The sequence below is a fragment of the Vulpes lagopus genome, chromosome 6 (genome assembly GCF_018345385.1).
Source record: "Vulpes lagopus strain Blue_001 chromosome 6, ASM1834538v1, whole genome shotgun sequence".
Classification (NCBI taxonomy): Eukaryota; Metazoa; Chordata; class Mammalia; order Carnivora; family Canidae; genus Vulpes; species Vulpes lagopus.
In genome coordinates, this window is record NC_054829.1 from 6,273,457 (window position 1) to 6,345,545 (window position 72,089).

Consider the following 72,089-nt stretch of genomic DNA (forward strand, 5'->3'; position numbering starts at 1 on the left):
GGGTAGCTCTGCAAGAGTCTGATCACAATGAGTTTCAACTTGATTGATCTCAGTATTGGATTGTCAATGTCTCTTATAGGGATGCTGTATTCATGAAATAAGAAATGGCTTCAACTCTGATAGCAGGCAGACCTGGGTCAGATATCAGCTTTACTAATTCTGTGACTTCGGACCTTAAGTTTTAGATGTCAAAGGGGGATAAAGAATAGGCCTCAATGTTGAACATGAAGTGGTTCAACAGACTTCTCAATTCTAGTGTTTTCAGACAAATACATAGCTTACTCACTCAACCCATATTTTCTGAGCATCCTGTGTCAGGCCCTGGTGATTGGTTGCCCTGCATTTATCTCCAACCCCATTTGTCCCACTTACCTCCAGCCTCCTTTGGGGCTAGGAGTGGCCAGTTACCCAATTATAGATAAGACAAAGATTATTCTATTGAACGGCTTTTAGCAAGGAGGGTTCTTTCCTGAAGAAAGGAGACGGGTTCATGAAGAGAGCCATTTTTCACCCTACTCAGACCTTCCTTTCCATCTTTGGCTATGCTTATGTAGGGATATGACACTTAGAGCTGTGGCAGCCATCCTGGAACCGTGAGGTAACAAGACTTAGGCATGAAAAGCCATCATACTAAGCTTGGTGGAGATAAGGGATGCAACATAATGGGTTCCTAGAGATTTCACTGAACTAACCTACCAATCTTGAGATAACCTAACTTTAAATTTCCTGATACATAGGGGTGCCTGGGTATTTCAGTTGGTCAAATGCCCGACTCTTGGTTTTGGCTCAGGTTATAATCTCACTATTGTGAGATCCAGCCCCACACAGGCTTTGTGCTTAGTGTGGGGTCTGCTTAAGATTCTCTATCTCCCTCTTTCTCTGCCCCTCCCCGAACCCTGCTTCTGTCTTTCCCTCAAATAAATAAATAAATAAAATTAAAAAAATAAATTTCCTGATAAATAAAGAATAAATTCCATTGGGCTTAGACTACTGTTTGTTACCTGTAGGCGGGGGCCCTACTAACTAATATAATCTATTGCATTACAGGCAGTGTGCTAGGCTTGTAGCAGTAAGCAAAGCATTCTGGTTTCCTATCCCTGTGGTGACTTCAGGCTTGTAGGAGATACAAGTGCTACAGAGAGTGGGGACAAGTGAGGTAAGAAAGGCAGAGATGCTTCCAAGCTGGGCCTTGCAGGCTACAGTTAATTATTCTGCACTTTATCTTCAATAAAATGGAAACATACTGAGGTATTTTAAGTAGAGCAGTATCTTGGCTTGATTTTTTTATAGGAGGTCAGCTCTTTTTCACAGAAGATGCTGTGGTATTTGGAATCCATGCAGATAGTGAATAAGTCTCCTCTCCATAATATGGCACATAGAGAGGATAAGGGCCTCTTGGAGGGCAGGTCTGTAGGATGCCAAAGACACAGAGAACTGCAACTACATGCACTCAACTCCAACACTGCCCGGAGGGACATGGAGTGTCTGAAGTATCTGTGGGAATGAACTCAACACTATGGACTATGAAGAAGCCGGAGTGATCCCTGATAAACTCTCTCTTAACCAGGTGATCAAGATCAACATTAACAGTGACAAGTCATGTGGAGAGTATGGCCCCTTTTTTGACATAATATGGTAAGGATGACATTTTATCTCTGTGCTCTTCCATAACTGGCAGCTTATAATGAGGAAAACATTAGGCAAATCCCAGGTCAAGATGTCTTACAAATACATGACTAGTACTTCTCAAAACTGTCAAGGTCACCAAAAGCGAGGAAAACTTGAGAAACTGTCATGGTCTAGAATAGCTGAAGCAGACATGAAGATTAAATGTAATATGGTGCCCTGGGTAGGATCTTGGGACACAAAAATGAAAAGGAAATGAGGAAAAATGAGAAACAAAGTATGGACTTTAGTTAACAATAATATATCAATATTGGTACATTCATTTATTGTGACAAATTTAGCATACTAACGTAAGATGTCAATGATAGGGAAAACTAAGTGTGAGGTATGCAGGAACTCTGTACTATCTTTGCAATAATTCTGTAAATTTAAAACTGTTCTCTTTTTTATAGTTCTATTTTTAAAAAGCAGCATAAGAATAAAAACACTTTACATACAAAGAGGCAAATTTTAAGATAATCAGAGTTTTTGTCAGAAATTATGCAAGCCTGAAGACAATTGAATGACATATTTAAATTCTGAAAGGAAAAATAAATCAACCCAAAGTTCTATATCCATAGAAAAGACTTTTCAAAAATGAAGGTGAAATCAAGATGTGAGGATAGACGTCTAGATCAATGGAACAGAACAGATAAACCAGAAGTAAACCCTCACACACTTCATCAAATTATTTCCAACAGTGGACTGAACAGGTGAAGGGCAGCTTTTTCAATCAACGGTGCTAGTTTTGGAATTTGGGGAGGAATAAAACTTTGAAGCTTATCTAACACCAGAAACCAAAATTAAATTGCCAGAGATTGTAGAAATCAATGTAAACTATGAAACTATAAAGCTGGGATCCCTGGGTGGCGCAGTGGTTTGGCGCCTGCCTTTGGCCCAGGGCGCGATCCTGGAGACCCGGGATCGAATCCCACATCGGGCTCCCGATGCATGGAGCCTGCTTCTCCCTCTGCCTCTCTCTCTCTCTCTGTGTGACTATCATAAATTAAAAAAAAAAAAATAAAAAAAAAAGAAACTATAAAGCTTTCAGAAGAAATGTAGAAAAAGTATTTGCAAATGAGGTAAACAAAGATGTCGTTGACAAACCATAAGAGAAAAAAAATGATGGTTTAAAAACATCTGTTCTTTGAAATAAATCATTAAGAAAATGAAAAGGTAAGGTAGGCACTAGGAAAAAATGTATACAATACGTATATCTGACAAAGGACTGGTATCCAGACAATATGAAGAACACTCACAACTAAATTATGCTAAAATGACCAACTCACTTTCAAAATGAGTACAGGTTTTGTGCAGATATTTCACAAATTAAGATATACAGAAATCCAACATTATCATGAAAAGAAGGTCATCATTAGCCATTAGGAAAATACAAATTAAAACTACAAGGAGATATTTATCACAACACATCCACAAAGGTGATTAAAATTTAAAAGACAGCCAATACAAGTTTCTTGTAAAGCTGAAACATACAAGTTTCAGCAAATCTTATTTTATGAACTTACCTAAGAAATATGAAAACATTTGTCCATGTTTAGTACATCCATAAAAGCTTTCTTCTGAGTTATTGAAACCCAGAAATAATCCATGCCTGCATCAGGTGGACGTGTAAACAAGAATGGTATCCATACGGTGGAATATTATTCAGTAACAAAGAGAAGCAAAGTACTGATACTTAAGGCCACAAGGGAGAATCAAAACACATTATGTAAATCAAACTAGCCAGACACAAACTGTATATCCTGTGAGTCTCCACTATTTGGAATTCTGGAGAAAGGAAAGCAATCTAGAGCAGCAGAGAGTTAAGTAGTGGTGGCCCAAGGCCATATGTGGGTCAACTGAAAGATGCACAAGAGAATTTTGGGGGCAATGAAAATGTTCGTATGATTGTGCTAGTGGTTTCTCCAACCTCACTAAACTGTGCTTAAAACAGTTGTATATTTAATGTAGAGTATGCCTCAATAAATTAATTCAAAATTATATTGGGTCCAGATTATGGAGATCCTATGATACCAGAATATGACCTCTATGAGCACAGAGCAGTTTTATATATTGCTGTGTATTCAGAACCTAGAACAAGGTCTGCCACATATTAGGTAGTTAACACATATTTGTTGACCACATGGATTAGTAAGTGAATTAGTGAAGAAATGTCAGCAGGAGGGCTTTGAACTCTTGTTGTAAAATCAGAGCATTTTCCGATTTTGTGGAGTAGCATCATCAGATTGTTCCCCAGGTGGGGAGGGGGTGGCTGTGTGGCAGGGGGATTTTAGAGACAATGCCTGTGAAATCAACAAGACCCAGTGAAGACTATCTTAACAGTCCAGCTGGGAGCACAGGGGCTGTATTCCCAGAGTGGCACCATGCTATCTTCTCTTTAAAAAGACTTGTGGAAGCACAGGCTTTAATCCCAACAGATCTGCCCCGTCTTGCCAGGATGCTTCCTAAAGCTGAATGACAGCTAAGAGGATGTCAGTGTGGAAAGAAAGGAATAGGACACATGCTCCTTCAGATTCTAAATGAACTGTTACCATGATCTCCCCTGCCTGGATGAATCTTGAGTAATGGGGTCAGGAGCATGATAACTGCAGACACCTTGACCCATGAGAGGAGGCCACCCTCTCTCATTCCCTGGCCCCCTTTCCCTCTATTTCTTGTTCCCTCTTTCTGTCTTATTAAACTGAAAGATGTTATTAGAACTTTCCTACCAAATGCAAATTCAAAACTTTGGGCATCTCAGCTTCACCTTTAAGAGAAACAGTGTTATTGCCTTCATAACTGGAAGCAGCAAATCAGAAATTAGAAAGAAGGCTCGCTGACAGTGATTGATGCCCAAGGCTTTCTCCTGATTCGCTGATTAAACTCATCAATCTATATGCAGAAGATGTGTCCAAGGCAAATGGAGGCAACCAGCCTTAACGGATCTGGTTGTCAGAAAAGGAGACTCTCAGTTTGGTGGTGTGCAGAAAATACAGGAAAAAAAGAGAAGTGTACCAGGAGAATGTTTACCTCCAAGTGGGAGAAGCTCCAGGGACAGAGGGTACCCTTGGGAGGAGCCCCAAATGTGTGTGATGAAGGAGTGAAGAACTGAGGGATGAGTGCTTCCCTGGAGAGTCCCAAAGCTTTGCTGAGTTTCTCCTTGGGAACATGGAAGGTCTCTAGAGTATGTAGGATCTGAAATGAACCCTTTCCTCTTTTTTCCCTTTATTTGCTGATTTAACTCTTTCTCTGCTTATTAGGTACAGACCTAGACTTGCCTTCCTGCAGTCCTTCCCTGGGTCCCACGGTTCCACTGTCCCATTTATCATGAGGCTGGGTCAGGAGAGCCTTCAGACCAGTTACTTGGGGGCCTGTGCTTACCCCTCCTGTGACACTGTCCCCTGTGTGCGTGGGCTTTCCATTTTCTGAATGTTTGCCTGACCATTATATATCAGGCACTTGGAGGACAGGCAGTTCATGCTGTTTATTACTTCCTTGCAAATACCTATTATGGTGATTGACACAATATGGGAACTCACTACCTTTCTGGTGCGTGAATTGTTTCTTCACCGGTTTTCAGTAGTTGGCATCTATTCAATAGGATTCTGTTAGTAGATTCTTCCTGAATACTTTGCAGCCTCTGTTGTTCGTTCCCTCTCTCCCCAAATTAACTTTCTAAGGTCACTGCAATACATTATTACGAATCAGGTGGCCTACACCAATAGAAATTTATTTTCTCATGGGGCGCCTGGGTGGCTTGGTGAGTTAAATGTCTGACTCCTGATTTCAGCTCAGGTCATGATCTCAGGGTCTGCACTTAGCATGGAGCCTGCTTGAGACTCTCTCCTTCTGTCCCTCCCTACCTCAAATAAATAAATAAATAAAATATTTTTTAAAAAAAGAAATTTGTTCTCTCACAATTCTGGGAGCCAGGCATCTGAAATCCAGATATTGGCAGAATCACACTCTTTCCAAAGACCCTAGGAGAGAGACTTTTTTGCTGTTTCCTATTTCCAAAGGCTTCAGCTGGCCTTGGCTTGTGGCAGCCTCTCTGTAATCTCTGGCTCTGACTTTACATGGCCTTCTCATCTCTGTATCTGTGTCCTCTTCTTTTCTATCTTGTATGAGGACAACTTGTCATTGGATTTAGGGCCCATCCTAATCCAAAATGTTCTCACATCGAGATTCTTACTTAATTACAATTACAATGGCCCTTATTTCGAATAAGTTCTGAGGTTCTGAGTCTACTATTCAACCTGTTACACTCCCTTTCCCCAATCTAAGATTGTCATTGGTTTGGCCAGCATAGACTCCACCCTCAGTTCCAGAGGTGAGGTCATGGGTTTAAGAAAACCAACACGTCCTTGTCCTGTGGCCACAAAGATTGATCTACACCTAGAGGGTCACATGACCCTGCTCAGGCCAAACAATGTCAATGAGACTTGATTCCATTTGCTCTTTGTGGGAAGCAAATTCTTTTGTTTTCACTGGAAATATGGAAGAAAACACATAGCCCTGGGACTTGCTATCAGCCATAATGGGACTATAAAGATATAACCTATAGAAGAGCAGAATGGGGAAGGAGAGCCTGTAAATGGAAGGTATGCGAAGGAGGAGAAGAGAAAGGAAGGGAGAGAGAAGGAAAGAGAATCAAGGAGTTGGTTATTGGTCACATGATTCATTGAGGCCCAGGATAAAACCTCATTTGATTTGTAATTAAATAGGCTACCTGGATTACTGGCCAATAAATCCTTTTTGTGTTCAGCTAGTTCAGGTAAAGTGTTCCGTAATTTACAACAGAAGATTCCTCATTTATTTATATGACTTTTTGGGGAAAAAGTTAGCTCAAGATGTGGACTATTGCAGAAGGTTACACTGAAATCTGATAAACACATTAACTCTATCTTCTTTCCTATTATTGGGCATAGACCTTATTTTAAAAATTAATGCTAACAGTTTTAAGTCAGCTGTAAACCCTGGGGATGATGCTATCAATAACTTACATTCGTTTCTCTTCTATTTATTTCTGTGTTTCCTTCATGATTGATTTCATAGACGTTGACAGCATTTTCAAGGCTTTACATTATTTGAAAAGTTTTTCTTGAGGTTAGTGAAACTAATATTTAAGGAGTTTCTACCATATGCCACATGCATAACTGGATATTTTCAATAAACAAATTCAAAGTCACCTTGTATAGTAGGTACAACTGCTCATATTGGCAGGTGTTCGAATTGATGCTGACAATAGTTCATTGATGTGCTTAGGATTACCCAGTGGCTATTTGATGGATCTAGGATACCAACTCAGGGTTAGTATCACCTTAAATCCTATCAGTATGAAGGGGGAAAAGTTGGGCAGAGAAGCCAAGTAGCAAAAACCATTTTAATGGTTCTTAGGGAGCTTAGATTTCATCTGGGGAATATAACCCCAACACATATAGTACACTTTGTTCAATTGAAAGTTGGAAAATGTGGGGTGTTGACTTGTTGAAGGATCCATAGTTGTGTTTTGATGGTCTTGAAATCTCCTAAATTTTTACATAATTTTGTGGATGAGTGCAAATATACATTTTTTTTTCTAGGAAGAGAAGCTTTTTATGTAGTCTTTTAGTTTCCATAAATATTATAGACCAAGGTAGTCTTCAAGGAATGATTGAGTCCATGTAAGATGCTAATTGAGAAACAAAGTATGTAGAACCTTCTTATGTGTGCTATTGTCTCACAAAAGTGAAATTCAAGTGATCTGGAAAGGTTAGGGATGGATACCATGAAGAATGACTGAATGGGAGGAAGTCACCTTGAGGGTAGGAATGAGAAAGGACAGCCAAGAGTTACATCACACGAGTATTCCTGGAGCTCAGGATTAAATCTCCCAGTTCCAGCCAAAGAAAAGATAGATGCTTGGGCAAGGGAAGAGTGATCTGTAGGATCTTTATAATTCAGAGAAGGCCAGCTTGCTATCACTGTACCAGTCCAAAAGAACATTGGCTTGAGCTACAAGAAAAATTTGGTAAATGGGAATTAAAGAGTCAGTACTATTAAACCTAGAGTGGTCTTTTGGAGTAAAAATATGTATTAGTAGGAAATCTTGTTCTTCTCTATTCATTTTAATGCATAATGAATAAATGTAGAAATCATGATGATGCATTATCATGTATTTCTCCAAAGTGTCTTCTTCATATATTCAGCCTTTTTCATCACCCCTGCTGATCCAATCCCTCTGCCCTCAGCTGCTTTTGCATATGCTATTCCAGCAGCCTTCCAGCCATTCTCCCCACCTGCATTCTTTTCCCAGCCTAAATGGTGGAACGTGGATGACTTGAGATCGTAAATGAACACACAAGAGATTGCAGCTTCTAAAGACATAGACTCCCATGATGCTTGAGTTCCAGAATCTTCCTTCCATGGCCTTCTCTGTTGAAGCAAGCCATTTCCTTAATATTTTGTAGTGGAAGTACAATGCTTGTCTTCTCACAGAGTCCTGACTCCTTAGCATCACTTACTGGCCTTGCATGGCCTGCCCTTGCTTCCCTCTGCTTTCTCCTCCCTATCACACCCTGGGTGACCCTTTGTGCTCTAAGCAATTCCCAGAAGTTGGAGGAAGATGGAGTGAGATGCCACCTCTAAGGGACAGTGTCTGATTCACAGCAGGCATCAGACATAGAATAATCTTTGTGCTTTCTTCTCTCAGCCCGCAGGGGATCTGAAGATGGAATCTTATCTACTCTGCCCATTTATTATTTTATTTTATGATGATTACTGTTATAGTTATTAATAATGAGTAATACTATTATTATTTTAGGTATCAGCAATTTATTACATATTCTTTCTGTGAGTTTTAGAAACTTCTACTGTCTGTCACACAGCGGAAGAAATAATGACCTATTTTGTAACAAACTACACTCAGACCAAGATTAAAAGGCTACTTCTTGCTGGTAATTTTGAAACACTGTCTTTATACCTGTGCTTTATGAGGGTGGCTAATGTCTTTGAAGATTATGAGTAGAGTAATGGCAAAAGACAAAGCTCATGAGAGGACATTAAAAAGAAAATATAAAACACACACAGATTTTTGTGAGTAGTGACTCTGCATTAGGTATGAAATAAACATTCATAGTTAATTGTCACAGCAATACTACAAGGTTAATACCATTATTATACCTATTTTATTGATGATAACATAAAGGTGTAAAGATAGATGGTTTGAAAGTTCAAAGAGAAATAAGGACAAAAGACAGAAGCCTGCTTAATCTGTCAATTTTCACGAAGCTTTGACTCGGCATCATAGACTTAGAAAGCATCCCCCTGCCCTGGCCTGTGAGGTTACGTAATTGTACTAAAGCAATTTCCAACTGGCTTAACACATTCTCCCACAAGCCAGTAAAATAACACTTGGCCTCCTCCATGAAGTCTTAACCTTTTAGCCCTTTGGCCAGGCCTCTGATTTACACTGGCCTGTGGCCACAGGGGCTCACCCTTTCTCTGACCTGATGACCTGCCTAAGAGCCATCCTACTGACTGAAGGAAATTCTGGAGCACAGGCTTTACTACTGAGCCAATTTCAGTCGTCAGGGCTGATTTATCCAGTTAAAGGGATGATGATAAAGTAAAAGGCCTCCTTCCTTATCTTCTGGCTCCCCTCTCTCCGCTCCCATGATTCCCACACCCTCCACCTGAATGTTGCTCAATTCCTCTTGAAGCTCTGCCCACACGTGTCTCCTTTTCTCCTTTTAGTCCGCCAGCCTTCAGATTGTTCGTCTTTCCTTCAGAACCATCCCTTTCCACCTCTTGCCTTGGGTTATTGCCTCTTAACTTGTCCTGTTCAATATGGCAGCCACTATTTATGTTTAAATTAATTTAAAGAAAATAGAATTCAATACTCAGTTCCTCAGTCACCCTGGCCACATTTCAAGTGCCCAATGGCCACATGTGGCTACAGCTACAGTATTGCAGGGTGAAAATATAGAACATCTCATCATTTCATCATAACAGAAAGTTCTATTGGATAATGCTGTCCTAAACCACACTGATTTATGGGTTTCCGTCTTCTCTAAGCAGTGGGAAACTTCCAAACAGTGTTCACAGTGATCGTTGGCATTGACAAGTGAAAGTTCAATTTCCTTAGCGTGGCAGTGGAAGCTTTTCTACTGGCTTCCAAATTACCTTGCTAGTCTCATTTGAGTTAAAATTATAGACTTTGGAGGGGACTGATTTGGGGACATGGTGGAAGAAGTGGGGATTCCGTTTGAGCAGTATCTCATTCTTTTGGTGCCCACTGCTGGCTGGAACACCTCTCACATTTCCTTAGCTATGTGCCTGATTCCAAAGTTGTTTTGAAACCTGGTCAAACTGCATCACCTCCGTGCAGAGGCAAGGAAACAAATTTTGTACACGTTCACGTGAGTATTCCCTTCCTGAAGGTGTCAGGTTATAAATTATATCCATTTATAGATGCCATGTAGCTATATTTTTTCACCTCCTACTAAAATCATGTATTCATTCATATCTGCATTCATTCATTCATTCATCCATCCATTTGGTAAATACTTAGAGCATCTATAATGTGCCAGACCCAGTGACATCAACAAGCAGCATCTGTGTGGTTTTTTGGATTTTTGCATTCACCAAACTTATCCTCCAGGGAAGAAAATGATAGATGTTGGGTACTTTTTAAAAACTAGTGCAGCTAGTCAAGTGGGGTGAGTGCTAAGAATAAGTACAATGAGTTGAGCATGTAATAGGAGAAGCTAACCAGGGGGTTGAGGAAGTTTTACCCTGGGGGCTGCTTGTGAGTCAGGCAAACATCTGGAAAGGGTGGGTTGGGAGGCACAGAGCATTTCAGATGAGGAAGCAACACCTGTGTCAGGAAGAAGCATGCAATTTTCAAAGTGTTTGCAAGGAGACTGGAGTGTCTACAGGGCAGAGATATGTAGGGCAGAGAGTAAGCAGGGAGGCTGAAGGGGTAAGCTACAGTAAGGATACTGGATACAAACCAGGATGATTATAACATTTCTCATTTAAACAGGGACACTTGAGGTAGTAAAAATGGGTATTGTCAATGACTATGATGGGACAATAGGTATAAATTGAGACTATACTGGGCAGATTTGGGTGTCTGGTCACCCCACTTTATCTTGAGAGCAACAGGAAAACACTGGGTCATTTAATGCCAAGAAATGGCTTGGCTTGGGTGTCTGGGTGGCTCAGTTGGTTGAGCATCTGCCTTCGCTCAGGTCATGATCTCAGAGTCCTGGGATGGAGTCCCACACTGCACTCTCTGCCCAGCAGGGAGTCTGCTTCTCCCTCTCCCTCTCCCTTTGTGCTCTCCAGCCACCTCAAATAAATAAAATATTTTTAAAAAATGGCTTGGCTTGATTAATTTAATTCTAATGTGATCTCTGGTTCTCAAGCATAGTCAGATTGGACGGTAGCAGGAATAAATTGTAGCATGAAGATGGCCATTCAAACTGGAGTAGGGAGAATGAAAGTAAAAGAAGCCTTGTTCAGTAGATAGTGAAGAGGTGGGGTGGAGGAGAAGAAATACATCCAGAAGACCTTGGCTGGAGCCATTGGGAGCTCATGGGCCATGCTGATGGACAGCCAATAGGAATTCAGGAGTGGATATTTGAGATATCACTGACTGCTGCACCTTCACTTCTATGTCCATGGCTCTCTGTATCTCCTTCACTTGGGTGATTCCCAACCTGTGTCTCCAACATAAGATTTGCTCTCTGACTAGTTTGCATAGCTCTGACTGCCTTCCACATATATAGTTAAGATTAGCAAGATATTACATTTTTTAAAAAAAGATTTTCTTTATTTGAAAGGAGAGGGACAGAAGGAGAGAGACAAGCAGACTCCCTGCTGAGCAGGGATTTCCCCCCCAAAAAATAAAACCACAGAGCTCCATCCCAGGATCCTGAGATTGTAACCTGAACTGAAGTCAGACACTTAACCAGAGGAGCCATGCAGGTGCCCCAAGGTCAGCAAGATATTTTAAAAATGCAACTCATATCTGAGACATTTAATAGACTGAATATCTGTTCAAATTTTTTTGAAACAGAAAAAAATCAATAATAAATTGATAGAAGCATAGCTATTTTTTTTCTCCCGGACAGAGGATTCGATAACATTAGAGTGAGCAGAATTAGCATTCTAGAGATAGCATCTTGAATTATAGAGTACTCAGCAGCCCATGCCGTGGTACCTTGTAATTTAGAGTTCTTTATATTTCAGTATTGTGTTTGGTCCTGGTTTCTAGCTTTCTTTTATTCTGAGTTAGTCATCACGTTTACTGTCTTTCCTGGCATTGTTTATAAGGGCTCCAGCTCCTCGCATGCAGCAGATTCATGCAGTGCGCTATATTTGGGTTTTAAATCAATCACAGACTGAGAAACTGCACATTATTCCAAGCAATTCATTTAATATTTTATCAAGAAAATGTAATTAGGATTTTCTGAAAACAAGTTTCCAGACAATCAGGGGAAACAGCCACAACTCATTTACAACACTGGTTGTGGGTAGAGGTCCTTGGGTAGCTGGGCCAAGACCTTCAACTTTTTATCACGATGCGTTCTCTGACTCTTCCGTGGAGCCGCAGGCAGGTGAACGTGACCTCCGACAGGTGCAAAGGAGAAATGAGAGATAACACACCCACGGAAAGGTGCGCTTTACTCGTCCCCCTTTGGTTGAATTCAAGGTATAAAGCAAGCTTATTTTGAGACTTGCTCGTGTATTTTGCTGAGGGGCAGACAGTGAGATCCATGCAAGGCGGACGGCTGCTTTCCAAGCGGGCGCAGCCCAGAGCTTGAAGCGAGAGTGGGGCTGAGTCAAGGGATGGGGAGAGAGCCCTGGAGGGAGCTGTTGGTTCTCACTGGCCGCCCGTGGGAGCGCCCCGTGAGCTTCATATTCCGCAGGTACAGTGCATACTGCTCCGTGCAGGTCAGAAGGAGCGCACTTGGGTGTGTGCACCTGAGCGTGGGATCAGAGACCCTTGCGCATCCTCGAGAGCCACTGCCGGGCTGCTCTGCGCTCACCTCACCCTCCAGCCAGGGCAAGGGGATCAGATCCTCGGAGTGCCCCCCAGCCCAGCCCCTGCAAACCTCTGTTCCTTAAAGCAGGGGTGCGCAGCCTGAGGCTGCTGCAGCACCAAAGCCAACCCACTGCCTGGTGGGGTGCAGATCGGACGTGTACAGGGGCTTCTATAGTTTTTGGCGGGTAAAAAGAAACAAAAAATGCATTTTTTTTTTCAAAAAATGTTTTTAAGAAAAATTTTCAAAAAGGTTATTTATTTTTTTTCTCTGACTCTGACAAAAAGGTTATTTTGTCGCATAGGAAAATGATGTGAAATACAAAGTTTAGGGTCTATAAGCAAACCTTTATTGGAAGAGAGCCACGCTCATTCCTTTAGGGTCGTCTACACTACAAGGAAAGAGCTCAATGGTTGTGATGGAGGGAAGTCCCTTCTCCATAAAACCATATATATAAATTATACATATTTAAATATATAATATAAAATTATATGTAATATATTATAATGATATATAATTGTAATCAATATAATTAAATATTAATATATATATTATACATTAAAAGAGTATTTATTATAGGAAATATATTATTTAAAATTACTACAGATTCATGAATTATAAATTTGAATAATAAATGAAACATTAATACTTTCTAAATGAGTTATATTTGTTATATATAACATATATATTTTAAAGATTTTATTTATTTGAGAAAGAGAGAGAGAGCATAAATGGTGGGGGGAGAGGAACAGAAGGAGAGACAGAGTCTTAAGCAGGCTTCATGCCCAGCTGGGAGCCCACACAGGACTCCTTCTCTCAGGAGGGAGCAGAAATCAAGAGTCGGTTGTCCAAGTGACTGAGCCACCATGGCTTCCCTGTATATTTTTATATAAAACATAATATGTAATATATAAATACACAATATATATTTTTATGCCTAACATATGTGTTATTCACATATTTAAAATTTTTATATCAACTTTATTACACTCTGTTATATTTAATTTATTATATTTTATTTTTAGTTTATTTTGCTACATTTTGTATATTGCGTATATTAATCCTACATATAACTATATATCTGTATAAAATATATATTTTATTATATTAAATATATAACATATAAGAATATTTAAATATGTAATACTTCGCATGTTTATTTTTTGTTGTTCCAAATTTTTTTTTAAGGTTTTTTTTTTTTAATTAATTAATTTATTTATTTATGATAGGCACACAGTGAGAGAGAGAGGCAGAGACACAGGCAGAGGGAGAAGCAGGCTCCATGCAACGGGAGCCCGACGTGGGATTCGATCCCGGGTCTCCAGGATCGCGCCCTGGGCCAAAGGCAGGCGCCAAACCGCTGCGCCACCCAGGGATCCCTGTTCCAAATTTTTATTTAAATTCTAGTTAGTTAGCATATAGTGTAACATTGTTTCAGGAATAGAATTTAGTGATTCATCACTTACATATAACACCCAGTGCTGTGTTATTCTGTATGTTGGTAAATTGAATACCAATAAAAAATAAATTTATTATTAAAACAAAACGAAACAAAACAAAAAAACACACCCAGTGCTCATCATAACAAGAACCCACCTTAATACCCATCACTTTATTAAAAAAAATACCCATCACCCATTTATACATCATTTATGTTTATATTCTTGATATTTTATATATTTTATAATATATTGTATCTATATTATATAAACAAAAACATATAATACATTACACATATAATGTAGGTCTATAAATAAATTGTATATATATATATATATATATACACATATATATATATATATACATGATATTTTTATGGGGGAAGGGACCCATGAAGGTAAAAGTGCCTGGGGCTCACAAGAGTCATAATGCAGTTTCATGTGTGTGCAACATAATTTTAAGTGGTTACAGTATGGTCATCACATACTTTATTCAACGAATTCTCAATTGTTGGGCATTTGGGTTATTTCATATTTGTGGCTGAAATAAAGATAAAAGCTGAACAGTCTTTGCTCTAAGTTTCTGGATATCATCATGCTGATTTTTCTAGAGCTCTTCATGTTAGCATACCTCGTCTTCTACAGGTATATATTTCCTGGGCCCCTGAAAGCATGAGGCACATGATGCCTGCTGTGTGTAAAGAGAGATTGGTCCTACTTGTAAAGTCTTTACACACGCATGACAAGCGAAGAGTCAGACTTTCAATGGTGGGACTTTGGATGAATATGCTGCTGTTTCTTTCTTTTTTCTTTTTTTAATTTTCACAAATCATCAACACCAGCAATGTAAGATAATTAAGAAGAACTTAGATGTGAGCTTTGCTGCTTTGTTAAGATGCAGTTGGGATTGTGATGCTTCCCTGCGCCCTGCCCTTCCCCAGAACTCTGTTTTCCTGTAGCTGTGTGTCTCCATGCATGCTTCACAGATGCTTGGCATCAGGTGTTATGTTTAAGACTTTAAGTCATTTTGAGTTAATGTTTGTTAATGACGTAAGATAGTCCAATTTCCATTTTTCTGTGCATAGATGTATATACTTCAAAATTGCTAAGAGAATAGGTCTTAAGTGTTCACATCGTAGAAAAGAAATAATAATTATATGACTTGATAGAGGTGTTAGCTAAAGCTGTGGTGGTAATCAGTTGCAATCTATAGATGTATCAAGTCAACACACTGTGAACCTTAAGTTTACACTATGTTACAAGCCAATCATGTCTCAGTGTGAAAAAGGACACTCGGTGGACTGGTGGTAGTCCTACTCCATCACAGTCTCTGGATCTGAGGCCCAAGAATCTACATTTAGAAGTCCTTGGCTCTTGGGACACCTGAGTGGCTCACTGGTTGAGCGTTTGCCTTTGCCTCAGGGAGTGATCCTGGGGTTCCAGGATGGAGTCCCATATTGGGGTCCCCACAGGGATCCTGCTTCTCCCTCTGCCTATGTCTCTGCCTCTCTCTGTGTCTCTCATGAATAAATAAATAAAATCTTAAAAAAAAAGAAGTTCTTGGCTCTTCTTGTACATAGAAAATTGGAGAACTGCTGGCCTTTGGGACAAAACTTGCAGATCACTGGACTTTGAAGTACTTAAGACACTGGCCCCACCCACTTCTAGAGCCTATATCCTGTGTTCTCCTAACACTGGTCTTCATCCACCTCTCCTCCCCAATCCCTCTTCTCCTGCTCATTTCCAGCAAGGAACCAAGGAGGAAACAATTGAGACTTTCTGCACACCCTTCATCCAGTTTCCCCCAGTGGTAAGTAACATCTTAACTAAGTTTAGTTCAATGATCAGAACCAAGAAATTGACAGTGGTACAATAGTAAGTAAGCCACATAGTTTATTCCTTTTTTAACAAATTTTTGCATGCAAACTCATTTATTTATTCTTGGTGTTTCATTCTATGAAATTTTATCCCACCTACAGATCTGTGTACCCATTTTCAAAATCAGGATAGAGAACTACTCCATCAACCCAAAGAAACTCCTTTGTTCTGTTACCATTATTAATTCACTTTAAAATATTCTTTTAGCTCAATAAATATTTCTTTAGCAAATTAATAAAATAATGAATTAATACAGAGAGAAAGTTTATTTCCTGGATCATTGGAAGAGTTGATCTAGTGACCCTGTAGCCTGAATGAACAGTACCTAATGATAGAACACATCTTTGAGGATGATACCAACCCAATAGTGGAGATCAGTGGTTGAACCAGGACAATCACCACCTCATACAACATACATAGTTCCCCAATGCCTGTTCTGAGTCAAATCAATTTAATTAACTAACAAAGGTAGTTGTTATGGCAACAATGTTACTAATCTACTTGAGCTAATATTCAGTATAATTGACCTGTTGCTAGGCAACAGCCAATAGGTTGGCCATCAGATGATGACATATTTCATCTGGTGCAGATGTTGCTAACCAGTTACACATTAGGCTTCTGGTCAAGGAGAAGTTTCCCAGAGAACACCCTCAGTATATTGATAGGATATTTGTGAAGTATCAAAGTGATACTCATAAACACATACTGTTTTATAGACTGAAGTTCCAGCAAAATAGATATTATGAAAATTAAGACCAGTATGTGTATATCTAATATGGCTTATTTAAAATGATCTAGTTATTTTTGAATTTTATAGGCCTGCTTGATATCTCTGGAAAAAATAGTCCCTTTAACTTTCTGTGTGAAGCTGAAATGTACACTTATAGAGATATATCTCACGTATGGGAAATAAATCAGTTTAGGCAGAATTGTTGAGCATAATGCAAACAGAACTATTTCACCCAGCAGTTCCACACCCTTGGAGAGACCCCCACCTGTACCTGGGGGCTCTCATTCAAGATGGGCCATACTTCACAGTTTAGTACCTTATGTGCTTTCTTTTGAAGTAACCAGTTGATTATTTCCTAGATTGCTAAGTAAGACACATTAACTTTCATCCTCTGCCTCCTTCAAGAAGTAAGTATAAGTGGTGTATTCAAATGAGCTCCAAAGGAAATACAAGAGTAAGAATTTTTTTGTAAACAACACATTGCCCTTTTACCTTTCTACCGTATCCCACAAAGCTGTTGAAGTGGGCCCTCTTGCCTGCCAGATCGACCCCTGATCTAGACACCAGGGCTTTAACTCCAAGGTGAAGCTTTGTTTCTTAGCATGAAGGCCTGTGGGATTGAGAGGGACACACAGGCCTTGGATCTTGAAGATCGAGCCATGCCTATTTCTGAGGCTCTTAAGTTGTATGGCCATGAGTGAGTCACTTCTTCATCTGGGCTCTGGTGGGATCCAGGAAGCCTTTCTCAATCCTTGGGAACTAACTGCATGTTTCCAACGATACCTCTTGTGTCCCAGGTCACAGGGACTTAGTGGAAGAGTTTGGGAGGCATTCCCCTTAGCCCATTCCTGTCCCCATCCTTCATAGGAAGGAGGACCAGGGAGGCCTGCCTGACCTCTCGTGAGCATCAGTGAGCTTTCTTGAGGAAGGTCTGCATGGTAGTCATGCCCATCTTAATGCCAAGCAGTCATGAAATGAAAGATTTCGTGAGAGTTGTTCTCATAGATCTTTGCCTGGAGGATTTAAACTTCCTCTGATTCAGTAAGTGAGAAGTTGAGACAGTATTATAATTAAGTAACCAGAGGAGACTGGGGAGAAAGTGGAGGAAGAGTAATGAGAGTAAGAAGAGGAAGGGAGGGAAAGAGGGAGAAGGAGGAGAAAAAGAAGAGAGAGAGAGAGAGAGAGAGAAAAACCTTGTTATGTGTAAGGAGTATAATTCAGGAAATGTTGAGACATGTATCAAAGTGTCATCCTCTGTTAATGTATACTCAGGCTATTTGTCCAGTGTTTGATTTGATTATTTGGAAAAAAATACACACACACAGACACACACACACACACACACACACACACACGGTTTCTTTGCAGCAATTCAGTGCCATCAACTAAAAATTATTGCATAAGGGGAAGCTAATTTGGGAGGAGCAATTTTCTCAGAATTGATTGCAGAAACAGCCATACAATTATCTCCACAGAGCGCTTAGAACAGTGCTGGAAAGGGCCCTGCCGTCTGATTTACCCCCCCACCCCCCCGCCCCAACGAATCCTGCATTGTGGCTTCCTTTCCTGTATCCAGTGACTCCCAGAATGAGGCCGACTGAAGCTTTGCCTCCTGAAAATGTCCCCCCATTGGGGAATGCCCGAGGCCTGGAGTCTCGATTTCTTTCTTTTTGCCCTTCATATCTTCCTTGCTCTTCACAGACGAACTTCTGAAGCAGGCCCCTGGACAACGGAGACCCAATATCACACAGCCTGCCTTTGTGTAGAAGGAAGGAGCCTTTGGCCAAGCTCTCTGACTTCTCTGAACTCCGAGTGTTTGATGTTTCTGGTGGGAAATATTCGCGAGCATGCTTTGTGAAATGCTCTGCAAATAGACAGTAGTAGCAGTCATAGTAGAGCTAACTAGAAAAATATTCCAGCACGTTTTTCTTTGACTTGAACTTGAGAAATCAGGAGAGCATGTGCACCATGTTCCAAGCACTCGAATTTAGGCAAGATAAAATAATGGCTAGGAGCGTGCACTCTGGGTCCCAACTGCCAAGGTTCGGACGCCAGCCTAGCAAGTTACAGGCTGGGAGACCGTGGGCAAGATATTTAATTTCCCTCAACCTCCCTTTACTCTTACACAAACTGAGGACCTTAGCGGTGCTTCCTTAAGAGTCAGCACAAGGATTCAGCGCTGCAATCTGAGTGAGGTGCCTGGACGTAGTTTCCATTCCAGAAATATTGTCTACTATTATTGCTAATACCATTAGGTTCTCCTGACAATAATTCCATGAGTTTGGCATCCTCCCCGTTTTCCCAGATGGGGAGAATAAGGCTGCAGGAAGTGAGACAGCTTGCCCAGTGTCGACCCCCGATAAGGGCGGGTGAGGGCTCGAACCAGGCTGCTTCCAAAGCCCACCCTCCATCCATGCAGCTTAATGAGGGTTTCAGCTTCACGCTTCTCTCCCCTTGATTAGGTGTTAAATATTTACCATCTTGCCTTTCTTCCTCTCTATCCTCTTTAAAAACGGTTTAATTAAAATCATTCGTTGAGCTCATGATAAAAATATGTAAATGTGATGATTTTTGTGAAATGAATCTTTTGTTTCCCTTTCATTCCCACAGGACTGTGGATGAGAGAGGATAGATAGCTGGGGCCTCCGATGAATTTGCACAAGCATTTGATAATACGTCGTGTAACCGATTTCAAGGTCTGGTGGCCACAGGACCCAGCAATTCATGTATGTGAAGCACAACCGAATTCATAGACAGGGATGGGGTGTAGGGAGAATGTTTCCTTAGTATTCCTGGGAAAACCAAGTGAAATGAGTCTGAATAGGCAAAGCTGAGAGGAAACCCATTTTTTACTTCTCTACTTCTGTCCGGTTGGCCCTCTTTCACCCTCTGGGCTGGCTCCCAGCTCACCTAGCAGCAGACCCAGGATGGTGTTTGCTGCCTTTTTCTCTGAGCCTCCAGCTACTATCTTCCCCATGGTCCTACCGGTGGGTGTCCTCAATATAACCCAATGTCCTGTTGTTTTTTGAGCACCTCTCTACCACCTGGGGGTTCAAGTACTTGCATCCAACATATATCTGCTCATTGAGAGTCAGTGAGCCAGGCAGTGTGCTGGGTGAGTGCCCTCTTACTTATACTTTCAAGAAATCTACAAATGGTCATGTTGACTACAGAGATGGTGGCCTAATTTGTCTGGTTTGGAGGCTTTTTTTTTTCTTTTTCTAATGGTCCGCTGGTCCCTGGTATTAGGTCAGGTTGTCATTACAAACAACCCCCACATCTCAATGGGTCAGCACAGGGAATTTAATTTCTTATTCAAAGATTAGGAATGGGGATTGGGCAATGTTAGGGGGTGGGGAGTGATGCTTAGTTACTTAGTGGCTTTGGGGCCAAGACATTTCCCACCTTGTGACTCATCCTTCCTCCAGTTCTCTTTGTTAACAAGGACCTTGTTAGGGGATTTGACAGGGTAGGAGGTGGTGACAAGTTCCATCCACATTCCATAGCTCAGTTCCATGTGGCTACTCCATGAAAGATGTTGGGGAATGGAGTCCAGCCCTGTGTCCAAGAAGAAGGGAGCATATGAGCTATTAGTAAGTGCCACGTGTGTATTTTTGTATTCCTTTACAGTGTGAAATCTTTAAGGACAAGGGCTTTGACATCCAGTGTGCTGAGCCCTTGCTCAGGGCCTGGTGCTGTTATGTAAATGGTAAATATGACCTGGGGAAAAAAATAAATGAGCAAATACAAGAATGAACAACTTATAACCATAATGTAATGGTCAATGGCTAAGTTCATCGAAACTATTAATACCACTGCTGAACTTCCACCATGCTTTTTTCTGTGTGCTGTGTTGGGATAGGCAGAAGGGGAGTGACACATAACCTGGGTGTTTCAGACTTCTTCTTGAAGCCTATGATATTTCTATGGGAGTTTCTCTCATCTCAGACAAAGGTTTGGGAGTGGGAGGCTCAGCTCCTGTGGGTGATGTTCTCACTGTGGTCTCATTTCATCCAACTCACCCCAGTTCCCCTCAACTCTGCCCAGGTTTGGTTTCCTGACCTGGTCACAGAGTGGATGACCCAAAGCCACATCCCACACTACCATCTATCAACAGCTTCTAGTAAATCTCTAGACTCAGACCTTTGACCATTGTCCTGGATATAGAAACAAGCTTTTTTTTTTTTTTTTTTTAAATAATTAAACCCCTTCTCACCTGAAAAAAATACACACATTCAAGACCATTGTTTCCTTTAGAGACAAAATGTCTACTTATAACATCAAGGATGAGTCTTCTGTTCTTCGTGCTCTCTTTCCTCTTTGTGAATGTATCATTGGTTCAATGGTGGGCAATGCAGGGCAGTGGGATTCATAAGCATTAACACCACACTACTTTGATTACTGAAAAGACTGCTGCTTTTACTATAATTTTATTAAAACGAAGGTTGAAAAACAGCCTTATACCTTCTGTGTTCCACTCACTCCCCTTTCTCACCCCCAGATCCCACAACACAGGGTCCTAAGGAAATCCCAAAAGAATCCTATGATAGTTAATTTTATGTGTCAAGTTGACTGGCCCATGGTGCCCAGATATTTGATCAGACTCTATTTTGGGTGTTTCTATGAAAACATTTTTAGGTGAGATTAACATTTACATGGATAGACTTTGAGTAAAACAGAATATCTTCCATCATGTGAGTAGGGCAGGCCTTATTAGAAAATACACTGAAATCCCCCTCAAAGATGAATTGGGGAGGAATCTCCAGTCTTCAGAGTCAAGACTATAGCACCAGTTCTTTCCTGGGTGTCCAACCTGCTGGACTGCCCTGCAAAATTTGGATTTGCTAGCCCCCATAATCCCATTAGTCAATTCCTTAAAATCTCAGTCTCTCTCTCTATGCATATGTGTGTGTGTATGTATATGCACATTCATATACATATCTGCCTATATAACTATATATATAACTATATATATATATAACTATATATATATATATATACACACACACACACACAAACATCTGGCAAAATGTTAACTCCAGATACCCCCTTTTTCCCAACGAGGAGATCCAAATAAAAGATTTCAGTAAACTTGGGGCAGCCCCAGTGGCCCATCAGTTTAGCGCCGCCTCCAGCCCTGGGTGTGATCCTGGAGACCAGGGATCGAGTCCCGCATTGGGCTCCCTGCATGGAGCCTGCTTCTCCCTCTGCCTGTGTCTCTGCCTCTCTCTCTCTCTCTGTATCTGTCATGAATAAATAAAACAAAATTAAAAAAAAAGATTTCAGTAAACTTGAAAATATAATTTTTTTGGAATAAAGATGAAATAGTCAAATGTGTACTTATATTTATTTCATTAATTGATATACACATGCATATCTGAAATACCTGAAAAACACAGCATTTTCATTAATATTGTGAATTAAATAAATCTTAAAAATAAATTAAATGTAGACTACTTGAAGCTTACCAATTACTTTATCAATTTGCATGCAGGTTTTTTTTGGTTTTAATTTGTTTGTTTTGAATTTTATAAAATCAAGAATTTTTTAAAAGGTATCACATAAGTAGTATTTACTTTAGTAGTTCAGCTCAAGAATTATCCCCTTTAGAATTCTTAAAGAAAATGAGTATTTTGAAAATTTTAAGAATTCCTCTCTACTCCCCCTGATTTTAAGACACAACAACTTTTTAGATAATGAAAGCAATCATTTAAGAAACTTGAGAATTCCTGATTTCTACTTATGCTCTGAAAATGATTTTCAAAAAGAGTAACTTTCATATCCTAGAATAATTGTACTTAAAAACACCTCTTCTGCCTCAAAAAATTCATAGAGACTCTAAAAGATACCTGACCACACTGTTAAGCAAAAAGTAAAGAAAGAACCCCATTGGGATAGTCATGTGAGGTTAAAACATGGGCAAAGTACCTAAAAATTGGCTGAAACTAAGTTTGTTTGTTTTTGCTCTGCACTGAATAATTGAGAAATTTTTCCAGATACCTAAAAATCCCTATAAAGAGCAATTCCTTCTTTTCTGAAAGTCACTTTTGGAAAAAAATACATCATTTTCTACTCAGACTATAGGAGTGGCTAGAGAATTTTCTGGCCAGAAGTTTGGTGGGTTGCCTTACCTTACCTCGGGGCCACTTCAGAACATTGTCCTTCCTCCTCCCACTGATCTTCCCAATCCACTGACTCCAGTGTAATAGACACACAGGAGCAAGAATTTAGAACAAATGCTTTAGAGATGACATACTCTCTACAGAGCAGTGCTGCCCGATAGATATATAACATGAGATATATATGCAATTATAAGTTATCTGGTAACACTTTAGAAAGGTAAAAGGAACAGGTGAAATTAACTTTAATCATGTATTTAACACAAAAAATTATCATTTTAACATGCAATGAAAATAAAAAGCACTCATAAAATATTCCACATTCACTTTTTCCTCATAAGCCTCAGAAATCTGGTGTGGATTTTATGTGCACAGCACATCTCAGTTTGAACCCAACATATTTCAACGGTCAGCAAGTGTTTGTGGTTAGCAGCTGCCATATTGAAGAGTACAGTTCTAGGTACCAGGCTATCTCTTCCCATATCTAAATATCTACCTAAATATATACTCTACAGAAATCTAGGTATAAATATAGTTTTTTTTTTCTCCTCAGCACAGAGGAACCAAAATTTTAAAATTTGCCTAGTGATCGATTACATACCTTTAAGGGGTGATTTGGGGCTGTTGAGCATTTACTTACTTAATTCCAGGCTGTTCTGTTCCACATACCATAGTGTCATTTCAGAAGTAGATACTTCCTCAGTTGGGATCCTATTCGCAAGCTCATCTCAGACTCTCCACCTCTGTGATTCAGATCATTCCTTTTCTATGGCTGCCCCTGGCTCAGGGGACAAGGTTTGCAGAGAGCTCAGGTTTTAGAGTCTGTCATGCTACCGTCTCTTCAAGTCTTTAAGCTTTCAATCAAAGAGAAAAAAATTACTCGATAGAATTGAAATTTCACATTAGATATTCGGGAGGAAATACTACTTCTCTCGTTATTGACTATTTTTTATTTATTTATTTATTTTAAGATTTTTATTTATTTATTCATGAGACACACACACACACACACACACACACAGAAGCAGAAACACAGGCAGAGGGAGAAGCAGGCTCCCTGCAGGGAGCCTGATGTGAGACTCCATCTCGGGACTCCAGGATCATGCCCTGGGCCGAAGGCAGGCACTAAACTGTTGAGGATCCCCCCCCCTTTTTTTTTCTTTAAGATGTTATTTATTTATTTATTGCAGGGATCCCCCTTTTTTTTTCTTTAAGGTGTTATTTATTTATTGCAGGACTCAATCTCAGGACCCCGGGATCATGTCCTGAGCCAAAGGCAGACACTCCACCACTGAGCCATCCAGGTGCCCCTCTATTGATCTTAAACAATAATTAGTAACAATAATAAAACTGACATTTTTTGAAAGCCCTCTCCACACTTTAACGGTTTCAATATACTTTTAAAAATATGATGCTTTATTTAATCTACACAACAACGCCACCAGGGTGAAAATACCTGTTTTACAGGTGATGAAATGGGACTCGAATGAAGTCCTTTGTTCAAGAACACAGAACTAGTAAGAGATAAACATGGAATTATACACAAGATTTTCTCTTCAGGTTCAGGTTGGAACATCTGGTTTAAGGACCTTGATTTTGCACTGTTTAGAGAAATTCTTTCAAGCAGCATTACTGAACTTTTATGTGGTGGGACATGTGGCCCTGAAGTGAAAATAATCATGTCTGAGTTCTGGCCCTCCTCTCACCACTTACTCTGTGGCTTTGAGAAAATCACATATTTGACTTCTTCCCATTCTGAAAAATGGAATAATAAAGCCTACTTCACATGGGGATTCAGGAAGTTCGGGCGTCAAAGTATGCCAAAGCATTAATTAACACCATGGAAAACAGAAGTAACTTAATTGTTAATGAATAGTGGGGGTAACTTAAATAAAGTAGAAATATGTTGCATGTTATGGCCGAATGATTAGATACTATATAGCCATTAAAAGTCAAGTTTTTGAAAAATATTAAATGTCTAGACTCTGGATGCAATGCTTAGTAAAATTCTTTCAAAAGTATAAAAAACAATACCTACCATATAATCTTAATTTGGTAATTCACAGAAGCACACTTAGGAAAAAAAAAACAATTCTGCCAGGAATTACATTTATTGTGATTATTTTGGGGCATGTAAATTACAAGTGTGTGTGTGTGTGTTTTAATTGAGTGCACTTCTATATGTTCCAAATTTTCTATAATGATCAGATATTAATTTCTCTTTCTTAATAAGAAAAAATGTATTTTTAAGTGGCACCTCTAGTTCCCAGGAAAAGTTCACTTTTAATGAAGACCATTTGATTCATCAAATAAAGTTTTCTACCTCCTACACTTAATGAACTATTTTAAGTCTCCTCTTCCCTTAGACACCTACTGTTTCTATTAATTCTAATACACTATCAGCTCTCATTATAACACCCCTGAGGGACTGTAGGAACAAGTGCATTTTCCGACAGGCATAAAGTGAGGTCATGGGGAAAATAAGGAAAATTGGTGACTTTCTAGTTCCCTGGTGACCTAAGTGTTTTTTCCTAAGTAGGTAAGTTCCTGTGTATATATCATAACAGTCTCAGATGAAGTTCATCTTTTACGTAATAATGATTTCCTGCTTTAAGTTAGAAATGCCAGTGCTTTCCAAAGTAGGTATTCTGGGGGGGGGGGGTAATATTTAAATGCCTAACAGAACCTAAAGGCACTCTAAAGGGGTGTGAATTGCAAATGTGTTTGTATAGAAAGAAACTGGAGGTTGCAAAAGAGAATCCTGGAAAAGGTGGGTTTGGATCTTTGCTGCTCCTGCCCCTGCCAAACGCTGAGCTAGTTGCTGAACATTCTAGAGGCCCCTGTCTGCAAAAAGGTGCTTGGATTCTCCTCTCCAAATATGTAGATGAAATGTGACATCTGCTAACACTCTGTATATTAGTGAGGGTGCTACATAGATTAGAACCTTTGCTTCCCAGATGCTTGTCCCTGACTTCTAAGACTGTTGGGTTGCTCTGCCCCAGGTTCTCCAGAAAAAGCTAATATGACATTGCTCAGATTTGAACAAATCATGGTTTCTGGGTGCCTGTAGAGAGACAGGAGTAGAGCAGAAAAAGATTGTCAAGTCACGGAAAATGACAGAGGGAAGCAAGAGTATGGAGTTGGAGATTCACTGTGACTTGACTGTTTTTCCTGCATGCGACCTTTGTGTGTATGTGTCTGCATGCTTCTATTTGAGTGGATGACTGAGCTGAAAAAAGAGAAAAAAATATATATATTCCTAGACATGATGGCTGCTGTGCTTCTGTCAAACAATCTACTCAGAAGGAGGCATGAGATAGGGGATGCACACTGGATTTCATGTCAGCACGACCAGGTCTGAGGTCTATCTTTTCCATGCATGAGCTGGGGCACCTCTGTCAAGATCCTTCCACTTTCCAGACCTCAGATGCTTTCTTGGAGAGGAGGGAAAAGGCAGTCTTTCTCACAAAATTATGACAGAAAAACAGAGAGTGGGTACAACTGCACAAACGCAATGAGTAATGATTATTACACTCTAGTTATTAGACTCCATCGACCTGATACAGCCAAAGATAACGTTACCTAGATGTTCTTTGAATGCAGGCTAGAGCTTAAACAGTGCCCTTCCATCTGCTTTCTAATTTATGGTCAGAGGTAGGATTGCTCATGGTGATAGAATATAAAACTGTGGAATGGCTCAGCCTTGAAATCTTATCTGAGAGTCCCAGGGGCTTGTCTCTTGGGTCCTCCCTACTTCTTGCCAGATACACGGTAGACGGAACAGCAAGTTCAGATCCGACTTTCCCTTCAACTTTTTTTCTTAGGCACTTGGTCTTCCACTGCAAATGCCTAGAGGAAGATTTATCAGAGAACTGAGAAATTCTTTTCGTGTCTTAAGAAAGTTTTTTGTTGTTGTTGTTAGAGGGGGTACTTTATAGGCCAACATGAAATCCAAAAAAGGGATAAGAAAAAAAAAGTCCTTTTATGAAAGCTATCCATCAAATGTCAAGGATAATAATCAATTTTCTGTCACAATGAACTGATAAAAGCTTTCAGTAATAATGTCATGGAGGGTGGGGGGATTTGTGTTGGAACTCGAAACGCATAGCCCTGATATCAAACGAATTCATAAAAGCTCAGTGCCGCTGTAGCCCTTGGAGGCATGACAAAATACAATTTCTCATCCACAGGATATGGAATAATTCCTCTTTTTTATTTTTATACTGAGAGAAGCAAAAAGAGATCTGAATTTTTTAAAAAAAATATTACACAATCCTGCTTTTGCAGGTGAACATTAGTGATCATTTTGGCCGCTGATATCAGAAACCGTTCTGGTGATTTCTCTCACATCATGCAAATGGCTGCATAATGCCTGCTCCTCTTGGAATGTAAAATCAAATCAGCATTCTAATGCTACAAGCCGGTGATGAGCTTGGGAATAAATATGCAGGAGCGCATAAAAAAAATCAAGGCAATCAAGAGGAGCCAGCGTCCTCGCTCGGACTATAAATCTTTGTCTATTTCAATCGTAGGGCTGGCCGAATCAGTGTAAAATTCCAGCGGGGATGTCATCAATTTCTGTTAACCTCTCTATTCCTCTTTGCGTTGGCTCTGGGGTGATGGATTGGTTTTGTCACTTCTGTTCCGTTCACAGTATGTTAACATGGAAGGGTGCAAGCAGGTTATGAGGAAAGGTTATTGCTTCCCAGGCTTGACCCTCACTTACTCTCTTCTGTGGGATCATGAGTACCTTTCCGTTTGGGGAACATGGTGTCTCCTTTTGGTTCCTGGAGGCTCAGCTCAAAGACCACACGTTGGCTGATCCAGTGTTGAATCGCCCGTCACCCTTTTGAAGTGAAGACAGGCCTATCAATTCAGCTTCTGGAGGAGGAGCTGGTGGTGTGTTAAGACAGAGGAAGAAAAGATTAGGAGCCCCGGCTCCATGAGGAACTCAGACTCCAAGTTACTACATGGCCCAATGCATAGCTGCGTCTCTTCTGGTGTCACTTTTCAAACTGTGCCTGGTTTTTTCCAGCCATAGCTCTATAGTTCTTTCCAACAATTCTAATGGGGTATTAAGGTCTCTGTTTCCCCCAGAGGTGCATTTTAATAAACTAAAGGCTTGGCCTGCACAGAATGTGTGAACATAGGCCAATAAGCCATGCATTTAACTTCTTATTCTCATGGCACACACAGGCGATCACTTCAAGATGGCAAGATTGGTTGCTTTCAATGTTGTTGTGGCTGTTATTGACACCTCACTTATAACGGCACTAGCCACTATGGTAGTCGCTAGCCACCTGAGGCTATTTAAATTTTAAATTCATTAAAATTAAATGAAGTTTGAAAGTCAGTTCTTTTAGTTCTTAAAAGTTTTTAATTTCAACTTAATTTATACATACTGTATTATTAGTTTCAGGGTACAGTTTTGTGATTCATCAGTTCCATACAAGACCCAGTGCTCATCACATCAAGTGCCCTCCTTAATGCCCATCACCCAGTTACCCCATCCCTCCTTCCACGTCCCCTCCAGCCACCCTCAGTTTGTTTCCTAGAGTTAAGAGTCTCTTATGCTGGCCACATTTTAAGTGCTTACTAGTCACCTGTGACTCATGGTTACTATATTGAACAACACAGACATTGAACATTTCCATCATCATAGAAAATTCTATAGGACAGAATTGGCTTAGATTGCATTTATTTAAATGGATCTGTGCCTTTCAAACTATTCACCAAGGGAAGTTAGGTACTTATTTCAATAAGGTTGCCATTGTTGAAACACAGAAGCTTAGTTATATGGCTATTAATCAAAGCTGAGGTATGTTCATAAGGTAATGGCTTGCTTGGAAATTGACTCTAAAGGAATTCCAAAGATGTTTCAAGCTTGTTTAGAGTGAAGGCAAAATTATTGAAATAAGTTTAATGGAAAGAGCCTATGGGCATGTGCTTCAGACGTATCTGAATTCCAGACACAAATCTGACACTTCCTAATGTCGAAAACTTGGAAATTTTATGTAACCTCCCCAAAGCTCAGTTTTCGTATGTGTAGTATCATATATACTTCATAAGTTTTTTCTGATGTTTAAATGAGATAATATTGCAAAAAAGTTTAGGAATGCTGCAACAAACAGAGAAGGAGATTAAAATATATTTTTCGGGATCCCTGGGTGGCGCAGCGGTTTGGCGCCTGCCTTTGGCCCAGGGCGCGATCCTGGAGACCCGGGATCGAATCCCACATCGGGCTCCCGGTGCATGGAGCCTGCTTCTCCCTCTGCCTGTGTCTCTGCCTCTCTCTCTCTCACTGTGTGCCTATCATAAATAAATTATATTAAAAAAAATAAAAAATAATAATAAAAAAATTAAAAAAAATAAAAAATAAAATTAAAAAAAATATTTTTCATATGATCTTAAAAATTCTACACAACTGATCTTCAAATAGGATTACAAAGCAGTGTATAATAGGGAAAGGTGTAATGTTAACTTCTCTTCACTGGAACATGCAGTGAAGCACTAACTATCCCCTGTAGGGTAGTGCCAGTTATTTACTTAATTTAGGGTGGGCTGGGACAGACAGGTCACCACCTGGTTCACAGTTGCATCCCATCTCCTGACAGCCCAGCCCTTCCTGAACTTCCAGGACCTGCAGCTGCAAGGCTAAGTTCTCCATGAAATGGCAGAGCAGCCATAGCTTAGTAGGACACACACTGGCCTGCTCTGTTCTTAATCGGAGTCAGGGCCCAAGATGCTGTCAGTGGAGTGGCACTCTGGAGGCCTGGAAACTCTTGTGGCCACATCGCTCAGGTTGTTTGTGTCCCCAACTCCTGGTATCCTTCGCTTCCAATCAGAATGGGGGTTCCTGTATGCAAAAGGTATGCTTTCAAGCAACTCCCTCTTCTATTATTGAGGGCCCTTTGGTGTCCCAAGCGGTATGATGAGACTTTGGTATGTCCTGGAGAAATTAGCAACTCTAGTCGAACGATGATACTTTCTAGGGAAGTAGAATGGTGTGTTGATGAAGCATAAAACCACCCAAATGAGACCATTGACAGTGAAATCCTTGCTCTGCTCCTGACCAGTCACTTGACCTTGAGCAAGTTAATCAGCCTCTAAGGATTCTGGTTTCCTTATCTATAACATGGGGATCTTGGTACCTACTTCACAAATTTGTTTTAAGATTTAAATCCAATAAATTCTGTAATATGTGTAATACAGTACTTAATGGGGCTTGATCAATAGCACCTATTAATATTTTTTGGTAACTGATGCTTTTATAATACACTAATACAGTGTTCTTTCACATGCAAAATTTCACTTGGCCCTGCCTGCTGGAGTTAGAAGTGGTACTGAGATTCCAACACCCATTTTATTGATGAGAAAACTGTGTTTCAGGGAGGTCAAGTGAACTATCCTAACTGACCACAAAGCCAGGAGGCTACACTCTCTGGTTATTTCAAACTGACAGAATTTAGATAAAGAATTGTTCTAAATACATTAATCCTCAAGGGGAATATTTGACATACATGCTAAAATAAGAACATTGTTTCTGGGACCAAATTAATAAGAAAATAATCTGGTCAGAACTCCACTTTGAGCTATGGGTGTACATGTGATTGTGTAACGATATTTAGGGATTTAGAGTAAGTTGGTCTTGAGGTTGTGGTAGTGAGAATATAGGAAAAATTAGGCAGTGGGACTAAGAGAAGTGAGAGGCATTGATCCAAGTGCCTGCTGAATTGCGAATTCCATGAGCACAGGGGTGCAGCTGTTCCCGCTATCTCAAAAATAGTGTAGAATGCTTGGTATTCCACAAGATTTTGTGATCAATGGGTAGAAGAATAAATGAGAGACTGAGTAGGGAAGTCAATGAATGAATCCAGAAGGGAAACCACATCCTAACTAGTTCGGTCATTCTCTATAGAATCACTTGTAGAGTCTTTGAAAAGATCCAATGCTTAGACACCATCCAGATCAATAAATCTCAATATCTGAGCATGGGGCTTGAGCAAGACTATTTTTAATAGTGCTCCAGGTGAGTCTAATGTTCAGCAATGTGTGAGAACCACTGATCTAGTCTTATCCACTAATTATCCTGAAGTGAAAATTGAGGATCCACTAATAGAAAGGACTCATCCAAGAATTTTACACAAATGAGTAGTGTTTCTGAAGCTAGGGGCTGTTGGTTTGATTGTGTGTATGTGAGCTTTTTTTTTCTTTTAAGGTCTTTCTTTCTTTCTTTCTTTCTTTCTTTCTTTCTTTCTTTTTCTCTTTTTAAAGGCTTTCAGTGATTTCTTTCATCTTCAGGCTGGGTGACCTTCTACTCCTGGCTTCCTAAGAGTCCTCCTGGCTTCCCAAAGTCCCTGAGTTACAATGTATTATTCTTGTGAATCTCCCCACTTACAACCTCAGTTATATGGTGTGCTCTTCAAGGGCAGAAAGGATGTCTCTTTTAGCTACTTGTCTCTAGGGCTTGACACATGGGCTCAATTAATAGATAATGAATAAATGTGGGCCAGTTGCTTTACATACATAAAAGTGATTTGTATATACATATACTTATCTGTGTGAGTGTATATCATTTGTGTAGGGCTTATTTAAAAATTTATCATTTTGAATGTACATATGATTAAATGTAAATGAGATAATTTAATTTAATTTGACAGAATTTATTGAGCACCTATTATATTTGTAAATATAGGAGATTAATGATGAGCAGGACACAGTCTCTGACCTCACCAGAGCTCATAGGCTAGTGGGTCAGGCTCACTCACTAATTATAACATAGTTCATTCTTCAGAGTGTGTTAATAGTGGTGGCAGACCAAAAAACAACGTGCTGTGGTAGCAAAAATGAGCTAAAAGCATGTGGTAAATGAAACATGAATCTAGTGGCTCTTAAACTTGTTTTGGAGGGCCTCCTTGAAAAATTGATAAAAACTGCTATGAATGCTTCCGAAAACATGTACAAGGCACACCACTTGCAGACCCACTGAGGATTACCCATGGACACTAGACCACCACTGATGCACCTTATCAGGTATTTGGCCCTGGTCACTACCTCAACATGGTTCAATGCCATGAAACTCTTTACGTTATGTGCCATCTATTCCATATGAGTTAACAACCTGACACTACATACATTTCTAGGCTTCTTACCTCTATCTTATAAGGGATGGGAAGACCAAGAGGGAGGTTCATATACTGCAGAGACCAGGATTTACATATCCCAGTGAGTTTGCTGTTGATATGGCTGTGGCTTGACACATGATCTGAAGAAGAAAACCGGGAACATTGCTGGCCAGATCAGAGTTCAGCAGCTGCACTGACCATTGAAAGCCACACATTCCATTCCTTGTGATATACAGTATCACTTCTTGTGTTGGGTTCTACATGTAAAGAGACTCCCCAGTAATCTGAAACATAAACTCCTTGTCTCCTTGCTTGAAGCAATTCATGGGATATTTCTGTTTAATAATTTTATCCCTGATATTATTTAATATGGTAATTTTTAAATTTGGGAGTCTCACTTTACACTCTTAAAAATCATTAAGAACACAAATGGCTTTGCTCATGTGGATTATAGCTATCAGTATTGTAATATTAGAAATTAAAACAAACATTTAGGATAACTATTAATTCATTTAAAAATAATAATAAATCCATTTAATAATAGAAATGAGATGTTTGTAATAAAACATAATGGGGTTTCAACCAAAATGTCACCCAGAAGAATGACATTATTTTATATTCCTGTAAATCTTCTAGATGTCTAGCTTAATAGAGGACAGCTAGATTCTCATGTCTCATCTTGTGACAGGTAATTTTGATTGAAGTATACGAAGAAAGTCTAGCTTCACATATTTGTGAGGAGTATTTGAATAGTTTTTCTGATAACTTAGGATATTCTTCTTTGATATTACTCCAAAATTCAACAAGTGATGTTTTCTTAAAGAGTTAGCTGTAATGTGAAATCTGAAATCATATCAATGAGCTTTTCATGCCCTGTTATATTAAAATCTATTGATCTGTGTCAAACTTTAAATGTAATCAATGATAGATTTCATAAATGACTTAGAAACATCATATATCTGTCATTGGGAAAATACTGGTTCACTGAGCCTTGCAAATCTTCCAAATATTGAACATTCATTTATGCATTGGCAAAAAATCACCTTCATTGATATCACCACTAAGGTCATTAGAAAAGTCTTTGATATTGGAAAGGGATCAGGCTCATGATAATACCTGTAAGGTTTCCAAAGTTCTAATTTTATTTATTTATTTAAGAGAGACAACAGGTGGGGGGAATTGCAGAAGGAGGGGGAGAGAGAGAATCTCAAGTCGACTCCCCACTGAGTTTGGAGCATGAAGCCTGACGCAAGACTCTGTCTTACAACTCTGAGAACATGGCCTAAGCTGTCATCAAGAGTCAGAAACTTAACTAGCTGAGCCACCCAGGTGCCCCCGAAATCCAAAGTTCTAATTTTAAATTGAAAGCTCTAATTTTATTATTGGCAACAAATATAATAGGTTGTTTTTGTTCAGGTAAAGACTTCAAACTCATTTTGTTCAATTCCAAAAAAAAAAAAAAAATGTGTCCATCAAGCCCTAAGATCTGAATAATCATGGTTTGTAACTTGCTGCTTCAAGTAAAAGTAGTGTTTCACGAAGAAAAGATTGGTTTAGTTCACAACTTAGTTACACAAGTGCCTTTCCTTGAGATAGCCTTCATGTTTCAGTGCGTAATAGAAGTGCTTTCTGCATACCCCCCATTTCATCAGTCAGAATATTATTAAAGGCTTTGTGCTGATAGGATCATGGCCCCTCAGAATGTCCACATCCTAATCCTCAGAGGCTGTGCATGTTTTCACAAGCTTTACATGACAAAAGGAGTTTTGCAGATGTGATTAAGTTAAGGATCTTGAGATGGGGGATTATCCTGGATATTTTTGGTTGGCCTAAACATATCAGTCCCATAAGTGGAGAACTTTTCCTGGCTGTAGGCAGAGAGGGAGATGTGGCTATGAAAGAGAAACATAGAGAGATGTAGTGCAGCTGACTTTGACCGTGGAGGAAGGCGGCCATGGGCCAAGGAATGCAGGCAGCCTCTAAAGCTGGGGAAAACCAGGAAATGTATTCTTCTCTGCACCTGCCAGGCAGGGAGACATCCCTGCTGACACCTTGATTAAAATCATGTGGTGGGATCCACATTAGATTTCTGATCTACAGAATTAGAATATAAATAAATTTGTGTAGCTTTCAAGCCACTGTGGCAATTTGTATAGCAGCACTAGAAAACTAATAAGCTCTTGTGCTTCTAGGTCAGGACACACTAGTAATTGTTATAGTTTCTTGAAGGATATTCTTAAATAAACCTGGAAACAGAATAGAGACTACTAAAGCTGTTTGATGCCACTGCCTTTATTGATGCTGAGGTGCCAGGAGTGTTACCCACTGTTGCTTTGCATCATCAATGCAAATGCCGATATAGTAAAAAACAAAACAAAGCAAAAAACCCCAACAACTACAACCCCCCCGAAACAAAAACAAAACAAAAACAAAGAACATCTTGGTATTACTTCAAAAACAGTCCTGACATCCCAGACCCACTGAAAGAGTTTCAAGCATTCCCCAGGATCTGCAGACCACATGTTAGAATCACTAATTTCAGTTTACAATCATTTTTCAATCAATTTTCCTGGAAATTTTTATCTGCCCACCCCCGTGTTCAATTTATAAACATTCCAAGAATTAAGTTAGACAGCTATGGGTTTCAATGAGCAAAAAAGAGATATAAGTTTGGAGATCTTAAGTCTCACTTTTTGAGATTTTTTTTTCCATAAAGGGCAACTATAAGGACAACTAAATTTTCAATGCAACTGTGGATTTTAATATGTCAATAACCTTCTGTACATAAGCATTTTCAGTGATTTAATTTTGATTTCTCTATACCTATTATACCCAAATATTTATCAATTTAAGTGAAATGGCAACATAAATACACACATCCTTCCATTTTGATACATATTTTCATCCATTTTGATCAAGTCACTCCCTTGCTTTCTTTTTCAGAAAACACATGGATAAAAGTTTCCCATGTGGGCAAACTTCTTTAGGGAATAAATTCCAACCATCCAAATTGGAACACTTGGAGCTAAAAATGTGCACTGTGGGCTTTCAGAACCCGAAGGTGTGCATTTAAAATGTTTTAAAGTGCTTTCATTAAGAGACGTGTTCTTTTTGATTGATTGATTTTCCAAAAAAAAAAAAAAAAGCTGTCAGTGAATGAATTCAGCGATAGTTGAAATTAAAAGCTGTAGACATGGTTGGCCTGAGGGAACCAAACTCTCCCTGTGATGAGACCCAGGAGGGCATGTGGCATCCAACCAACCTAACTTCATTGCACAGCACTGGGCAGAACATATAGACCCTACCTGTAGTCTGATTTCTGAAGGAAAGACCATATGATTTAGTGGAAGAAGAGATTAGAGGGGGAAAAAGCACTTAGTCTGAGATTCACATTTAGGAGAATTATGACTTTGGTCCATATACCAATTCTCTCTGAATCGTGGCTGCCCTCCATGCATGCAACACGGAAAAATTTTATTAGCCACTCAGTGTCTTCTAAAGAGGATAGATCATGAACACTGATGAGCACCTTGTTGTCTGTAGACTCTTAGGAAGATGTGGATATAGCACTATCAAGACAGAGGCAGAGAAAAGGCTGGAAATTTCTTCACAAAAGCAGGTGGGCCAATTGGGATTCTCAAGGAGAAGATACCAGCAGAAGGAAACGGGAACTATCAAAGCTGAGTAATGAGGGAAGGGTAGGGAAATGAATCCTTTTGATGATGTAGCAGAGAAGAGGGGATTTTGTCAAGTGGACATGTTTGATGGGATTTTTAAAGTGTATTGTTGGGTATGAAAGCTTTAGCAAAATCTGCAGTTCTCATTATACCTTTGGTGCAAATGGATTCGTTCTGGGGAACAGGAATGGCTATTTTAGTCCTGCTTCAAAATCGGCATGCACAACCCAGGAACAGCTGAAATCTGAGTGACACGTGGAAGGCAGCCGCAGACAACCGATAGGAAAACACTTGTTGAGGAAGGAGTAGGGTATATGCTTTCTGAATTGGAGACAATGAATTGCATTTGAACACAGGGAGATAATTTAAGTCTCAGAACTAGGGGCAAAGGTTGGAGGCCAGACGTAGCTTGATTCTGTGCCTAGCTACAGGCAGAGTCAGGAGCAGGCCTGGCCCAGCAATTCAGAGTTCCATCATATTTGAATCCCTGACCCTACCAGCAGGGAAAAGTGGGAGAGAAAAAGTCTTTCCTCTCTCCTGGTGTAGAAATAAAACCACAAGAAAAATGATTTCATTTCTTGAGTGCTTGTTATCCACCAGGCCAGGTCCAGACACATTAGAAATCTCTTCTCTGATGGCAGTTCTGCTTTGAAGACAAGGAAAATACCAAATGGAAATTAAGTGCTTTGCTTAAGACCCATAATTATTTCTAGTCAACGTTTCTCCTATGATTCCCTGACATTTGGTGATGTCGCTAAAACCCTGCCACGTGGGCGAACCATTGATGGTGGAAGATGCTCTTCAGTTTATCTCTGTAGAGGTAAATCCCTATGACTACCTCAACAGCATCATTCCCGTGGAGCCCATTCTCTGGCCAAACAGAGAGGGCAGCAGGAGCAGTATTATGTAGGAACCCATAATGTAGACTCTGGGGTTTGGGTTCAAGTCCTGATTTTCATAGAATAGTGGACTATTCTTAGAATAGTGGATTCTAAGTGGATGAGATTTTCTTGATGTTCACCAAATCGCCTTTCTCTTTTTCTCCAGATAACTCTACTACATTCTCCAGCTTCCCTTGGGGCTAGGGATGGCCATATAATTGAATTTTGGTCAATGGAATGGGAGCCGAAGTGGAGAGTGCCATGTCCAGGACTAGCCCTTTCAAACCTCCTGTGCAATGCTCTTGCTCCAGTGCAATCTTGGAAGCCTAGCATTATCTTAATAAAATTTAGAGTATACGTTTGGATATCATATACTACCACTACTCTTGATAATAGCTATTATTTACTACCCACTTATTGTAAGTTGGACATTGTGCTGAGTGCTGAACATGGTTTATCTCATTTAAATTTCACCCAAACACTACAGAGTGGATAATAACACGAACCTTGTCTTACAAATGAAGAAAGCCAGCCTTGCCCAGTTACAGTGAATTTCCTGGATCACACAGCTGCTATAGGTGATAGAATTTGGACTAGGAGCTAAGGCTTTCTCATTAAGTCCATCCTCTATTATCCTGTGATGCTGTCCTGTCTTCCACATGAGACCTCTTTACTACATCCTTTGTTCTGAAGACAGCCTAGGAACTGTTTGATTTTACTCAGGAATAGGTATTAATTGAATTGACAGCAAGCATTTATTTATTCTTCCAAACTTATAGTGCTTGTTTCATGCCAGGCTCAGTTCTGATCCCCTGAGGAACAGGTGGGGAATCAGGTATGTGCCCCCTCACAGCATATGTAGGGCAGCATCTATCTTCCTAGCTAGTGAGAAAGTAAGTGTTGAAGTGTCCTCCATAGGGTGTGGGCTATGGCCATAATTCGATGAAGATGTCACTGTGTCTATGGTTTGTATGGGTCTCTTCTAAATGAGGGTTCTGGGCTACCAGCAACAGAAGCCACAACTGGGTAGCTTAAGTCAAAGGAGATACGTATTTCATGGGAGAGCAAAGGATAGAACCTGTAGGGGCCAGGGGATCCTGAGAAGGAACCCCATCTTTTGGGTGATTATATCATTTTCCTCAGGCTGCCTCCTTGTTTCCTTAGCCTAGGACCTCTTGTGGCTGCCCAGTAGCAGGGAGGACTACATGCCTGAAGCTGCAGCTCTCATAATGACTAGTGAAATAGGGTTTGGGCTGGTAGATGGGAAGGGAAGGAGCATGAGTAAACTAGACAGCAAAATTTGGGATTGGTTCTGGCAACAACAGGATTTTCCAGTTTAATTCTTCTGTAGGATATAATGAAGGTTCACAGGTCTGTATTGATGTCCTGGTGGGGCGTCCCAGTAGCTAGATATGTGTAAACTTGTGGATGTTTAGGCTGGCCTTCCATTTCAGTGCAGTGTTAATGGCTTGTTTTTAAAGTGCTCAGCTGAATATTTGACATTCATTGGAATTGTCCAAGCCATGATGGGCTGCCCCTCACCCTCTGTGGATGGCAAGCATTGAAACAGGGTTGAGTGTCCCCAGCCCTGGAGGGACTGAGCTCACCCCTCTGTCTTGACTCCCGTGTCCTTCCATTGGCATCCTTGGTGTTATCCCTTGCACCTGACTAGAGAATCCACCTTCCCTGGCCTGACCCTTGCCACTTGCTAAGGGTGAATGCTTGCCTCTCCCTGTGTTTTTCACCATTTCTAACTGCCTCTTCTTTACACGACTGCCAGACACAGCCTCTGGGACCCGGTCTGCAACTCCAATCACCCCAGGGAGGGTCATGGGGAAAGGGAATGAGGTAACACAATGTGGATAAGAACCACTGACCACTGATCACCGATCACTGGGCCTCTCTTATTTGCGGCTGTGTCCCTGTTTCTAGAATAATGCCTACAATACCCTAAACACCGGATGCTGCATAAGTAAATGGAAGGAAGTGCATGGGATGGAGTGTGCTCAAGAGGAGTGGAAACAAAAGAAAAGTTCAGGGACAGACTCTCAGTACAGTCCTTAGGTTGACAACTTGGTAACAGCGTGAAAACAAATTAAGCCAAAGAAATACCTCCCCTGAGATGCTTCATTACTTTCCCCATCTAGGTGTGGATGCCATTAAGGCAAATTATTGCCTCTCAAATATTTTTAGCTCGATGCCCATTTCCGTCTGCATTTGCCTTAGAGGTACATGTTTTCAACTAAGTAATAGGACATACAAATTAAATGCAATTTCAAATTTAAACCTGTACAAGTGTCACTTACCAAGTCCCCCCTGATAGTCCCAGGGGGCTGCCCATAGCATTGTTGGAAAGTATATTACTGTACTTGGTTCCCATTATTTAGTCCAAGAGATTCTTATTAAAATAAAAGCCAGCAATAAGGTTAATATTTTATATACTGCACAGCCACAGCGGATGTTCGGGCCCCAACAAATAGACTTATTTCTCATACCTTTCTTCTCATTTATGCTATTTGCTCATTTTATTGTGAACATATTGACATATACATAGAAATGCCCACCCAGGACATTCCAAGATTAAAAGGTAGCATATACTATAAGCATTTTAAAAATTGAAAGCAGTTTTAGAGGAAGGTGCCCCATTCAGGAGTCCAGAATTCTGGCTGGATGCTGAGCCCAAGAACTGGGTACCATGGCCTTAAACTTGATCTAGGCATCAGCCTTGATAGTGAGGTGAACACGGTGGGTTGTCATCCATGGAGAGCCTGGCACAGCCCTCAACCTCTGGTTCTGGTCATCCGAGACCTTAGGTTTACCTTCTATTTCATGCGGCACAATCATGGCTGGCCTCACTTGGTTGCTATAGATCATGAACCCCTTCCTGCAGGGGACTGTGCTGACGCATATCTGACTCATATCTACTTGCCCAATGATCATGCAGTGGGTGCCATGTGGGTATCAAGCACATGGGGCATTCTTGCAATCTATGTGCATTTAAAAACTCTTGCTGACCTGGATCCTGGCTTTGCAATCTACTGGTTCTCCTCCCTCCCTTTCACCCTCATCACCCAAGAGCTCCGCCCACAGCCCCTAGATGCTCTCCCGGCATTGTCTGTGCTTACCATTGGGCACCTATCTTATTCCTCTGCTAACCACTAAGTGCACCTGATTTTTAATCATTTGTCAAACAAACATTGCAAGAGAACTTTGGCCCTCTAAGTACATCTCTGAATGACTCACCAACACAACACGTTGCTTTAGATGAATCATTGAAATCTTCAGTTTATTTTCTCATCTGGAAAATGAAAGGACTAGATTAAGGAACAGAACATGTGGCTTTCATGTCCTTGATTTTCTATTTCTGATTCCACAAGGGTCAGGGTCTCCAAGCTACTAAAGCAAATAAGATTAAAATGGCAGTCTCCAGGGACTTCTTATCTGCCCCTTACGGTTATATAGTATAATCTTTGGATGGGGACCTTAAAGATCATAAAATGATTTCCTTGATGAGGACCTGTTTTCCTGCTAGTGTGCACATGCCCCAATCTTGGAAAGCAAAGCACTCACTGATTGAACCACTGAGGAAGTTCAAAAAATGTTGACAGAGATATCAGGAAGCCACTGGGTTCTAGGTTTACCAGGCAATGTAGCAAGAACATACTAGTTTATAAAGATGGTGGGCAAGGTGGCTGTGGATTGTTGAAAATCCTTGCTGAAAACTTGCTCTGTGCTATAGATGCTTATATTATCAAGCTCAGCCCAGGACATTTAGAAAACAGTGTAGAAAGCAAAATGCAGGCCACCACCAGCTATTGGCATACACGTATGTGTGGAGGAGGGTGTGAGAGGGTGATCCTTAAACTTTTTCTCTCTATGCATACAACTTTTTACACACTTTCAAAGATAGTGGACACATAGGCATTCTACTTTTCTCATTTTATGTGAGTAACACAAGCAATTTTCAGTTTTTGCAATTATGATTCCACTCTATCAGAATTTAATTATTCTTTGCTCTGTGATTATTTGTATAGGTTTTCCTTATTCCTTTTGTTTTATTAAAAATAATATTCCCAAGAAAATTTCTGTGAACTTAAATTTTATTTATTTTTAGATTATTTCCTTTGAAGCGATCTCTCAAAATATTAAAATATTGGAGCCATTTTTTTCTGTTTAACTATCTATTAGTTTTAAGCAATATTGATTAATTCATCTCCATAGATTATTCCATTAACTCTCTTAAGCTTTCTCAGCTCTTCTCCATCTTTCATAATTTTTTGTTAGGTACACCACCATTTGTGCTTTGTTGAGGGTTTGTTGATATGCATGCTGCCATCAGGACTTTTCCAGATGTCTGGTGGAAGTTTTTTTATTTAAATGGATTCAGTCCTCACTTCCAGTAATTTTATTTAAGTTTCCTCTTTCCTGAATTATTCTTTTGACTCATTTTTGCCTCACTGGGTTTCATCATTAACTTTTTCAAAGGCACACTCCAATTCTATCTTCCTTGAAGTTTTTCATGTTTGAGAATGTTTTACATTTTTAATGCTATGCATATGGCTATGGCTAATAGCAACTAATATAAATTGTTGCTGTGTTCTGATTAATAAATAATGTTAATAAGAGATAATAGAGAGAATGGTAATCAGGTATGGCATCATGACTAAGTTCTCAGACTTGAGAAGCAAGGACACTTGACCTTGGATCCTGGCAGTGCCGCTGAAATGGCTCAGTAAATTTGGGCAAATGATCTAATATCTCTGAGCCTTGAAGTCCTCATCTGGAAAATGGGACCGAGCAGAGACCCTGCTTGGTAAGGAGGTTCTAGTGATTAGATGAGACAAAGCCCATGTAGTATTTAGTGTGTGGCACATAATAAACAGTTAGTAATAAAGGTAATAACTCTTAACATTTCCAAATAGATCTTCTTTTATTTATTTATTTTTTAAAAAGATTTTATTTATTTATTCATGAGACACACACAGAGAGAGAGAGAGAGAGAGAGACAGAGACACAGGCAGAGGGAGAATCATGCTCCATGCAGGGAGCCTGATGTGGACCTCGATCTCAGGTCTCCAGGATCACGCCCTGGGCTGAAGGCAGCGCTAAACTGCTGAGCCACCCAGGCTGCCCTAGATCTTCTTTTAAAAAGTTATTTAGTATCAGTAGTTTGTTGATATTGTTGTTGTCATCCATTTCAAACAGTATTCTTTGATCACGTTCTATGTGCCAGTTGGTAGACTGGGTGCTGGGAATCCAACAAAAAATACTGTAGATCTCTGCCTCCTGCCCCAAGGGCTCATTATACAGAGAAGATACAATATTACATTGGTACTTTTGAGAATACAGGGTATGGGAGTCATAGTAATAGTTGCCTTTTTGTTGTTTAAGCTTTGAATTATTTGCTCTTTTCTTCCGGTGATGGAAAAAATGAAAAATAATAGTAACATGTCCCCCTAGGGATACTCTGCATGTCTCGTTCAGCACTATGGCACTAAGATGAGATGGGGCCTAGGAAGCAGATGAGGACTTAGAGTCAATGGTCTCCCACAGAACCAAAATAACCAATTTCAAACATAAATACTTCCTGAAGAACATTTTACCCATGATCTTGGCACAAACCCATGAAGCTTTGGGGGACACGTGGAAGCAAGTAGAAACCAGCTTGAGAAGCTTGTACACTCAACACTAGATTCTGCAGTAAGTGTGCAAAGGGGTCATTCTGATACTGTGGCAGATAGGATGCTATTAATTAGGACTCTGTGGAAGCATCATAAGGAGGGAGAGGGAAAGAGTGGCACTTCCGGGTTTCAAAATCCTGAGTTTGAGCCCCATTGTGAGAGAAGTCATAAAAAAGATATTCAAAGAAATCACAGTGCCTAGAGGTTAGGTTGTAAGTCACCTACTCAACACTTAAAATCAATCTTCAATCCCAAAATGAATTGAGGGTCTGCTGCACAGGTGAGGTGGTGTTATCATATGTGTTCCTTCCCTCCATCTGAAAGAGCTAAGGATTAGTAGGTGAGCACCCAGAAAACTGACCATTTAGCTGAGTCCTCAGCTTCAAGAGAACAAGACTCTCACCTCCAAGAGGAGGTCCAACATAGGGGCTTGGGGCAGGGCAGTGCTAGTGTTTAAGATTCACATAACTTCAAAGAAATTCTTGTTGACCTGCTGCACGCAGCTGCCCGGGGGCCTTGGCACTATCAATGGGGTCTTCCAGCCCTAAACACAAAGCACAATTCTCATCCCAAGTCAGTTCATTAGTTTGACAGTTCATTAGTTAATTAGAATTCTAAAGAGGGACTCTCTTTTCCACTTGGGCTTTGAGAAATGGCACAGGTTGACCTCTTCATCTTGTTGACAGTCTTGAAAGCCTGAGTGAATGAAGCCAGTAAAAATGAAAATCATAATCTCACCTCCATACATTACAAATAAACTTGGTACTCCACGTGGAGTTAGCAGTGTGCCTGAAATGGTCAAGTATGACCAGTATTTGCTAGATACACATTGGAAGATCTAGCTGGAATGTAACTGGCTGGCTTACACAGTCAGTATATGAGTATGCTTCCATGATATGCTATGTCAATGACTCATTTATCCAATGGGGCATATCAGAATCAAAACATCGTTCATTCTTGGAACTGCTTCCAATTGGGGAGCTGGCTCTCCCCAATTCACTCACTTGTTTACTTCTGTCAATTTCACACACTAAAAACTACTCCACATCCATCTACTTCTCACTGTCTTGCCAGTGGCATGGTCAAAGAGGCCACCCTTATGGTCATGAGGTCAACAGTGGTGTTACCAGTCTTGTACACTCAGTTTTCTCCTCTGGGCACTTCACCCTATAATCTGTGACTCACACATATGACCTCTTAAAATCTTTCAGTAGCTTTCCCTTAGTGAGATGTAAGGACTTCTATGACCAGGCCATCTTCCACCTGTCCAGCCTTACCTCACTCCTCTCCCCTCTCCTTTGCTCTCCTTCTGTTCCAGCCAACTGGCTTTCTTTCAATTCCTAGAGTTGGGTGTGTCCATGTTACCTCAGGGATTGGCACATGGTGCTCTCTCTGCCCCAGGTGCTTGACCCATCTCCTCTTCTCCCACTTACCAAGCAAACTCTTACTCCAGCTGAGATCAGCTGGACCATTATTTCTTCAAAGCTCTCTTGACAGACTAGATGAGGTCTCAGGAGACTTTCCTAGCAAACCCTATTTTTCCTTCCAGCTCACATCACAGTGTGTATTTGTGAATTTGTGTGATTATTTAATGAATATCTTTTTTTTCTCCACTGGGCAGTGAGCTTCCCGATGTCTGGGATGGTGTCTGCTTTGTTCATGGTCCTGCCCCCACCCCACAGCACAGACAGTAGTTGTTCAGTGAAGGTGGGTCGAGGAAAAGGAAGAATAATTGAATTAGTCTTATACTTAAATTAAACCTTTTGCTTTTAAATCCCATGGCCTAACATCATTTTTCGAAATAATCATAAAACAAACTAATGTTCCATGACTATGCCATGAGTGTAAACCCTGGGGTTGAACTAGAGAGCCCAGGCATGATTAGCTCACTCCAAGGACCAACAGGTCAGGAAGACAGACGAAGCAAATGCATCCTCTGTGGGAGGACAGTCACTCTTTTCCAGTAACCATGGACTCCACTAAAGCTAGTATTATGCTGTTCTGTAATGATCTCTTTCTGTGTTTGTTTTCCCCATGAGGCTGATGATTCTTCAGTAGCCAGAACTCTCTGGTGTTAATCTTTGTGGTCCTAAAAATTTGTGGTGGGAGGACTTGGTATACAATGAGTAGTCAATAAATATTTTACACACATGAATACAAATAAATGAATGAAAACCAAGTAATATTGAGCATCAGTTGGGGTATTCTTCTTCATTTTTCATATATTTTTAATTTAGGAAGAGGCAACAAATTGCAGTTGTATAGGACACTTTCAGTTGTGAGCTTGTAAACTCTCGCCTGCAATCAACAAAGTCCCATAGATGGAATCTATCCTTCATCCCCCAATAAGAATGAGTTCAGAGACACTCTCTTTGCTGCCAGATTGTCCCCTTTAGGTGCTGTCCTTGAAACTGAGGTACTCAATGAAGCCAAATGCTTCACTGATCTACACAAAAGGCAGTTTGAAGACGTCTGGTTGGCATCCAGAGAGGGGGAGTATCCTAGGAGAGACTTGTCACATTCTTCTCTCCATTTTTAATTTCTTTTCCTTTTTTTCCCCCTTTCTTGACTGGGGTTGCTGAGAGATATGTGTTGGTGAAGGGGAAGTTATTTCTTAGAGGATTTTTCCTTTCTATCTTTTCTTTCTTTCTTTTTTTGTTTTTTGTTTTCCTAAGGACCAGGGTCAGGAAGCATCCACCCCAAGGGTAGTTGGAGGGAAGAAAAATAACAAGGCACACGAGTGTCTGGGGACCACAGCATTGCTCACATCCTCTATAATCATCAGTGCATGGCTTGGCTGTCTTGGTAATTTACATAATACCATCCTGACACCTTCACTTCAGTTATCCATCACTACCACAGTGAGTTTTCCTTCCTGGCGCATGCCTGCTTGCTCTCTCTCCCCCTTGGTCTCTCTCCCATCTCCCTTGTTTTTCTTCTTCTCTTTCTCCTCTTGCCCCTTGCATCATTATGTCTCTCTTTCCTAGTCTCTCTGTTTGTGCTTATGTTTATTGGGCCAGGAGAAAAGAAGAAGGAGGAAAAAAAGATGGATTTCACATCACTTCTTGTTCAACTCACAGACATTTGGTAAATGATGAAGCACCAAGTCAATGAAGATGGGAAAAATGCAGAAGAGAGCTCCTTTGTGTGTGTGTGTGTGTGTGTGTGTGTGTGTATGTAATAAATAGTATCACTGGGGTGGGGGGAAGGGAGTTATTTTAATGAATTTATACATGAACACTCTGGGGGAAATGAGGTCTTCAGTTTATACATTGTTTTGAACATAAATCAGTTTATACTTTGCATTGAACATAAATTTGAAAATAGAGAAAAATTGGACACTGAGCATTCAATTCATCTTTCAGTATAATTCAAAGAGTCCATAAATAAATAAATCCGAGAGTCACATGCACCTAGCAATATGATCAAGCACTGGGATGATGATTTTTTAAGAACATTTCAGTTGGTTCTATTGATATGGTTAGGCCACGAGAAAATGGAAAAATAATCAAAGGGATCAATAGTTTTTTCTCCCCGCATTACATTTTAGGGAGAAATAAATGGTTAGAAAAATTATATAAAAATACACAGAGAACCTGTTGCATGGAATACATATTTTGGTCTTATTAATATACAGTGAAAGTTATTATGAAATGTTTGACAAAGATTGAAGAAAGACAAGGTCACTGGGATGTAATATTATAAAGTGGCAGTTTATGCGTATCTGAATTTTAAATAAGAAAATTACTGCACTGAATTGGCTCTAATGGTTTTTCATAAACTTTATTCATTTTTCTTTCCTTTTTTTGATGCCTATTTCACCCCACCACTCTCCCTTATGTTTTTTCCCTTTTGTTTTATTCTAGAATAGACAGTACAGATAAGCAGTACAAGCTTTCAACAATTGTTTCTTGAAAGGCAGACCTGATGTTTTAGCCCTTTCTGTAAAGCTTTTTAAAAAGAAATATTGATGCTTAGACCCCCACAGAGACAAATGGAATTGAAGTTTTCAAATGCAGAGCAGCCACTGAGTTCCTATATATTCTAATACCATGCTTTCTATGTTCTCTTCTCTCTCCTCCATTTCAATTTTCCCTGTGCCCTTCTGGAATTTTCTAGAAACTTCTCGGTTGATGGAGTGGTGCTAGTAAAGAAGTTTCTGATAGTTTTTTTTTTTAATGAAAATGATCAATCTTTAACCTCAATCATCCTCATTCATAGGGACTTGTGGCTACCTGCACCAGGTATTGTGTTAAGAATTTCACTTACATTATCTTGCATATCTTCACAATTCTATCTGGTAGGAACTATTACTTCCTCCATTACACAAATGGATAAATTAAGGGGGGAGGGCAGACAGTGAGATGTTCAAGTTCACTCAGCCAGGAAGATGCAGATAGTATTATAAATGGGAGAAAATAGAAAGACAAGGCACCTTGTAGGCATCAACAAATGATGGCTGTTTGAGATAATCATCCCTATTTTAGTGTCTCATAGCAAGACCCCAAGGATTAACAAACAAAACTGGTAGATGGAAAGCACCAAGGAGTAAGTTTACCCGCGGTCAGTGGATGGACCAGCTCAGAAGCTTCTTGAGGTCATGACGAATTTACTTTCTTTGTGTAACATCAACCAGGGACCATGTTTAATAACTTTACCGGAATTCAGCAGACATTTGCTAAAGTGAGTCCCATCCTAATTGCAGAGTCCTACTGGTGGTCAGGTCAGCATCGTCAAGTGATGCTCAGCCCACCAGCTCTTGCATATCTCTGTGTATAAATATCCTTGTCCCTTCCTGTTACCTTTTTTTTTTTTTTTTTAATAATGATGGAAAAGGGCCCACCCACTTTTGTTTCTCACTAGCCAACTTGGCCACTTCTGGTGAGAGGCAAACCAGAGATTGTGGCATAAATTGTAGCCACCTTGGTGTATTGAACTCAGATGCTTATTCCTCTGGACAGGACCCCTCTACAAGCAGAGACTGTGTTTCAGTCCACTTAGCATCACCCTACTGAGCAGACCGCCTTCACAAAGGATGTATTCAGACTACAGAATCATACTGGCCAAGGGAAGCAATGGAGCCTGTTTTTTATAACCATGTAGCCCAGGATCTAGCAGACTTTGACACACAGGGAAATGTAATTACTGTGCAACCCATGGATAAATAAGCAGAGGCATGCAATGTGTTAATATTTACAAGTGTGACCTCACTGACAGAATTTTCACTGGACAGGTCTCTCAAGAGCTCCCACTGTGTGGGTCCCCAAAGAAGGATAATATCTATACTCTCAATCCCTGCCCTGCTTCACCTTTCTGCGTACACAACCAGATGACAGACATCCCAAACGGAACAGAGTTTGTAATGTAAGAAGGGGAAATTATGAGCCAGAAAGGCTAGGAGAACCACAGCTTAGCTGAAGGGAAGTTTTCACTGGAAGTCTTGTGTATCAACACAGTAGGATATTCCCATACCTCATCACTTCCTCTAGAAGCTTCCATTACCCTGACATCAGTTCATGTCCTCTTGTTATAAACTCTTGGAGCATTTCCATTTTGCATGTCATTATGTACTTGAGAAAACTTTGTATACATGTGTCCGTTTACTTTCATTTATTTGCTCGGTAAGTACTTCTTGATTACCAACTAGATTTCAAGGTTTGGTGCTAGATATCCTGCTAGCTATGATGGGAGAGTCTCGTTATTTATTATTTGTTGCTCTGAGTAGAATGCAGAGTCCATAGGATCAAGGATCATAACTATGCCTTCATTGTCACTTGGCATTCTCACCGGCACCTGCTACCTGGCAGGTCCTCAATAAACATTTTGCTGAAGGAGCATATGAGTGAGTGATCCAGGCTGGATGCTGGGGCTTGCAGAAGTGATTCAGAAATGGCCTTTGTCTTGCCCTGTAGGGGCTCACACTCTATGAAGTAGCACTTCTACCTAAACCACAGCACACAGGACTACAGCAACTTACCAAGTGTCACTGTAGAGATATGCCATCAATATGCAACTGCTGGTGTTGGCAAACGCTTCCCCTTAGTGCTAATGAGCCCCTGGGAGTCAGGGATCATGTCAAACTCATCTCTGAATTCCCTACAGCACCTTCCACGGGGCACTGCCCCAGTAGGCACCTTATAAGTGCTGGTGAATTTGACATTTGAATGGAGTCTTCCAGTCCACTCCAAGTCAGAACCCCCCAGGGCTGAATGTAACAATGTTGACCAAAGATAGCAACGAGATAATAGAGTAAGAGTGGAGTTGCCATGTATTGGTTCTTACTCTATACCAGGCACAAGCTAAACATTGTTCAGACATGTCATTTTATCCTGACAGTGTGCTAAGGGGCTACATTCTTGTGTCTTCATTTTATAGGATCTGACACTTGCCTGGGTTAAGGCATGTTTGCTGGGGTTACACAGCTGGGCAGGGGCAGACTCAGGATCCTGAACCCCGTCAGATTATTTTCAGAGTGTATGATCTGAACCAAGCAAAATAGTTGATCCTCCACACAAATGCCGACAGATGCTTACACCAGGGGGTGATCTTCTGTCGTCCAGTTGCCTTTTCAAGCAATCCAAGCCTCAATACTTGTAAGGGTTTCAATGCTTGTCCCATATCTTCATCTCTATATGTTATGTGGGTAGTGCTTTTAAAAATTCCTTTACTTGCACAATTATTTGGCATTTGCTATAAAACTCTCAGCTCCCTGCTGGAATGTTCATGATCTAATTGTGAATATGTCTTTTTTTTTTTCATTCCTAATAAAGCTACAAAGCTGGGAAGAATCTGCCTGGAATTTACACGCAGCAAAGAATTCTCATCAAACAGGTAATATGTGCTTCTGTCAGTGAGAGTTGTACAGGATTCTATTAGCACTTAATTAAACAACATCAATAGAAATGCCCCCCACCCCATTCTGCAATATACACACCAAAAAAAAAAAAAAAGAAAGAAAGAAAGAAAAAGAAACAAACAAACAAACAACAACAACAACAACAACAAAAAAAACAGAAAGAAGGAAAGAATACCAAAATCATGTGAGCATTTGTGGCAGGTGCCTTCTGTTTCCATATGGTTAGGTTTGGAATTGTTTTTCAAACCTACAATCTGCAAATCCAGAAAAATTGGCGGCCCCTAGACTCTCCCAGTGGCTTTTGTTGTTGTTGTTCTTATATCTGAAGTTATGAAGTTACTTGATTAAGATTGGAGTTTATGCTATAAATTGAATTAAGGCACAAGTATATACAGTTCATTTTGTCTTTTAGCACTGCCTCATTCCTACTTTCTCCTGTGATAAAGAAAACCATTAGCTCCTGTCAGAACCGCAAGGAAGGAGATCATTTTTATTGAAATAAGAAGGAAATGATAGTGTCAGGCACTGAGTCCGAGAGATAAAATATTACATCTAATAAACATGCTACATATGGGATTCGACAAGGGGTCCTTGAGTTACGGAACAACAGAAGCTTCAGAAAAACAATAACATTAATATTGAAAAATAATGGCTAGCACTTCCATCTTGGAGAAACGTGCATTTTAATGAACAGGAGGGAAATTCAGGAACCTCTGAGAAAGCATCTTAATTATATCTAGCATGTGGAAAGATTGTCGTGGCTGAACCAATGGGATTGGCAAGCATGGATGTCCGACATAATTGTGAATCCAGGAAGACACAGGAGACTTTGCTGAGAGGCAGGTGGTATTTAAAATACCACAGAGTAGCACACTGAGGCATAGATAGGAGAGTGCAGGTTAGGGTGGGTAAGAAGATTCAAAGGAACAGATCCGTGGTGGCTGTCTGGTGTGCACATGGTAAGATGTCTGGGTCTACACTCAGTGGCACATGATGGTTCATAATGAGTGACATCTGCTTTGGGGATGGTCTGAAGGTGGAGGGTGGAAGGCCAGGAGCATGGCCACCATCATGGGCCCAAGTCAGTTCCCAACTCCCCCAGGGGCATGGGGCACTGTGGACATGTGTTAGGCGGGGGGCGGGTACTGACTTGGGCCCATGATGGTGGCCATGCTCCTGGCCCTCCACCCTCCACCTTCAGGCCATGCCTAATCAATGGGCCAGTGCTGCTGTTGAATATCCTGCAGTGCCCAGCATCAACAAAGAATTATCTGGCCCCAAATATTAATAGTGCCATGGTTGACAAAAATCTACTTTTTTCATTTTCCAATCAGGAGAGTCCCATCTACTTAGAACTGATCTACACCACCCCCGCTCCGGCCCTATCCAGTGTGCTTGTGAGCACACTTTCCCTAGACAGTCTCTTATCCTTCATACTCAGCTTCTGGGACAAGACAGCATGGCCCAATTGAGACCATCTTGTTTCCTCCCAGGATCTAGCTCTTCAACTGGTTCGCCAAGAATTTTTAAAAAGGCGACAAATACCCACCATTTGCTTCAACGTGGATGGAACTGGAGGGTATTATGCTGAGTGAAATAAGTCAATCGGAGAAGGACAAACAGTGTATGTTCTCATTCATTTGGGGAATATGAATAATAGTGAAAGGGAATATAAAGGAAGGGAAAAGAAATGTTGGGAAATATCAGGAAGGGAGACAGAACATAAAGACTCCTAACTCGGGGAAACGAACTAGGGGTGGTGGAAGGGGAGGAGGGCGGGTGTTGGAGGGGAATGGGTGACGGGCACTGAGGTGGACACTTGACGGGATGAGCACTGGGTGTTTTTCTGTATGTTGGTAAATTAAACACCAATAAAAGTTAATTAAAAAAAAAAAAAAAAAAAAAAAAAAAAAAGGAGATCCATGATTATTATTCACAATGTCAAACACTGCAGCAGTCCATGAACAATGGCAACAGCCACCACTCATTGAGTGTCTGTGTGTGTTAGGCCCAGAGGTCAACACTTCTTCCCGGATTATCTTTGGTTAAGCAGACAGACCTGCTATGCAGGTATCATCATCCCCAAATCAGAGTGGAGACATTTACAGAAAGGTGTAGAGCTAGTAAACCACACGGCGGGATTCAATATAATTCTCTCTGGTCCCAAAGCTTGATCTGTTCTGAGCTGACTCGGAGGTTCTCAGCCTTGGTAGTAACAGTACATGGAGCTGTGTAGTATTTTGCTGGGGGTGGTGATGGTGCTGTTTCATGCACAGTAGGATGTTCCCTGGCCCCTACCCACCAGGTATCAGTGGCACTCCTGCCTCATCATGACAACTAAAATTATCTCCAACCAGAAATGTCTTGGCATTGCCAAATATCTCCTGGGGGCTGGGGGTTACAATCGCCTCCAGTGTGTTTTAGGATTTCAGCCCTGAACACTAGAGATACTCTAGGGATAGTAAATGGCTGACTGGTCACTATAAAATTACTCAGCATTAAAGACAAAAAAAACCTTTCATCACGGCCTTAGTCATTCCCTGCTGTTCAAAATATATCTGTTTTATCTCTAACATGCAAGGACTTGAGGCTTTTTGCCATTGATTACTTGTTACCAAGAAAACATTGGGAAAATCCCACATGTGTCAGAGTCAGGCCTTTGTCCTGACTTGGCCTGAGTTATAATTATTTGCCAGTCTTCAGGGCATGATTGCATTTGAGTACAGAAACCACAGCTAAACTTCACCGTTTACTGAGCAGCCACTACATGACTAGCTCTGTGCTTCCCTTGCTTTGTCGGTGACCCGGACGTGTGGATATCCTCAGCCACGTTTTGTTGGAGTGAAGTCTGGCCAGAAGTTAAGGAACTGGCTCCTGCTTGTACCTCCTGCAGGAGAAGAGGACATACACTCCAAAGCCCAGGGTTGCTTTGTCCACACTCTTCTACCTCCAACCTCCTGATGCCCATGTGTATGTACCTGTAGATTTTGTCTGATTCTCTCTGATTAAAGAATACAATTTTGACCATTTTTGAAACTAAGTGATGGATTAATGTGGAATTTTACCCTTTCCTCTCCACTTTTAGGTATATTTGAAGAGTTCTGTAAGAAAACATTTTGAGAATTCTCCTTTCCACCTACTTATAGAAAATAAAACCATGCATCTCGCGCTTGATTTGAATCTAAGTGCCTGAGTACTCTTTTCCACTTGCCTGGGATTTATTTTGAATTCCCACTGGTAATTTTTCTTTTCTTTTCTTTTCTTTTCTTTTCTTTTCTTTTCTTTTCTTTTCTTTTCTTTTCTTTTCTTTTCTTTTCTTTTCTTTTCTTTCTTTTCTTTTCTTTTCTTTCTTTTCTTTTCTTTCTTTCTTTCTTTCTTTCTTTCTTTCTTTCTTTCTTTTCTTTCTTTCTTTCTTTCTTTCTTTCTTTCTTCTTTCTTCTTTCTTTCTTTTTCTTTCTTTTCTTTCTTCTTTTTCTTTCTTTCCCCTTTTCCCTCTCTCCCTCCTTTCCTTCCTTCCTACCTTCTTTTCTATCTTTCTTTCTTCCTTCCTTTTCTTTCTTTTTCTTTTCTGGAAAAGGTTGAGTCTTGGAGGAAACCTTGATGCTAGATGACTCAATCAGCCATAAACCTCTTGAAAGTGGAAATCTTCTCTAACCTTGGCCTTTCCTGGCCTTTGTCCTTCGTCTTCCCTCATCCAAGTGCAGCCACTTGGCACCTACTGCCCAAGGTTCCTCTTCCTCACTCTTGATGGCTGAGTGGTCCATGGCACTGGGGTGCAAGACAACATAACCAAGAAAAGATTTCATTGTGTAAGGTCATAGGGAGCTAATTTGACTCATCATGGAAAAAGGAAAGATTTCAAAGGAGACTCACAGACATGTTGCCTCACACTCATCTCATCTGCTCATTATGTAACTCTGAGAAAAAGAGAAAAATGGAGTGGAGGAATAGGGGAGAGGCAGACATTGGTCCCTGAATATTTCACATGTGTGTTTCTGTCCAATGACAGTTTAGACTTATCCACAGAGAAGAGGTAAAGGAATGAGTACTGTGACCTCTTTGGATAACTGGACCAAGAAATTGCCCACTTGTCCCCATAGAAATGAAAACAGGAGCATGGGCTTGGGATATTATATGCAAGTTCTGCTGTTAATCACATAAAATAGTCTTCATCACCACTAGGGGCTAAAAAAATAGACATTTTGACTATAAACAGCATCTTTCTAACCTAACAGTTATTTGGAAGATTAAAAAGCAGTTTGTTTTAAGTTGCCTTGAAAGACAGCTCTCCTTCTTCCTCTGTTTCCACCCCAAGACCTTGTCCTGCCCTCATCAGTGAAAACTCACCATCTCTAGGATACCTTGATCCACAATCCTATTGAGAAGAAGTGTAGCTCTTAAACACTCTGTCCTGTCAGGTTCTCTGTCAGACTCCAAATGTGATCTTATCATCAGTGAATCTGAGATTCTCTAGGGTAGGACATTATGTTAGTCCATTAGGGCTGCTACTACAGAGGGCCACAGATTGGGTGGCTTAGAAGTAACGGAAATGGATTTTTCACAGTTCTGGGGACTGGGATATCAGAGATCAGGGGATCAGCATGGTTGGGTTCTGTGAGGCCCTCTTCCAGATTACAGACTACTTACCTTTCTCTATTCTCACCTGGTGGAAAGATGGCCAGGGGTTCTCTGGTATCTCTTTCATAAGGGCACTAATCCCGTTCATGAGAGCTCTACCCTCATGACCTGATCACCTCCCAAAGGGCTCACCAACAAATCCCATCACACTGGGGATTAGGATGTCAGCATACGAAAATTAAGGGGGGGGGGTGACACAGACATTTAGTTTTTTTGCAGACGTATTCTGGGGGAGCTCTCTAAATCATATTTTCCATGTATTATTTCAAACCTACCCCTGTTCCTATGTATCCAATGCCATGTTACACACTGCAGGAACAAAAAGAACTCCTTCCATGATGACAAGTGCTAGCTATGATTGCAGTAATGACTCAAAAGCCTAGGGACCCACAGTGGGAGGGGTGACTGGGGAGGCTGCAAGAAGCATGAGAAGGTAGAGCATGGTGCTGTCAACAGCTGAAGGCAGGGGTAGAACAAGAGGGCCCAGAAATGATCTCACAGAGGAAAGCTCAGTGAGGTCTTTAGGTGAGAATGAGTTATTGGAGGGGTGGAGACAGAGGAGAAAGAGGACTCTAGGTGGAGGAGTGACAAGGAAAGATGGAAGGAAAGGCAGGTCATGGACCAGGACTAGCAGTGAGTTTTAAACAGCTGGACAGGAGCTGGAAGAGGCTCAGGCCCTTCCCAAAGCCCAAACCCTCAATGGCTATTGGAAGCCACTGAACAGACAAACTCAGAAAGAAAAGTCCTTATTGGGTGTGGTCTTTGTTTTTGATAGCTTTAAAGTCTAATGGACATGAAAACTACATTTTTCTAAGTGTAAAATTTGATAAATTTGGGCATCCTCCATTAAGCCATCATCATAATCAACATATCCACATCATAACTCTCCAAAGAGATCTCTCCCTCCCACATTCCACTGGGTTCCACCTCCTGGTGAGTACAAATGTACTTTCTAGCACCAAACCAGTTTACTCTTCTGTATTTGTCTTCCTCCACTTGCCATATTTATTTCAAGATTCGTCTGTGGTGTTGAATGTATCAGTAGTTCATCTATTTGCATTTCTGAGTAGGAATCCATTTGTATGGATTTGTACAAGTGTTTTTATCATTTTTATCATTTGTACCAGTGTTTTTCTATTCACTGACTGATGGACATTGGAGTTGTTTCCAGATTTTAACCATGATAAATAAAGCTGCTAAAAACACCACTCAAGTTTCTCTATCTAGGTACATTTTTGTTTCTCTTGGGTAAATAGAAGTCTGAGTCCTATGATATGTATATATTTACCTTTAAAGAAACTGCCCAACTATTTTCCAAAATGGTTGCACCATTGTATAGTCCATTGGCAATGTCTAAGATGTCCAGTTGCTCCACATTTTCTTCAATACTTGTTATGATCAGTCTTATAAATTTTAGCCACCTTGGAAGATAGAAGATTCTCTCTGGCTGTTTTTAAGATTTTCTTTCTTTATAACTGATTTTAAGCTATGTGTTTATGATGGACCTTGGTGTGGTTTTTGTCATACTCCTTGTGCTTGGGGTTTGTTGAGCCTTTTGGATCTGTGGATTTATAGTTTTATCAAATTTGAAATTATTTGACCACTATTTTCTCAAATATTTTTCTGGGCCCATAGGATAAGCAAACTCTAAGATAGTCCCCAATGATCACTGTTTCCTGATATTTACATTCTAGTATGGTGTCTCCCCATGCTCTGCCAGGGACAGCTACAATATGGCAAATATGATGGCATGTCATTTCCAAGATTATTTAATAAAATACCCTGTGAGTTCTGTTTTGCTTTCTCTGAGGCTGCCAACAACTGCTTGAGTGAGGTTTCAGCAAATTCTGCCTCAGTGGAGGCTTCAGATACCTTTAGCTCAAACACAGCCTCATAAGACACCTTGGGCCTGAACCATCCACTTAAAAGTATGCCTGGATACTTGACCTTCTGAAACTCTATGAGATAATAAATGTTATTCTAAGATAAGTTTTGGAGTTACTGTTTATACAACTCTAAAGTACTCATGCAATACCTCTCCCTTTCTTCCCATTCCTTGCATACATTTTAGGCTGATAGAGCCAACCTGCACCTCATTGATGCTTGCTGCAGTACTCCTCTCACTCTCAATCTTGTTTCTCTGTGTTTTATTTTGGAAACTATCAATTACTTTGATTTCAAGTTCAGTAATATTTCTTTCTGCAATATCTAATCTTTTGCTAATCCCATTCACTCCATTTGCTAGTTTAGACATTGTCGTTTCCATATCATTGCTGTAAAACTTAAATCACTTTATTGAGGTATGATTGACATATGAAAAGCTGTACTTACATATGTAATCTAGACAAGCTGATGAATTTGGAGATAAGTACGTATCTGTGAAACTAGTACTATAATCTGTGCCATAAACCTATCCATCACCTCCAGGAACTTCCTCTCATCCTGTTTATTTATGTATTATTGTTTGTGATAAGAACACAACATAAGAGCTACCCTCTTAGCACAGTTCTAAGTGTACAGTATGGTAGGTATTATTATCTGTAGGCACATTCTGTGCTGGAGATCTAGGACTTGCTTTTCTGGTGTAGCAGAAATGTGTGCCATGACTCAATGGACATGGAGACCCTGTGGTTTTCATCTCCAAAAGTCTGATTTGGTTTTATGTTTCTATGCCTCCAGTTAACTTTTTGAAAGTATGAAATACAGTTATAACTGTTTTAATAACCTTATCTATTAATTCTGTTATGTATCTATAATGTATGTATATAGGTCAATTTTGATTACTTTTTCTTCTCATTATTCCTTACAGTTTCCCAGTTTTTTTGTATGCCTGGTAATTTTTTGTTGTGTGCCAGACATTGTGGATTTAGCCCTATTTGGTGTTGAATATTTTTTGTACCAGAATAATTCTTTTTGGACTTTATTCTAGGACCAGGTTATATGACTTGAGAAAAGTATGAGTCTTTGCACCTTCTTTAAATGTTGTTGGGTGGGTCCAGACCAGTGTTTAGTCCAGAGCTAACTGGCGCTACTACTGGTGTAAAACTGTTCTGAATATTCCATCTAATATTCTAAATTATGAGTTTTCCTTTCTGACTGGTGAGAACAAAGCTATTTCTGGCAAGCTCCAAGGACTGTTCCCTCCAGTCCTCTCCAGTGACTCTTTCTCCATCCTTGGGTACAATGATATGCTTAAGACTAAAGGGAGATCCTTCTCAGAATTTGTCTCTCTACAGTTCTCTTATATTTCTATGCCCCGCAAACTCCGGCAGTCGTGCCCTCCCTGGCTTCCCAGATTCATTGCTTCAACTGAGGAAGACTACTGGGGTCTGCCTCACAGTCCCCATTTTCTGAAAGTCTAAGTGGTAAGCCGGGGAAATTGTGGGGTTCACTTCATTTGCTGACCATATTTCAAGGATGCCTGCTTTTTTTTGCTCTATGTTGATGTACTTAAAATTACTGTCTCATCTATTTTATCTGTTCCTTTCTTTCTCCACCCCCCTCCTGCCCCAGTTGTTTCAGATAAGAGAATAAATTGTGATCCCTATTACTCCTTGTGGGAAATGGAAGTGTTTCCATGTTTGTTTGTTTGTTTTAAGATTTTATTTATTTATTCATGAGAGACACACAGAGAGAGGCAGAGGGAAAAGCAAGCTCCAGGCAGGGAGCCTGACATCAGACTCGATCCTGGGTCTCCAGGATCACACCCTGCTGAAGGTGGCGCTAAACTGCTGAGCCACCCGGGCTGCCCTCCATGGTTTTTTTTTTTTTTTTTTTTTTTTAATAACAAATTTATTTTTTATTGGTGTTCAATTTGCCAACATACAGAATAATACCCAGTGCTCATCCCGTCAAGTGACTCCCTCAGTGCCCGCCAACCAGTCACCCCCACCCCTCGCTCTCCTCCCCTTCCACCACCCCTAGTTGCATGTGGTTTTTAAAAGATTTCTGACTGCTGCATGTAACAGGGACTGGGATGGTTAGGCTGGGGGCTGCACATCGTTTTGGAGACCACTGAAAAATCTTCACAGGAATGCAAGTGCTTGGCTGGGAAAGTCATAACGGGGAGGAGAAGGGAATGTGGAAATATTAAGGAAGTTAGAACTTCTGGGATCAAAGGCAAACAGTGAGAAGTAAAGAGTGATTCCCAGCTTTCTGACCTGATTGGCTTGGTGAGTCATCTCCAGCTTATGCAGGATTCTCAAGGAAATTTTCTGACTCCTTTTTGGGACAAGCCATGTACTTCACTGTTTCCCTGATCTGCTTCATGATTATACCATAGTATATGATAGGAAAATGTTTAAGAAAAATGCATTGGAATGTGACAAAGACATAATAAAGTCCTAAAAGGAATATGAAAATAAGTGAATATTATCTAAAGTGGGAAAAAATGCACTTTAACAATAGAGCTAATCAGTACAGTCCCCTCTAAGAATTGAGCAAGAATCTTTCTGCTTCTAGATAACCACTTCATCTCGACCATTGTTGGGAATTTTTTTTTATTACATAATTCATGTTCCTCTGCTATTATTTCTTCCAGAGACTTAATCTTATTTAAATTAAAAAATCACACACCTTATTAATTAAAACACCAGTTGAGAGCAATTGATAATACATGCAAGGGAAAGCAAACATCTTTTCTATAAATATTTCTCCTCTTGATTCTTTAGGTGCTTATTATTTAAGCTTTGGGAAACCACTTTATGCTTTAATCCAAAATGTACTTAATAATCACTACTTACATGTGCACAACAGTACATAGTATAGGAAGCGCCGCTCTTACCCATTATTTAATTTAATCTTCTTAGCCACCTTATGAAGGGCACAGATAAATCATCTCCCACATTACAGAGGAGGAAACCAAGCCTGCGAGAAATGAGATGCTCTTCCCAGTGTCACATAACTGGCAACTGTTAGCATCTGACTCCAAATTCAGTCGTTGTGCCATTCCATCATGCCTTAGGCTTTCCTCACAACTGAAGAATAAAGAAATTTCATTTTTTTTTCTAAGTGGAATCTAGCTCTTGACATGATTCTAAGCTGTTGAAACAGGTGAGTAGAATCTCTAACAACAGGAGAGTTTAGGGAAGGAAAACACTGCTTCTTTCACAGTCTGTGAATGACAGCTTGATGGCTCTATCAATACAACTTCAAAACCAAAAAGAAGAGAGTCAAACCCTCTTGTCTTGCCGGTTACTTGGTGTCATGCAAGGCAAATAAAAAAGAATACATTTCAGGCGTTCTTGAGGTGAATTAATTTTTTGGTATAGAAGTCAGTCAATCTAGTTTTGAGTCTATAAAACAGGGTCCTTTTACTTGAAATAGCAGGGTAATGCCTTTCTTTTGCTTTTAATATATATCTTTGCAGGACTGTCTGCAGTCAGCCCACCTGGATGGAGATTTTGGGTTCAGACTCAGGCCCAGAGGAAACTCTAGTTCTGCTCTCAGGGATTTTCCTTTCATGTCACAGAGAACTCTCCTTCCTCTGGACCACCTGCTGCCAAGTCGTCAAGACAGTGAGGGCCTAAAGTTCATTTGAGCTTCCTTTAGCAGGTGTTCATGGGGTTGGCATCAGCTTTGTTCTTTGTCAGGGATGCTGTGTAGCACAGTGACCAGACTGGATTTGGAATCTGATGAAATTGGAGTCAAATCCTGAAATCAGTAGTTGCCAGCTGTATGACTTTGGGAATGTTGTTTTGCCTCTCCAAGCCTCAGTCACTTTATCATTAAAATGAGTTTAATGACCATTAAATGAGGTGTTATGCGTATAATTCAAATCCTGGGGCCTCATGCAATGTGGTCTCAGCACAGGATTACATTCAGGCAAATTTCAGCAACTAAAAGGTAGCTGGAAATTCTTCCCATCTTATTTATCTTCCAAAAGAAATGTCAAAGAAAGAGGAACAATACAGAACCAATACACAACAGACATCTAAAATTCCCACTTCTCCCATCAACATCGCATTTTCAATCCCCCAACACCTAATTCTCAGCATTTCCATTCTTCTTGCAATTACAAACACCACTCACTCAGCATGCCCATTTCTCTTCTTCATCCACTTTCAAAAAATATTGAGTTAGACTCTCAAGATTATATAGACACATTCACATTCAGCTGGTCTACCTTCAAGAGTGTTACAGGCTAATGAAAGGGATCCATGTGAAAAAAAAGAAAAAAAATGAAGCATAGTTTTTAATAGACTGTGGGTCGACTTCTATTAGTACTGGCTACTAATGGCTTACAGCTTCATGCTTCTCCAGGAAATGATCATGTCCAATGGCTTGTCGTATGATGCCAAGGGGATTAGACTTCCTTTCACCTGTTAATCAGGACATGGCCTATAGCTAATGAATAGCTAATATGAGGCATAAAAACCTAGCCCCTAACTTCACTGTGGGACAACTCATGCTCTGGAACTCCCTCCCCACAGAATCAGGCTGAGACTAGACTTCAGCTGAAACCACATCTTCTCAACAAGGAACTTACTTTGTTGCTACCCCCCCTCCTTCCTTTATAGGTTTTACCTGGGAGCTCTTCCTCAATAGATTACCTGCAAAAGAATCTCCTATCAGGCCTTGCAGTTCAGAACCTGACACAGTGTTAAAATATAGCTCAGTGCACGGTGGGCAGGGAGGAGAGGGGACTACTCCTTAAGACATCTAGGAAAAACTTCATTGAGCAGGGCTACTTACATTTCATTCTGAAGGACACATTGGGGTAAGGATGGTAGGCAAGGGCTGATATGTGTAGAGCCCTTGACCACACACAACATAACTGCTCAAAATTAATTTACACCCTCCTTTCTCAATGTAAGCAAGTAAACTATAGCAACAACGCCACCAGAAAGCAAAAGAGCATGGTATTCTCAGAGAATGCTGAAAAGTTTCATTGCCTGGAGTTCAAGGAGCCTGGTGGGGACTCAGATCCCTGAGGAATCTACGCACAGTGCTTTTTCTTGTGTACATCAAGAGCCAGAAGAGGTTTTAAATCAGGAGGATGATATTGGATCTGTGCTTGAAAGGATACTTCTGGTGGCAGTGGGAGGATGGATGGGACAGTCATTGAAACAGTCAAGACAAAAGGAGCTTAAGAGATAGAGATGATCACTTAGCAGGATTGAGGTTTTGGAGTTGGGGATATATTCAAGGGGTTTCTGAAAGAGTAACTCTTCAGCATGAAGTGACCAATAGAGAGGGAGCAAGGGGCTGCTATAATAATGAATGACAATATTCTGGCCTGTGGCATTGATAAAATATGAAACCTGAATGAGGATTATTCCATTAACTCTATTGGTAAAAAGACAATTCTAATGAATGGCGCCACCCAAGTAAAACATATATTATCCTCTTATTTGAAACCTCTGTGTAACTTAAGACATCACTGTTGTATTTAAAAGAATGCATTATTGGGAGCTCTAGCAGAAGGTCAACATTCATTAGCAACCCTACAATAATAGCCAACAAGTGTGAAGAGAGAGCCTACGATTGAGGAAAACAATTTCAGTTAGAAAATAGACTCTCATTTCTAGCTCTCGCAAGGTTATTACAGCAACCAGAAAATGAAAACACTTATTTTTCAAATTTATGAAAAAGCCTTCACCACCACCACCGACAACAGTCCAGCCACGAAAGCTAGTGTCACCTTTTCTTCTCTGAATATAAAGACAAACAGCTCGCAAGCAACAAGAGGGGCGGGGTGGATTCTGATGATTTCTTTGTAAAAGGCAAATTAAAAAATAAGCTGTTAGATAAGATTGATTTTTTAAGATGGAAATTGAATTAGAGGTACCTTCATGCTGTGACTATGCGTGGTCGTGTGTGTCTGTGCTCGCTGAACTGGGTGTCTGTGTGTGTGGTCTGAAGTGTATGCGTGTATGTGTGTGTATGTGTGTTTATTTGACACTGCTGGGGTTAAGCCTCATATTCAGATTCATTGTACTATGTTTTGTTTTGAGCAGTTGCTATGCATTCAAGCACTTTGTTTCCTTTGCCTTTATGAGAACCCTGTGGGATGGGTATTAGAGAGCCATTTTAAAGATGAGAAAAGTGAGCCTCAGAAATATTATGGCTTATTTGGAGATTCCTGAATTAACAACAGAACAAATAGTGGTCGGGCTGGGGTCAGGGTGGAAGACAGGCTAGGGTTAATCTGGTACCTTGTGAAGGCTCAGATGCCTGGCACAGCCAGGAACCACATTCCTCCCTCTTGGCTGCTGAATGGTCTCGTCTTCCACACACAAGGATGGACAGAGACTATCAGATGGAGCAGCCTCCCTAAACTTGTCTGCACTTTGGCATTGCCTGGGGAGTTTCCTCAAAACACAGGTGCCTGTATCCCACTCCCCCAGACCTGGTAAATTTGTTGGTCTGGGGTATGGCTTTAGTTTTGGAAATTTTGTAAGCTGCCCCAGGTGATTCTCAGGTACAGATAAGCTTGGGAACCACTGACCTGGCAGCAAAGAGTTAATTCTCTGAAGCTGTGTAGACCTGTATTCAAATCCTAGGCTCTAGCTTCCTAGAATCTTTGGGCAATTCTTGTGTGAACCTTGGATAAAATGCTTGACTGCTTCATGCCTCAGTTTCCCCATAATACCGGTTCTATAGAATTGTTGTGGAGATTGAGTGAGTTAATAGATGGAAAGCACTGAGAATGGGATCCTGGTTTCTATGTCTGGGTATCCAGGAGGAATAACATGCCAAAGATGACCTCCATTCAGAGGAGACCACCAAAGGCACCCACCAGAACTTGAGGCTGGGAAGAATTCAATGAGATATGGAGCCATCAGAGCTGGAAGGGGCTTTAGACAGCATACTTCCTCCTGACCCTGCCATGTGCAGGTTTAATTATAATGGCAAAGAGGTCCAGAGAGGTTAAATGATTTGCTCAACACACACAGCACTATTGGGAGTAGGACTTCAGATTCTTTGCTTGTTTTCTGGAGCAACTTCCCTTGAAGATAGCTCCTTTTGGAGGCTGCAAGGTGGGGCTCAGGGGAGTGGTGGTGGTGGTTTTGAAGGGAAAGTTCGCAGGCTCTGGAGTTCTCCCTTTTGACCTGCTGTGACCCCAACTCATACACTCTTGACGGACAAACCTCAATTGACCAGCCCCAGGTTGGCACTTGTCACTTCTTCTCCGCTTGTCTCTTTGACATGCCCTGGCTGGTGGAGAGAAATTCGCTTTAAAGAGTCTCTGAATTGGAATCATCCCAAAAGGGTTTGATTTGCCTTTCAGCATTTTAAAGGGAGACATTTTCACTTGTGTACAAAGCAATCAGCTCAGCCCCTCTGTCTATGAGGAGTCTGCTGGCTTTGTGCAGTCACAAACTCTAATCACAGTGATGGTACTTGACTCATTCTTTCTACGTTTGCATTTTCAAAGGTCGCTTAACTGGAACACATCTTTTCAAACAAAATCCTTAGGAAAATGTTGGCTTTTGTGTGGGTATGAGGTAGTGGGAGAAAAGCGCTTTTTAGAATTAAGCAGACATGAGTTGCATGCTGACGTGTGACACAAGGATGACTCTGCGCCTCTACCCCTCAATTTTCTTACCTTTAAAATGGGCTTATGCCTACCTTCTTATGAAGCTACAAGATCAAATCTGGCAATGTATATACCTGATAATCTGTACAAAGATCCACGCCTTGGCAGTCAAATAGGAACTGATAGTTCAAGTGGAGGGAGGGTAGTCAATGAATCAGTGTATTAGGAAAAATGTCCATAGCTCAATTTTGTGGAAAGCACCATGCAGGCTGTGAAAGTTATGTGAGGCTGCATCCCTGCCCTCAAGGGGTGTCAGGTTGAGTTGGAGTCAAGACATTAGCAGGATAGGTGCTAACTGATAACGTACATCAAGTAGATTATTCAGGTGAGCCACACATGTTGTGAAGCAATTTATAAGCCAGTAAATTTTAAGACTTTTCAGGCTTTTGCACAAGTGTTTATATATGTGTATATATATATAAAGAAAAATGAAAACAAATCCTCAAAGACATTTGAATTAGTTACCAAGGTTTTGGACTTGGATTTCACTTAAAATCTTTATTGCCTGATTCTCTTTAAAAGTGGGAAAATAAGGCAGTGCTGGTGGCTCAGCGGTTTAGCACCGCCTTCAGCCCAGGGCCTGATCCTGGAGACCAGAGATCAAGTCCCATGTCAGGCTTCCTGCATGGGGCCTGCTTCTCCCTCTGCCTGTGTCTCTGCCTCTCTCTGTGTGTCTCTCTCTGTGTGTCATGAATAAATAAATAAAGTCCTTTAAAAAAAAGTGGGAAAATATGGAAATCCTCAGATCATAATCCACTGGCTTTTATTTAAGACTTATTAATTTATTTGAGAGAGAGAGATATTAAGCACATGGGAGGAGGGGCAGAGGGAAAGAATCTCAAGTAGATATCTGTGCTGAGTGGCTGAGTGAGGAGCCTGATACGGGGGTTCATCTCAGGACGCTGAGATCATGATGAGCTGAAACTAAGAACTGGATGCTTAACAAAATGAGCCACCCAGGTGCCCCTCCCCTGGCTTTTAATCTCAGATATGATTGGATGGAGTATGTTGTCTTTAGTTTGCCACGGTCCTTACCACTCCCCGTTGTCTCACCAACTCTGATGATCCTTCTACTCATTCATATGTGTGCTGTCATTCTACCCACAGCAGATTTGAGGGGAAAGTGGAATATACCATTCACTGAGTGTTTCAGATAAAGTAGGAGAGAACATATGGTATGAAGGTAAGACCATTCTTATGTGAATGCTATACCTACTGCCAAAGATGTATGTGTTGCAAGTTTATTATGAAATAAGATATTGCAAGAACTACAACAAGTATAAGGAAAAATGCATTAAAAAAAAGCACAACTGAAAAAATGACAGTAGTCTCTGATCTGGTCTAAATTATGCATTGACACTAGCCTCCCAGCCCCTATGCCTCTCACTTGCATCCTGATATAGAAACCTAAGCACGGACTGGAATGTCTACCTTGCCAATGATGAAAGTCTTTCTGAGATTCACTTTTCTTTTGCAACATGACGATACCAATATTTACTGCTCCTCCTAGGATTTGGGGCAGGACTAAGTGAATCCCATGCAGGGAAGTGCCTTTGGGGGATGGCGATGACCAATGCAAGTCTATGGAATGGGAATTGAAAATCAAGGGAGAAATTGTGAGGTCTGGAGTAAAAAGGAGACATCACTGAGGAAGCAGGACATCACTGGGCCCTTGCAGAGCAAGAGTGAGGCGGTAAGGTAGAAACAAGTCTAGGGTCCACAGAACAGCACAGCACAAACCATTGGAGATAGGGGGTGGTGGCATGTTGGACATTGGGCCTGATCCTGCTGGGAGGAGGGTCCATGTTATGCAGAGATGGAGCAGAGGTGTGGAGGAGTGCTCAGCATCCCAGTAGCCTGGCCATGGGGTCCCTAAGCTTCTTATACCTGTGCTTATAGAACCCGGTGCACCATTATATGTTGATTTCTGTGTGTCAGGCATTGGGCTTGGTCCTGAGAGCAGAAAGATGTCAAGACTTGGACTCTGAATTTATTCTCTCTGAAGTCAGACAACTGTTCTATCACTTAGAAATTGTGTTACTCTGAGCACACAACTTAACCTGCCTCTACTTACAGATTCCTCTTCAGAAAAAGTGGAGATTGCCACAGCGGCTGCCTGATTGCATTGTATGGAGGGGGGACTGTTGTGCATGAAATGAGGACATTCCAAAACACTGCTGGAAGCAGAGAGAGGACTTCATACATGTGAGCAACAGCTTTTCATAAGGGCTGGAGTCCAGTCCCAAACAGCTCCTCATCTCATGGGAAAGTGGTCAGGGATATCGATCCTCGCAAGTGAGTGAAACGTGTACAGAAACTGGAAAATGGGCCCAGCAGGGCTGGCTCAGCCCATGTGACTCAGGAATGAACAGAGACAGTGGTCTGGAAGAAGAGCTGTTGATAGGGCAAAGCCAGAGAGGACAGACAACAGAGATGGGTGAAAGCAGCCAGGAGTGCCTGGGAACCTCAGGGAGGCAGGTGGACTGGAGCTGGGGCAGGAAATAATGCTGCAGCTGCTGAGCAGAAGATAAAGTAAGAAGGAACTTGAATGTCACATTGAGGAGTTCTTGTTTTCTCCTATGGGTGCTCAGGGGCCTTTGTGTGACTTAGAGAGATGACACAATTAGGCTTGAGGTAGGGTTTTTAAGCATATGCATTGTCAGGTGTTCAACAAACAGGAGGGGACAAGGCAGGCGGCATGAAGTCAGATTTCTCTTGAGAGGCACCTGGCCTGCCCTCTCATACCCACTCCGGGTTGTTTAGATCTATTTAGTATCTTGTATGCATTTAACACTGAACATATTGCAAAATATTGCTCTTCAGCGTTACTTGAGTTTGGTAAAGAAATCATAGCTATAATTTCAAGTGAAGATGGATCAAGGGATTTTGAGCCATCCACCATGTTGCCACAATATTTTGCGGAAGGTATCCCTTCAGTAATGTGGACCATGTGGATTCCATGGTTTGCACTAGATGCTTCTCAGAGGCAACATCTGGGCAGGGGTAAAGGTCTTCCTGACAGGCAGGCATAAAGCGGCCCTGTGGAGTGCTCCTCCAGAACCAGGGACCCCAGACACCAAGAGCATGGTGAGGAGTAAGTTGGCATTCGTGAATGAATGAATGATTCTAGTCCCTCCTTCTAAGTGATCTATAGTACGGGGGGCAGAAAATAAAAATGAAAACAAATTTATGCTGGGTAGTTTTAATTTTTTTATTTTTAAAATATTTTATTTATTTATTCATGAGAGACACACAGAGAGAGGCAGAGACACGGGCAGAGGGAGAAGCAGGCTCCTCACAAGGAGCCCCACGTGGGACTCGATCCCAGGACTGGAATCACATCCTGAACTAAAGGCAGAAGCTCAATGGCTGAGCTACTCAGGCGTTCCTGAGTAGTTTTTTTTTTTTTTTCTTAATTAACTTTTAAAAATTCTCAAATAATTGTTACCGTCTTTTATTTGCTTAAAATATTTACTTAAAGTATTTATCCATTTAAGTCATCTCTACACCCAACATGGGGCTCCATTTATAACCATATCTTCAAGTGCTCTTAGGGGATTAAGTTATTTTCCTCATTAGAAATGAGAAAGCTGAAGCCCAGAGAAGTTATGTTCCATGGTCACTCAGAGTCAAGGTTTGAAGCTGTGCTGTCTCTGCTTTTTTGGCTACTGCAGGGTGCCTTCCCAAGTGGACATCTTTGGTGGGGTTTCCACATATCTTGTATGTTCAACTTTGAATGGACAGAAGAATAAATCCCACAATTTGGGAAGGGATGCTATGAGGATGAAGAGCCACAATGTGATGGAGAAAGTGAATGGACACAGCAGCATTTCCAATATGGTGGCCACCAGCTATGTGAAGCTCATTAAAATTAAGTTTAAATTAGTTAAAATTAAATAAAATGAGAAATTATGTTTTCTCATTGCACTGGCCACATTTCAAATACTCAATAGCCACATGTGGTGGTGGTGGTCAGATTGGACAGGGCAGGTAGAGAACATTTCCATCATCCCAGAAGGTTCCATTGGATGGTGCTGCAGGTAGACTGTAAAACACTGTACCTTGCTAATATTATGCAGGAAAGGGATTTTTTTCATCACTTTCCTCTTATACACTGACTTTAACATCCTAGAAGTTTTCTCCCATTGCTTCCCAAACATACTCAATTTTATCATAAATCTTTTTTGCATATTCTGATGGTTCTGTGCAGCAGACACCTCACAAGGGCTCTACACACATTTTAGGGTTCATCTACATTCAAGAACAGATGAGGACTGTGGCTTCTGTAGCTCACAGAGGGCCTTTAATGGAAGTAAACTTTGGTGTTATGACCTCCTTTGGGATAGGAATGTTAAAAACTAGGCTTCTCATGGGACTGCTGGTGGGGACTCAGTTAACTGCACATGTCGTTTCTTTTTATGAGGGCATCCTGGAGAAATTTACCTTAGCTTAAGTTCTCCTCAGTTACTTATCTTATGTTTTTCATCTCTGGATACTACAAGTCTTTTTTTTTTTTAAGATTTTATTAATTTATTTGAGAGAAAGAGAGAGCACACAAGCAGAGAGAGCTGCAGAGGCAAAGGGAGAAGCAGGATCCCCACTGAGCAGAGAGCCCTATGTGGGACTCCACCCCAGGACCCCAGGATCAAGACCTGAAGGAAGATGCTTAACTGACTGAACCACCCAGGTGCCCCTGGATGCAAGTCTTATAACCATGTTTCCTTCTTTGCTTTAGCTCCTGGGAAGCTCAGAACTAAATTTCCAACTCCACATTAACTGTAAAGGACCATTTGGCATATATCGTTATGGACTAATTCCCCCTGTATTTATTTTACTAATCTCCTCTCAGTCTTCTCACACTGTGATTTTATTTCACTCTTTACTTGTCTTCCTTCTGTCGTATTTTGAGTTTTGTTGCTGTTGCTTTGTTTATTTTTTTAAGGTTGTATTTATTTATTGGACAGAGAGAGAGGGAGGGAGAGAGAGAGAGAGAGAGAGAGAGAGAGAGAGAGAGAACAAGCAGAGGGAGCAGGAGAGGGAAAGAGAGGGAGAAGCAGGCTCCCCACTGATCAGGGAGCCCAATGAGGGACCTGATTCCAGGACCCTGAGATCAACCTGAGCCGAACTGATGCTTAACTGACTGAGCCACCCAGGTGACCTGCTTTGTCTATTTTAAATGCCTCCTTCAACACCTCTGACCAACCTACATGAACGAGGAGATGAATCACCACATACAAATGGCTCAGACACTTGCAGGCCTGGGGCACAGCAGTAGAGGTGTGGGGCTGGGGCCAGCTCAGCTTATCTCAGGGTGGTCACACCAAGTGGAGGCCAACTCCTTCAGAATCATATTGTCTTTGGCCCTGAGGTTGGCCTTGACATGTGACCCAACCACACCAGGAAGGGAGGGTTAAGTGGCCTGTCTGGGCATATTCAGGCTTCTGGGCTCTGAGCTAGGATGGCCCCACCTGTCCCCACTCCTGATGGTAATCAGGAGCATTGAAGGTGAGTCACTTGAGCCTTTGGCCTCTCTCCTTGCAGGGAGAGGCTTTCCCAGAACTCTTGTGTCCCACCACCCTGACCCCTCCTAGCACTGAGTGACAGTCCTAATTATGGGTCAGAGGAGGGTGTCACCCTCTCTCTGACCTTCCCTATTTCAGGAGCTGATTTACTCCTGTGTCAATTATTCATTTTCCTGGGGGAGGAGGCTTTTACAAGACCTTGGTCAGCAGCACCGAGCGAGCTGGAGGGTGCGCCCCGCCTGCGGGCTGAACCAGGCAGCTCCATGCTTCTGGAAAACAGCAAGTCCCGGCCCTGTGGAGACAGCGCGTTGCAACCTACATGTGCTTCCATCATGACTTGTATTAGAGTTTGATTTAATTTTTACCTGATGCTTCACCTATTACAATGAGACATAAAAAGGGAATTTGCAGCTGCCTGCTTATCAGAAAAGATCAACTGTTTCTGTAATTAATATGGAAGATAACAATTTAAAATAATGAAACACCCATAATATGCTTAGGGGAAGCAGCTTGTTGCTATAATTAGAATGAGAATCAAATTGTTCTGGTGGCAAACACATCATTTATTGAACTGAAGCTACTCTATGAATGGAAGTAAATAGCACAGCAGGAAAAAAAAATGAATAAGAGACACATTTCATAAAACACTGGGTCTGAGAAAGATTTCAGAAGCATCCAGGGATGGAGCTTTGCAGAACCGGAACTTCCTGCTCCACCCAAGCTCCTGTGTGGTGTTTGCTTAGTGCCTTTGGGGTCCTTGAGCTTTCTCTGATTTTTCAGCCCCCCTGCATCAGCCCCCTACCCCCAACACAAGGTTAAATAGAAAGAGATTTATAGCTCAGTGTGCGTGTGCATGCAGATGCACATACACACATACATATTCTGTGTTACGTGTAGACATTTCTAGAAATATACACAGGAAGCTGTTGTTTCTTCCCCACTTAGGTTTGGCAGGGAGGTGAAGACTGATGGGAGCACTTGCAAGCTACACCCTGCTTTTCACTCTCCTGTTCTAGAGGAAATTCCACGAGTGTCTATTATTTCTATAATTCATGCAAACATTGTTGTTTCCCAAGGTTCTCCACCATGCAAAAGTTTGAGTCCAAATTCCTGGGGTGCTTTGACCAGCCCAGCTCGTGACTACCCCCTCCAGCTCAGTGAGCTGCAGCCTCTGGGGCAAGACTTGGATCCTTGGCTGCCCTACGTGTTCAAGACTTGATACCTTCATTCCCGCTGCTGCTTTCTTGGCCTGCAACCTTCTCTCCTTTCCTTTCTTGTCTGGAAGCTCTTACCGATCTGCAAAGGCCTGGTGGGAACCCCACCTTCTCCTGGAAGCTTCCTGATACCAGCACTCTACCCTGGGGGCACAGTTAGCTGCTCTCCCCCCCTGAACTCCCTTGACATTTACCACAAACATATATCAATGCCTTACATTGCATTATATTTTTGCTTGCATTCATGTCTTCTCTCTGCATGCATGCATGCGTGCGTGTGTGTGTGTGTGTGTGTGTGTGTGTTTATATGCCTGGCACATAGTAGGTATAAATGTTTACTAGAATGGTGTTAGATTAATTTGGGTGAGCAAGGACACATTCTGGGTTCATTAGACATGTTAAGATATTTTTAAAGTTCTGTGGTTTGAGTAAAATTTGAGAAGCGTTTTGCCAAATATGTTTCTCCCTATTTTGTAAAGCCCATATGTCTATTAAGGGGGGAAAAGCCATATGGTTCTGATTTCTTTACTCACAGATCAGCATTTCAGTTTTTGGGATATCTGATGTTCAAGATGCTGCCTGCACTGTGTGGAGCGGTCCCTGTTTTCGAATATGTTTTTCTTTGAACTGAGGAGATGGACTTTTTCTCCACATAGAGACTTAACTCTCGACAGTACAGGGGGGCATTTCCAGTGCTCCACTTTTTGAGGCTTGGGAGGTGGTTTCTCAAATGAAAACACGTCCCGCCTTTTATAGAGAGAAATGTGGTCACCCTGAAGCAGAGTCCCTCGGGCCGAGGGGAGCCAAGGCAGGTGACAATTCACATTGGGTCAGAAAGATTTATTCTTGGTGTGACCGAAGGGAATCCTTATTCACCAAGGGGATATTAATCAAATGAACTCCTGAATGAATAAACATATAAATGAATGAACACAGTCTATGGAGAGGTGAGGTCATCGACACCAGTTTTAACATTAGAAACCCGGGTTCAATCATTACTGCCTTTGACTTTGTGTCTTAATACCCCAGAGTCTTGTGTGGTCTCTCACCTCTCTGAATAGGGTCGCCTTAATTCAGCGAGGGGCTTCGTAACCTCTATAGTTGACATTCTCATGAGGAGTTAATTAAGACCCTTGACAAAGTTTGCCAAGCTTTTAGTCACCCTTTACGCTGTCTTTGCAATCTTGCCACATCAGGTGTATTTTACATGCTATCGCTTTACACTTTTTTTTTTTTTTAACACTAATTGTTTCTTTATTTGGCAAAGCACGTTAACAAAAATGTTTACAGAGGAAACACTATATCACTGTAGCCTAAGCACAAAGCAGAGTCAGTTTGTCAAAATAGCTAATTCTCTGGACATCTACCATCACTCTCATCACCACATACTTTCTTACCCTGACTCACAGGATAATTGCAGTAACTCCATGGGGCAGGCATGGCCTTGACTAGAATTCTCATTGTAAAAGTGAAGAAATCCAGGCTTCTCAGAGGTGACGTGCTCTTCCCAGGGCTTCAGGGCTCATCAAAGGCTGAACCAATTCTAGAAGGATCTGGGGCCTTTAATTCCTGTGGGTCATGGCTACTTATTTTGGTGCCACTGAATAGGCAACATGTACATGGAAGAGGAAGAGGGAATCAGTGGGAAATAATGAGGTGAAACTTCGTTGAGAAGATACAAAGTGTAAAATCCTCCAAAGATCTCCTCTCTTTGTCTTTCTGTCTGAATAGAGCTCTGAACACAGCCCAGAAGGTCTATTGGGGACTTACCATGTGGCCAGCTTTTGAACTTGGGTAATTTAACAAATATATTACTAAAATAGAATGTGTCAGGTCCTAAGATAGCTGTTGGAGAAATAGAAATAATTCAATTCCGTCTCTTTTTTAAAGAGTTCACAGTCTGGTGGGGGAGACCCACTTATGAGGAAATGCACCTCCAAGAAAAAACAACAGCAACAACAAACAAACAACGAAACAGAAGAAAATAGAACTGAGAGAAGCTCATGACCAAAATGAAGCCATGTGCATGGGACCTGGGAGAAGAGAGCAGGTGGTGGTTATTCATATTCATGCATTTTCAACATGGGTTAAGT